Source organism: Suncus etruscus, chromosome 4, assembly GCF_024139225.1.
Source record: "Suncus etruscus isolate mSunEtr1 chromosome 4, mSunEtr1.pri.cur, whole genome shotgun sequence".
Taxonomy (NCBI): domain Eukaryota; kingdom Metazoa; phylum Chordata; class Mammalia; order Eulipotyphla; family Soricidae; genus Suncus; species Suncus etruscus.
This window is the reverse complement of record NC_064851.1, coordinates 19,452,685-19,524,773: the sequence shown is the minus strand read 5'-3', so window position 1 is coordinate 19,524,773 and position 72,089 is coordinate 19,452,685. Positions and strand designations below refer to the sequence as shown.

At 46.5% G+C, this 72,089-nt stretch overlaps 2 non-coding genes and 1 pseudogene across 2 annotated transcripts; 1 reads left to right on the top strand and 2 right to left on the bottom strand.

Annotated features, from left to right (window-relative positions):
- Window positions 1-46,083: 46,083 nt before the first annotated feature.
- On the bottom strand, window positions 46,084-63,858 carry LOC126006995 (centrosomal protein of 55 kDa-like; annotated as a pseudogene).
- On the top strand, window positions 52,921-53,027 carry LOC126007381 (U6 spliceosomal RNA). The gene has a single exon (XR_007494957.1). It is a non-coding gene; the product is annotated as a U6 spliceosomal RNA (small nuclear RNA).
- LOC126007414 (U6 spliceosomal RNA) lies at window positions 58,411-58,517 on the bottom strand. The gene has a single exon (XR_007494989.1). It is a non-coding gene; the product is annotated as a U6 spliceosomal RNA (small nuclear RNA).
- Window positions 63,859-72,089: the final 8,231 nt, after the last annotated feature.

Genomic DNA, 72,089 nt, shown 5'->3' with positions numbered 1-72,089 from the left:
CTTGCTTCTATCTAAAAATCATCTTGTGTATTTGTTTTATTGCTTGTTTATTGTGCAATCCTCACTCTCCCAATCGAAAGCACGCCTCTTACTCGCCGCTGCAATTCCAATGTCTATTACACTGCAGGGTGTAAGAGCATGGGAGTGAGGGGATGATAAAAGCATTTTCTGAGCTCTGACTATGCACTAGGCCCTATGCTAGGAACCCCTAGAAGATCAGAAAGACAGCGTCCCCACTTCCCATCAGTCACAGTTGTAAGTGAGAGTTGGGGCCCTTGTTTTAAGTGTTGTAACAAAAGCCTGAACTCAGCACGCAAAGAGCCTCGGGAGACAGACCAGCACAGGCTTTCCAAAGCAAGTGGCATTTGAGCTGGGTTTTGAAGGAGGAATAAACATTTTTTCAGGCAGATGTGGGATAAAGGACATTATAGGAACAAGGAATATCAGGAAAAAGGCCCTGATGGAGAGCATTGGAAGAAATGACAAATTGCTTGGTGTGTTTAAGCACAGAAGAGAATAATGTGTCCAGGTTTCTTTGGGGGAGATTTCTTGGGTAGTAGCATGGAGAACAGATTGGGTAGGTATAGGTGGAAGATTGACAAGACTGGTAGAAGAAGGAGGAGGTGACCAAGATGGGAGAGGATGTAGAAAATACTGAGGGGTGGGGAGATGAAATAACCCAGGAAAGACATGCAGAGCTCTGTTTTGGGCAACTCCTTGGTACCCATGTAACCCCACCCCCTATTCCTCCTGTGTTACCTTACTTACAAGAAAGACCCTTCCATTTCTGAGATGGGTCTTTAGTAAGTTACAAAAGGTTTGGCCTCAAGGGCAAAGGGGATTTTGCATGGATGGAGGATGGAGAAGGAAGCAGGAGGAGATGGCTGAGGGACAAGGTACAATGCAGGGCTGAATAGGAATCCAGTGTAAAAGGTTATGAGACAAGCCACACATGTTGGCTAGGGCATGAATAAAGATGTTATCTCCTGAAGAAACCTGTCTGTGAGTGGATTTTCTCCTCACTGCCATCCTGAACTGGTAGACCCACCAGCTGGTGGGGGTTGGAGACACATGATGCTGGGACGGCAGAAAAAGGCCCCTCCATTCATCCCATCGCCATCCAGCTCCATCCAAAGGGCCTATTAATTATTTTATACTACAACCCCCACTGAACTAAAGAAGTCAATGGGTGAAGAAATTCTACTCTGGGTTGAACTTAAAATGCCTAGAGACTCCATCATTGCTGCTGCTACTACTAGTACTACTACTACTTCTACTACACACACACACACACACACACACACACACACACACACACACACACACTCACCTCAGTTCATGACATCCTTCTGAGAACTGTCTAACTATAGGAAAAACAAAGCCTGGTTAGGGGAAACCTAGAATGGGTTTCCAGGGACCCCAGTTCTTGCATAGGTATGGACAACACCCTCCTTGATTCTTCCTCTAGGCAGTGGTCCTCAAACTATGGCCCGTGGGCCACATATTGTATTTGTATCTGTTTTGTTTCTTCACTGCAAAATAAGATATATGCAGTGTGCATAAGAATTCGTTCATAAGTTTTTTTTTACTAGAGTCAGACCCTCCAATGGTCTGAGGGACAGTGAACTGGCTCCCTGTTTACAAAGTTTGAGGACCCCTGCTCTAGAGCAAGATGGATCCTGAAAAAAAAAATTGATCAGCTAGCCCAACCTCTCATCTTTTAGATAAGGACACTGGAAGTACTTCTCTACATGTGCTCCAGCAGGTAAAGTGGTATCTGCTGAGTTAATATACAATCCTACAACTTCAGTGAATTCAGGACATACCACTTCTTTGCTAGTTATTTAGCTTGTCTGTGTGACAATGTCTCTGGAGGTCTGTGCTATGTCCTTATCTCTCAGAATCTGAGCTACCTGATAGACAGTTCTTCCAGAAAAGTGGGGGGAAAAGAAAAAACACTAGGGGCTGGAGAGATAGCATGGAGGTAGGGCATTTGCCTTGCATGCAGAAAGCTGGTGGTTTGAATCCCAGCATCCCATATGGTCCCCGAGCCTGCCAGGAGCAATTTCTGAGCATAGAGCCAGGAGTATAACATCTGAGCACTGCTGGGTGTGACGCCCCCCCCCAAAAGAAACAATCTAGATAGTCTCATGACACCCAGAGCCCTCCTAAACATGTTAGCTGAAAACAGTCCATGGTCTTATCAACCTCTATAGGTCCATAGATGCACATCTAGATGTGCCCAAAAGGAAGAAGAAAATTTGGGGAGCACAGGGATTAGCTGATGGCTTTTCATTGCTCATAGGACTTCCTGGTGCTGGGTAGAGCATTCTCCAAGGCCCTTAACCTCATCCTCAAACTATCAAGAAAGTGCTGTACCAATCTTCTGGCAGCTAAGGGCATCCTAGCTCAGACAGGCTAAAGTCTTGGCCAAGTTCACACACACATAAAGGGTACAGCTAGGATTTGAACCCTCAGCATTTCCCTTTGGGGGACCAGTGTAAAGACTGGCCTAAGTCTTGGCAGTGAGCCAAGCTCGCTGCCAATCTTTCTGGGACTTGAAGTATTTTTCCTGACCCGGCAACCAGCTCTAGTCTCAGATCTCAGGGGGGTTGTTGGTGAGAGGGAATCTGATCTTAAAACCTGTCAAGTTGTGTGTGTGGTGGGAAGAGAAGTGTCACACACTTCCCAGGTGTTTTTATTGGAAAAGAAAGGTGCAAAGCCCAGAGTCCTGCTGTCTTCGAAAGTGGGACAAGGCAAGCCAGCTGGAAAAATGACAGCTTCCAACCAGCCGGCAGCATCAATTGCATCACAGCCAATCCCTGGGCTGGAGTAACTGGAGGCAATTAGCATGGAGTCAGCCACCCTGCCAAAGCGCCCATTCTTTTATCTTATCTGGAGGAATGAATACCACCTCATGGCTGCCCCATCCTCTCAGGGCTGGCTTCTACCCTCTTAAAAAGTGCCACGTGTGGCACTCCATGAGCAATGCTCTGTGCTAAGCTTTATGTGTGAGACTCCGTGTAGGCTCTCTGGTGCCACACCCAGCAGCGTTCATGGCTTATTCCTGGCTCAGCACTCTGGAATCACTCCTGAAGAACTTAGGGAGCTATATGGAGTGCTGGGGGGGGGGGGGTCCTAACCATGTTAGTCCCACAAAAGACCTTAATCTTTGTACTATCTCTCTAATCCATGTCAGGCCCTTAGCCTGAAGTGGGTGCATGCCTGATAGCAAGTTTGGGGAGTCCAGGAATGAGAATGAGTCCTTGGTGTGAGCAAAGCATCAATCCCTTGAATATCTGTGAACCTGCCTGGATCTTGTACATAGCCAGCTTTGTTCTATTTCCTATCAGAGAAAGAGTTTCCTAAGATTTCAGGGTTTTTGAGAAAACAGGCATTATAGGAGCATAGTCACTATGGTCCCTGAGCACCACAGCAAGAGAAGGAATGCTGGGAGAAGGAATGCCACTGTTGTGCACAGAGCCAGGAATAGTCCCTTAGCACCACCAGGTATGGCCCATCCTGACTTCAGACTTCTGCAGATAAAACACTTGATCTCCTTTATACAGCTCTGGCTATAGAGCCAAACTTGATTCTGAAATAACAATCTAAGATAGCCTGCATACAGAGGCAAAGCAAGAAAATATCTAGGCCTAGAGCTTGGCTCTAGTGGATAGCAAAGAGGGGAACAAAATTTGGCTCCTGTACCAAACACTTCACTTTAAATCCAAAGCAGCCGCAGACTTTGCAGGGACATTGCAATGTCTCCCCTGGAAGGAGAGTGTGTTGTGCATTGGAGGCAAACGGTGCCACTTTGTCTGCTGGTACGGTGCTTTTTCTTGTCAGGTTTCATTTGGAGAACAACTGTGATGCTTGAGGAAAATACCAGAAAACCAAAGCACCACCGCTTTCAGGGAGGGGGCATGATGGCCTTTGAGGGATGAGAAGGTCAGGGCGACAGTGATAGAGCTTCAGGAAATCAACTACCCAAAAAGAGAGCCCCAATTTTATTTATAGAGAGCCTGCGTTTCCCTCACGGATATTTTTTCTCAACGTAACTATATTTTCAACAATTTCTTGACATGGTAAAAGAATTTTACATTACTGGGGCCAGAGCGATAGTGCAGCGGTAAGGCTGACCCAGAACAGATCTGTGTTCAATTTCCGGTGTCCCATATGGTCCTCCAAGCCAGGAGTGATTTCTGAGTGCATCTCCAAGAGTAACCCCTGAGAGTCACCGGGTGTGGCCCCAAAAGAAAACAAAACAAAAGAATTTTACATTGCTATCCAAGGGTGATAGGTGAGGAGGAGGTGCAGTGGAATAATCCAACAAAAAAAGAGAAATTGAGAAACACATGGTGGGAGGTGAAAAGGTCTTAGCTGGAAAGGACTGAGAGTAGACAGGACACTGCCCAATGAAAATTTGATGGGTTTGTTGCAGAAAACTAGTCATGGGAAGACAGCATCTGGATTCCTTCTTTACAGCTTATCAGGAGTGAAAATGATGCAGCAGGTGGAACTATGATTGCCCCTCCCCATGGATCTTTCCCAGCTTCCTCTGCCTGGCTGTGCTCTCTCACCCCACCTATCTCTGCTGGACACTTTGGCCTTAACACTTCAAGGATACTAGCATCCAACCTACTTTTGACCCTCCTTAACCCCTCTCTTCTGCATCCCATATCCTTAATCTCTCCACCTGCTTGCTGGGCCCCTCCAAGAACCTAGCTAAATAGTGCTCCCTTTCTCCCCTCAGCTTCTCTTCCCTGGATCTTCACAGAGCATTCACAAATGCTCTGTCCCTGTGGTGTGTGCATTTTTATGTATGTGCATGCCTCTGTTTATGTAGAACGTGTATATATACATATATGTGTGTACTTGTATGTATGTATGAAAGGGTATGTGTACGCATGTATGTGTTGTGTTTATGTGTGTTGTGTGTATACTGTATAATTGTGGATATGCATAGCTGTGTGTGCGTATGTATATATGTGAATAAATATATGCATTTGTGGATGGGTTCACATATATGCATATTTTGCATTTATATGTGTCTATATGTGTTTATGAAAATACATGTGTTGCCAGAGACAGAGCTCAATGCCTCACACAATCATACATGCTACAAATGCCATAAATGTTTTATTTGGGGGTCAAGGTGATAGTATAGCAGGTAGGAGGACATTTTTCTTGCATGCAGCAAACCCAGGTTCTATCCGTGTCACCCCATAAGGTCCCCCCCTGCACCTCCCTGAGCACAGAGCCAGGAGTAACCCATGAGCACTGACCACTACTGAATGTGGCCCCCAAACCCCAAATAACTAAATACAATTTTAAAAGAAGAAATGTCTTATTCTTACTCATTCAGCCGCATGCCTTCCTCCACCTCTTCTTTGTCTATACTCTCATCAGAGCTTCAGTTTCTTTTCCCTTCTCCTCCAACAAACCCTCAACGAAGTCTCCGTGGTCATCATCCAACTCTGGCCTGGAACTCTGCAACACAGCTGGCTGCTCTGTCCTCCCTGAGACATTCTAACCTGGGCTCTAGCTTCGAACTCATCAAGTTTCCCATCACCCCTGCACTGCCTCTCCTTTAGAGAGTCTCATCCACACCTCTGTCTCCAAATTCCCTTGCTAGCTGAGGACTTCAAATTTCCCTCTCTATCTTCTCCCTCTCCTCCCTGCCACACACTTAATTTGCCCCCCTCATCTCCTGGATCCTTAGAGTCCTGGCACTAGTTGTGCATGGGACTATCAGCCGCATGCCAGGGGATCCTCTGTCTTCTAGTCCAAGAACATTTTCTGCCACCCAGTGCTGGGTCCACAGCTGAAAGTCAAAGCTGGTGCCCCTCACTCTGCATGCCCACCCCACCCTTCAGCTGACAGTGCCATCTCTGCCTCCAAAGTGTTCTGAGGAGTCCATGTGGAGGTAGTGGTGCTCAAAGCACCTTCCATGAATGCTCTAGGCCATAAGTTTGATCCAAGGTCCTACCCATATGCACTGACCACAGTCCTGGCAGCTCTACTGTCTGGTCCCAGATGCCATGATAGTATATGATTTCTAGCATGTAGCCAGGTATGTACAGGCACCCCAGCTAAAGATGCATGGACACTGCAGTGAGGAGTGGGACTCCCAGGGAGCATTATGTGTTACAGCCCACCCCCTATTGAGTACTTACTTGCACAGCACTACAACTAAGCAGTGTGTGTCCACTGCCAGCATGGCACACGAGTGTGCAGGCAGCACAACTCAGCAAGCATGTGTGCACCCCCAATCATTGCAGAAACAAAGGTGAAGGGGCAAAGCCATGTTAATACCATCCATTTAAACACTGATGCCTCCCCCTTCGCCCAACTGGCCATTCTCACTCCCTCAGACACAGGAAATTTGCCCTCTGCTGCTTCCCTGTTTCAATTCCTTCCTCCCTGCGATCAAGTCTCCATAAAACAGGCAGAGGGGACCAAGAAGGCAAAACACAGCCAAGTTCTTTGTCACCTCTATGGGTCCCTGAGCCCATAGCAGGGCTCCTGTAACTCTATTCTAGGTTGGTGCCTCTGTGCCTGGACTTTCTGCAATGTCAGTCTCCCATTCACTGTTCATGTACCCCCCTGATTCCAGGCTTCCTCCAACCTCTGGCCTTTGCATATGCCACTTCCCATTGCTCATACCCCATTTCATATTCATAGGCTTATAGCCACCTTTCCTAGACAGGGAGAAGAGACTGCATACAAGACTAAACTCAATGGCCCCATCTGTAATTTTGCCACTGCCTTCCTCTCACTTCAGCAGATCCATGACCCTCAACCCATATGGGAATCCATGAAGAAAAGGGCTCCATTTGCCTTATTAGCATGGTAGCCAGCACGGGCACCAAATAAATCACTACTGATAAATGAATTAGACCAAGCCTTAGTAGTCTCTATGGGATACCTCAAGACCACTAAAACAGCAATCTGAAGCACTTGGGCAAGAACTATCTGGAGAAACAGAGGTTCAGAGAGGAGCCATAGTTTGCCCTGGGAGAGGAGACTTAGCTAAGGTATAGAGGGCAAAGCCTCAGGCCTCAGCTCCAAACTGTAGACCCTACACATTCATCTAGGCTGCCCTGGGAAGCTGCTGATGTCTGCCATCCCCAGCCTGACTTTGATAACTGGTTCCAATTAGAGTGACATCCTAAGCGGTGATAGATCCACAATTGGTTATAGATTGAATTAAGCAAACCATGTCCCAACCCGTCTATTGTGTAATTGGCTGCATAAGATACATCTTCCTTCTCCCACTCTTCAGTTACAATTTCAACTGCCAGGTCAGCAGTTTTGCCGGAAGTCACAGACCGGCTATAGCTAGGAATGGATTCTCCCCAGCACTGATGCCCCACACCCCTGACCTCTCCAGCATTTCCTAGGGTAACATTGGGCAGAGGCAGAAACAAGGTGCCCAAGATAATTTGCACCTGGCCATCCAACCAGAAGCTACTGGGCTAGATGATAGTCTGATCCTCACACCCTCACACCCAGTACCTTGATGCCTCTCTGACTTTTCCCTCCATCCATCTTTGGGAGCACAAATATCTCTGCCCATCAAGAAAGAATTATCATTATTGGGCTATCAGAATGCTCACTTCTGTGGCATCCCCAATCCTAGACAGTCTTCACCCCAGAAGAGCTCCCAAAGCTGGAGATGGGTTTCCCAGCTCTTTGCATAGCCTGGCTGAAGGACTCCTTTTCAGGAAGCACTTCTGTGATGGCGATGCTGTCTTCAGAGCAGCTGCCCTTCTACCTTATTAATAATAATTATAATGGACTATTTATGGGAAAATAGTGTAATGTGTAAGGTTTGCTTTACATTGACAGGGAAGGAGTTCGTTAAGCGACATTATTTGCATGTGGTCAACCCTGGTTTGAACCCCCTATCACTTGGTCCCACAAGTATTGCCAGGTGAAACTTTAGAGGACAGAACATGGCTAGTTTGGCCCTGGAAGCCCTAAAGTACCAGCTGGGTGACTCAGGTAATCCCAAATTTGGTAGGACTCAAGTATCAACACATCTTAGGGCTCTTGCATTGGTCTAGTTGTCCACGAATCCCCCATGAAGTCCACCTCAATACAATTAAAAGTTAACAGGGAAGTGGGGGTCAAGGATTTGGCTTGGGCAAAAGAGTTCTTGCCTTGTATATCCCAGACTTGACCTGACCCCTTACATAGCAAATGTAAATGTAAATAAAATGATTTGTGTGTATGTTTTGGAGCCACACCTGGCAGATTTTAGGGCCTAGTCCTGGATCTGTGCTCAGAAATTACTCTTGGCTGTGCTTGATGGATGATATGGAGTGCCAGGAATCAAATCCAGGTTGGTTGTGTGTAAGGAAAATACTTTATCTTGTCCTAAAACAATTTTCATGCATTAATTAGTAAGGAACAGTATGTAAGTGCATGGATGAGGCTTCCAGAAACAAACATAGTGGTGTTAAGTGACCTGCAGACTGCTCCTGGTGATGGTCATGGCTTCACATGTGACTTAATCCTGAGCTAGTGCTCCGGTCTCTCCCTCTGTCAATTTACTAATTACTAAGGTACAGATTGCAGAAGACAAAGGAAGGTTATATATGGAGAGGGGCTGGGCACTGAGTACCTGAAGAAACTTATACAGCCTGAGATTTTTCATGGAGATGGGAATTCTCTATAATCAACAATGTTTCAATTAAATATCCTTTCCATCACTTTTACAAAAACTTGGAACTGAAAGGAAGTATACTGATATACATGATATCCCTTCAGTAACAATATTGCAAACCACGGTGCCTAAAAGGATAAAAGCTTGAGAGAAAGAGAGAGAGAAGTTTCTGCTATAGAGGTATAGGCAGGGGTTGGAGGAATGGGAGAGTAACTGGAGAAATTGGTGGTGAGCACTGATGAAGGGATGGGTGTTGAAATGTATGACTGAAGCTCAACTATCAGTCACTTTTTTTAAGTCTATCTCACAGTGATTTAATAATAAAATTTTAAAAAATAAATAAATGTCCTTTCATTTTAATACCCAGTTTGGTCATGGGAAGATCATGGGAGAAATGGGAAGATCACACAGCCCTGTGCCAGGCACTTAGCATGCTGGTGAGTCCTGGAGTCCTAGATCTTTATTCTCAAAAGAAAAGATGCAGATGTCAGAGCCGTTACATCATCAGGAGAGAAAAATCTCATAGAACAAGAAGCTCGGCAAATTGGAGTAAAAATTCTTAGAGCAAACACAGTGCTGATTTCTCCTGTTCCCCTGTACCTACCTGGGTTTAGGGCCATTCTGCCTTGCTCACCCAGGTTACACCTCCCTGACCCTTCTAGTCTGGCCTGGCCTTTCCTCTGCATAGCCATTGGCCCCAAACCTGACAGACACTGTCCCTGGCCACAGGATTCTCCAGCCCAGGTGACAGAACCAACATCATAAACATGACTCTCCTGAGTGTCTTCTCCAGGCTCCCTCTCTACCCAATATTCCAGCTTAATTTATGTCTTACTCCCCATCCCCATACACTCCCCATCCCACCTAGACCAGCCTACACAATGTTCAGGCAGATGAAAACCCTGTGTCTCATTTTGGGAGAGTTTGCATATCTGGCTACTCTCTGACTGCTCTATATCCTGCAATCTGGAAAACTGCTACTCAACATTTAAGACTCAGGTCAGGTATCATCTCCTCCAGGAAGCCTCCCTGATGCTCCAGGCTGCATTGTGCATTCCCTACAGGGCTCTGTGCTGAGCTCCAGAGCTACACACAATCTGCTGTTCTTTCTCTCTCACCAATGAGGGAATCTCTCCCCCACAGGCCCATCTGTGTGCCCCTGATCCCATAGTGGGTACCTACATGCAACCACAGGGATGACATTTCCTCCTCTGTGAACTAGTATAAATAATTGCACTTATCACCTAAGACTGTTCGTTCATCAAACAACAATTTCTTGAAGCCCTTCTGTACATTGAAGCTTGACTCTATCTAAATCAGGCTGTAGCACTTAGAATGAAGCCAGCAACACTTAGGGAGTTGATGTGCCTGCAGAGAAAGACAGGCACAAGTCAAGTTTGGAAGGCAATGCAGAGAACATCCTATGACAGTGATGAAGATAAAACTGGGGCAGTCACAAGAACAGGACTTACCAATCAAACACCCAATCAGAAAAGATTTTCCTGTAAAGGAAATACTGAGTCAAGCCCTCACAGTGGGGCAATAAGAAGTGTGGAGTCCTGGAGAAGTGCAGCCCAGAGCAAGTACCCAAGGCCCTGGGGAAGGAGCTAGTCTTGTGAGCACAGTGTAGACAGAGATAAGTGGGAGCCAGAGGGGAGGAAGAAAGTAGGGCTATGGCAATGCAGCCTTTATTTTGAGTGGGATGGGAGCCATTTAGATGAGCCGGGCTGCAGAGTCTGACTGTTAGGTTACACATTATTTTACCTAAAACAAAGACAATCCCTGATTCCTTTGTGTGTTTGTTTACAACTTGGATTTACCCCCAAACAGAGATTGTCATACTTGTAAACCTGGGTGGGACTGGCTCAGGTTAGCCTGCGCTATTTATCCTTATGCTGTCCTTACTATCCCACTCAGGGGTGGTCTCTGTACTCAATAAAAATGGTAGTTCTGGCAGGCAGCTGGCTCTTCATACGAGGTAGAAGACTGCCAGGCTACATATGTTTTACCTTCAGCCAAGTTTGGATTATTTCATGCTTGACCCTGTTTCAGACTCATTCACCTGGGGTTGGAGCTAGGACACTTAGGTAATTTTACATCGGACCACCAGACTGATCAAGAGCTGACACTTTGCCCTGTGCCAGCTGATGCAGAAATCAGTTGACAAGTGTTGGCTATGTCTGTTTGGGCCATACAAAGCTTCACCATCACCTGGTTACTGAGCCTGAATTATTCACCCTGGTTACTGAGTCTGAGTGTTACCTGGTTTTAACGGCAGCTGCCAGAAATGTTCTGCATGCTAGAGATTCTCTTAAAAGGGCCCTCGGCTCTCCAACAGGGCTTCTTTGAAGGACAACTATGTTACATGCAAAAGTTCTGCTGAGCAGCTTTATTTATTTTATTTTATTATTTTTTTTTTTTTGTAGTTTTTGGGTCACACCCGGCAGTGCTCAGGGGTTACTCCTGGCTCCATGCTCAGAAATTGCTCCTGGCAGGCACGGGGGACCATATGGGATGACGGGATTTGAACCGATGACCTTCTGCATGAAAGGCAAATGCCTTACCTCCATGCTATCTCTCCGGCCCCTGAGCCACTTTAGAATGACAGTAAAGTCCCCCCCACTCTATGCATAGACACTGCTGGATGACTGAGGAGCTCCACTCAGGAGTTATTTGCAAGCTGGTTAAGGAAAGTGAGTGCAAATGGTATTGCACCAACATGAGACAAGGATGCTGGCTGGATTCCCAAAACTCATGTGTGTCTGTGTCCCCCTGGGTGGGATGATGGCCCCAAGTAGGGAGCCAGAGGCACATGCATCTACTGGGGGGGGGGGGGCGATAATGGGCAAACATGGCTCTGCCTTGCCTCAGAAGAGCCTGCAAGGTGGAAGTCGTGTGGTCAAGAGCAGCCCTGTGCTTACTTGTGCTGTGAAAACTTGTTATATATGAAAAGTCTGCCTGTTATTGTTAGATATGAAAGGTCTGCCTGTTGTTCCACCTACGACTTTCCAGGTGGGGGCGCTATTGAGAAATGAATAAAGAGTGGGCACAGGGAGCGCTGGGAGTCGGTTGGGGCAGTTGACTGGCCTGCTGGAAGTACGGTCGAGATGGTGGTAGGCAGGAAGGGGACTGGACATCCAAGCTTGTGACCCATTTTTGATGCTGCTCTGTGTGTGGATTATGTGCGGTGAAAAAAATATCAACAAGATCTTTTTCCCCTCCGAGGGGGATAGGAGAATGGGAATCAATTTCCCAATCTGGGAGATGAATGAGGAACTATACAGCAAAGGCTTTGCCCGGTTGACAGATGGATCTTCTGTGTCCAAAAATTGCTCTCACCCACGACAGAGGAAAAGGACTCCCAAATGGAGAACCGAGGAAAGGAGGGAGAGAAGAAAGGGCTGTGTCTAGTGCAAGTTGTATCTGGAGGTATCTGAAGGGAGAAGCACAACCCTGGAACTGGCAAGCTACCAATCAGACAGGAGGCATGGCCCTTGTATTGAGGAGTCCTCAATCTGATGGAGAAGGTTCAACCCCTGTACTTGGGAGCTCCCAGTCTGATTGGGGGAGGCATGGTCTCTGGACTGGGGAGATCTCCAGCCAACGGCAGAGGCACACAACTACCAGCTCTTTGCCCTCTGCTCTCCTTCCCAGGTGTGTCTCAGGAGACTTCCAGAGTAGAGAAGAATGTCCCAAAATAAACCAGCAAAATGAAATATCTTCTTTCAGAAATCGAGGCCAAGAAACAAAGCGAAAGTACAAGGTAGCGGCTGGTTGCTGACTTCTCCAGAAATTCCTCCTAAGGGAGTGATCGGGGTTTGTTTTTAAATTCCAAGGAGAACCACAGGAGCAGAAATAAAATGAGCCTCAGCTAAACCCAGAATGAGGCTGGCCCGACTCACCGCCAAGCTGTGTCTTGCTAAGGTTTGGACTTAAAACACATTCCTTCTAAAGGCCAGAAACTAGGTAACAGAAGAGGGGAGAGTCCCAAAGTTTGGGGCTCCCACAGGCATTTCTCACATGCCTCCTTTGTTTGCACTTGCTCACAGACCCGGCTTGTCATAGTGTTCGTCTACACAGGTACATTCTGGACATGGGTGGTAGAGATATAGTGTCCCTGCCTTCTGGAGTCAGGACTCTATAAGACACAGGGTAACAACAAGGGTTCTCAGTGGTAAGAGGAACAGAGGGGTATGAAGTGGCTCTAGATGGGGGAGCAGGAAACACCCCAACTGCCACTTCCTGAGTCTTGGAAGCAGCAGCCGTAGACAATTGAGGAACAGGCAGGGAGGGACAAAGTCCAGGGACTGCTTGCTGCCCGCTTGACATTTTCTTTCACAGAGGGAATGTGTGGGTGACACTGGCTAGCAGGTGAAGGACGGTCCACCAGAGAAGCTAAAATTTTAGGGCTGTGAACAATTTTCTTTTTTTGCATTCTATGCAGCACACTCCATGGCTATTCTGGATTCTGTGCTTAGGAGTGCTTGAGAACCAGGGATTGAATCTGGGCTACCTATATGCAGAACATGAACTCTAGCCCTTTGAGCCTTCTCCAGGGTCACCATGTAAAAATCTTTTTTGTGTTGCTGTTTTTGGGACTTGGGGGGGTGGGGCTTAATCACATCCAGTGGTGCTTAAGACTTATTCTTGGCTCTGCACTCATGGATCACCCCAGGCAGGGCTCCGAGACCATTAGGGATGCCAGGGATAAAATCTGGATTAGTCTGGTGCAAGGCAAGTGTCCTGCCTTCTCTACTATTGCCCAACCCATGTTAGAATCTTAATTCATTTCATCCACACAATAGTCCACCAGAGAGGGTATTCTCTCATATTACAGATGAGAAAATGGAAGCTCAGAGCTAATACATAGTTGACCAATGAACCATTAACTCTGTGACTAAAATTTCAGACCCAGGGAACAGGAAGATAGTAAGAGGTTAATGCATTTGTCTTGTACAAAGATGATCCCAGTTCAGTCCCCCATACCCCACATGGTCCTCCAAGCACCTCCAGGAGTGATTCCTGAGTGTAAAGTCAGGAGTAAACCCTGAGCACTGCCAGGTGTTGCCCCCCAAAAAAGATTTCAAACCCAGACCATCTGGTTTCCAATTACTCATGCAACTAATGACCGATGCCTCCCTTGGCTGAGCCAATAGATAAAAAATGACAGACTCTCTGGAGCTTCCATTTCACTTGATGATTGGTGCAGGGAGGGTGGTGCTAAGTGGTATAACTGATGAGTTGGTTCTCAAACACATTACCTTTATACCAAGGAAACATAGGTCTATGATAAAATTCAAGAGAAATGCAGATAAATTTTTAAGAAAAAAAATAAAAGACTTTGAAAAATAGTCCTGCCCTCTTTTGTGAGGCAGCTACTGGGGGAAATGTGTTTGGGCCACACCTGGCAGTACTTAGGGCTTATCCCTGGCTCTGTGCCTGATGATGACTGGAGAATCATATGAGGTGCTGGAAATCTAACCTGCATTTGCTGTGTGCAAGTCACGTGCCTTACCCACGCTACTAACTCTTCAGTCCCACTGCCTTCTTCTATGGGCCTAAGAGCAAGGAGATAGATATTTTTACAAATGAGCAAACTAGGATCCAGAGACCACTAACAACAACATTCCAGCTTTATCCCCAGATAGCAGATGAATCCCCTTATTCATTCATCTGAGATGTTGCAGGAAGATACTGGATCCTAGGCCTGATTCATAGACTTCATGTGGACCTCAAGAACAGCCTGAGTACAGATCTAGTAAGACAACAGTCAACTCAGACAGGCCAACCTTGAGTGGTGTTTGCTCAGTGAGATGGGACTCAAATCCAACCAGGCCACGATCATAAGATAAACACTGAAGCCCTACAGGATCAAAAGATAGTAGGTACACTGTTCAGCCAACATGGCCAGCCCAGCACTCCAGCCTTCACAGAGCAGGAGATGGTGCAACATAACCCTGAAAAGCACTGAACAAGACAGACGTAGACTGCAGTAAACAGGTGGCACAGACTCGAGCATGGTTGAATGTGTGATCTCAACTAGGGAGCTAGACATTGAGGGAGGGTTTCATATCCGTCAGAAGTTTATGAGACGGGGAAGAGATGGCATCTATGTACAGCACTAATTAGGTATCATATAGATCAGGATTGCTTCCAGATAGATGGCTAAATTCAGTGGTAGCCTAAACCCAGTTGCTGCCAGCAGCAGGGATCCAGTTATATACATTTCTTTCTAACCCTGTGCTCAGAAGCATTTGGCTGGTCACTCTAAATTTAAATGGTAGGAGAATTTACACCATGAGATAGCATGCTACAAATCAGAGGTCCAGTTTACCAGAATTCTGCTGATCAAGTAAAGGGTATATTTGGATAGCTGGGAATGTATCAGCTTATTATATATTATATATATGTATATGTTGTATCTCTATATCTTTATATATTGTTAATATATAAAGCATTATGAAGATTATGTCTATGAAGTAGATGGATAATGTTTACTTAAAAGCAAAACAGAGGCCAAAGTGATAGTACCATGGATGAAGTATTTGCTGTAAAATATAAATATCCACAAGTGGTGAGTCTGCCCCAGGCACTGTGTTTCTAACAAACACCTTAGGTGAATGGGTCTGATGAAGCAGGGTAATAGTGGAGAACTATTACACCAAGCAGTTAGGGTTGAAGTCAGTCTGCCTTTTTTCCTATTTGTCTCTCTCTGCCATGTGCTCTCTCTGTGCTCCACCAAAGCCAGAACTGCTCTCTCTTTATTCTCTAGAACCAAATTCACCAGGGTAGGGGAAGGTCCTGTCATCCAGGTGGGATTTTTACATATCAAAGAACGAAGTTGCAGGGAAGAGGAAGTCACGGGAACACCTTTGTTTAGGACTTCAGCTAAGTTCACCTTACATTTGCCATTAAACTTGGTTCAATTTTCTGCATTCCATATGGTCCTCCTAGACTTCCAGGAGTGATTCCTGAGTGCAGAGCCAGGAGTATCTCTTGAGCATCTCCTTGTGTGGTCCAAACACCAAAAAAAAATGGGGGAGGGGGTAATAGACAATTATATATATTTTAACAATTATATATAGAATTATACTATGAACTCTTCTTTTGAGGGACTTTTGGGGGCTTTAGAGGAGTTGGGTTCCACACAGCAGGGCTAGGCTTACTCCTGACTTAGTGCTCTGGGAGCTATAAGGAATGCTGAGGATCAAACCAGAATCAGCCACATGCCAGACAAGGACCCTGCCTACTTAAACTATTTTTAAAACAATGAACAATCTACTCCCAAAAGGTATGTCTTATGTAGTTAAATCAGATCAGTAAGTTATAGAGGTGTCTCTGTGTGTTTGTTAGAAAGTGCCCTACAATGAGAATAAAACAGAAGAAAGAGACAAGGCTCCAGTTGCAGCTCTATAAGTTGTGTGGCCTGGAAAAATAACTTTCTCTCTATGAGTCTCTGCTTTCTTGCTAGAAATGAGGAATACTAAGAGAACCCAGGGCTTCTGTGGGTATTACAGGAAGAACCAACTCATAGTTGATCCCAAGGAAGGTCTTCACCAGCCTTCTCCCCTAACACACCCCAACTCCAGTTGGTGCTGGAATTCCCATGGCCCAGCTGGGTCTCCGGAGGGCTTTGCCCTCAGAAACAGACTCTGGCATAGGGGCAGCAACGGCAACTTCTCTGGTGCCTGTCCTTTCTCCAGCTCAGAGTGATGTGGCGCCAGCTGACAGATGGCCCCGGTGCTGTGCCGAGTCTGACGACGTGATGACCTCCCCTGCCATTCATCAGCTGCGTGGTGACCACATTCTCCCCTGAGAAAATCCATCATGGGGTCCTACTCACAAGCATCCTCCCACCCCATTTTTCCAGCAAAGCCCCTGGCAACAAGATCAGACCGTGCTGGATGCAGGACAGAGCTCTGGCATCACGGGATTGCTGTTTCTTCCCTGTGTTTAGCCTCTGGTGTAAAACAAAATGAAAAAATAAAAAGCCCCAGCTGCCTGGGGGCAGATCTAGCCCTGAGGGAGAGATGGCCACTGCCCCTGGTCCACTCTTTGACTTAGTCACTATGTGGACTTGAACAGTAACTAGACCTTTTAATCTTAGTTTCCTTGTGAGTAAGATGAGAATGACTATGTCTTCCTCATGGGCATCTCATGAGGAACTTTGTGGGTAGGGCCTCCCCCCAAAAGCTTGAAGCAGCCCTGAGACCACCACAGCAATATTGAGCCAACCAGCTGGCAGTTCAGCCTATGGATGCAGTAATGCTCAGGTGCTGTAGAGCCAGAGACTGCCAGAGTCTATCTGGAGCTGCTGGGTCCTTCAAGGCTACACACTGAGATGATTAGGGGAGCATAGGGTGCTGGAGATTATGCAAAGCATGCACTCCTAACCACTATGCTGCCTTCTACCACAGTCAGAAAAAAATTTTAAAATAATGTGAAAATGATATAACCCCTGTCATTTTAGAGAGTGAGTTGTATGCGATGAACTCTAGAGAATCTTTTCTTTTCCACCAATAAACTTTAAACAGTAGTACTATTACCCTGTTACCTGACCCATTTAGCAGTGGTCCTCAAACTATGGCCCGCGGGCCACATATTGTATTTGTATCTGTTTTGTTTCTTCATTGCAAAACAAGATATATGCAGTGTGCATAAGAATTCGTTCATAAGTTTTGTTTTTACTATAGTCAGACCCTCCAATGGTCTGAGGGACAGCGAACTGGCCCCCTGTTTGAAAAGTTTGAGGACCCCTGTTAGAGGAAGAAACGGAAGGTAAGGATTTTACCCAATACACACTGCTGGCAAGTGGCAAGCCCAGAGTTTGTAACTGGACAATCTGCCCTCATAGGATGTGAACTCATTACCCAAAGCCACATCTCCAATGTTTGTGATAATCCTGGCAGGTTGAAGAGCCCCAAGCCATGCCAGTTACGGGCGTGATGGCTGTCTGTGTGCAATGCTAACAGGCCATCTAAACTAGGACATTCCCTGCAGGACTGTGCCTTGGGGCTTTCAGATCAAAATTGTGCAGAAGCAGGAGTTCACTTGTCTCCTCTGAGGCAGATCAAAGCCTGGATCAGAGACAGAGGCTGCCTTACTGCCCCCTGACCCTTGTGTCCTGAGCCAAGGAAAGCTGAGTTTTCTTCATTGTGTTGGGCACGTTTTCGGCTGTGTCAAGATCTAAGGAAGGAAGTGGAGGGGATGGGGGAATTGAAATGTGAGCTTGGGCTCCATGACCTCCTTCTAGCCTACTAGGCACCCACTAGAGAGGTGGCCATTTGTAGATAATGGAGATCAGAGAGATGCAGAATCGAATCTGGACTCTCTTCATGGGTCAGCTGTGACCCCAGGCAGGCACATAGCCCTCTCAAAGCCTCTGCCTCATCCCTAAAGGATGCCCACCTTGCCAGGCTGTGCTGCATGAAAGTGCCTGGCATGTAGCAGATGCTCAATAAGCAGTAGCTGTCATCATTTATTATTTTAGTTCGGCAAGCCACTACCTCCGAGCCAATTACAGGCAGCCTGCTTCAAGCCCAGCAGCTGTTGGCCAAAATATGGCTTGCTAATTTCAATATACTTAGGAGCTTGACTACAACTGCCTGCTTTGGGGAGAGCTAGTTGAGTTTCATTGCTAGTGATTTGCAAAGGGTCTAGAGGTTCAGGCCCAACTCAATGAGCTGGTTCTCCCAGGGATCAAGGGGTGGTGAAGGCTGTGTGAGGCGAGCCAGTTATTTCCTACTACTCTCAACAGAAGGCAGGTAGATCCTGGGAGAGAAGTTCTTCCTTTTCAAAGCAAAGGTTTTGAAAAAGTGAGGTCTTTAGACAACTAGAGTGATGCTCAGACTGCATTTGCAGAAAAGCCAGGCTGGTGCTGAAGCTAACAGCTCAAGAACCTGCTCCAAACTTGTCCATAAAAGAGCCTTTATCCCAGCTGTGCTGACCGCTTGCTGTAGAACCTTCTAGTCTGGCTGGTCAGGTGCAGAACACTTCCCAGTTCTGTAGCCAGTATTGGAATCATCCCCTGATTGTAGTACAGCCTCTTGGGCTATGAATAAAAGAGCCTGAAAAGAGAAACCCTTCTAAGAGAACCTCATCATGTCCAGGTGAGCCCCAATCTTTGGCTGTCAGCTAAAAGCAAGGGTAGAACAATAGCCCTTGGAAAAAGGACAAAGAGGAAAAAAAGAAGAAGGCTGGTGTATTTGGGGTTCTCAGGGAGGCCTGGGAGTGTTCTGTGTAACTGAGGGGGGGGGGAGGAAGGAAGGAGGGAGAGGTAGGAAACTAGAACACAGAGTTGTTTTCTTTCACCTCTGTGGTAATGACCTAAAAATGCTATATGCCCTTTTTGAGCATTTTCCTGCCTTTTCTGTTTCATCCAGAAAAGTGAGCGCTGATAGACCCTGATCTCTTTTATCACTGCAGAATCTGTAGTCCCAGCTCAAACCCTGGCCCACAGGAGGGACCCCCTACCTAATTGCTGCCTGGCTTCGTCTTCCCCTTCCTTGCCTTCTCCTTGTAATTTCCCCAAAGGCTGACATTTGATTAGAGAAGTGATCTATGTGGGTACAGCCTATTCCTGATGCAGGAAACAGTGTGCATTTGATTTTAAAGAGCATTGATCCAGCCCATTCTGATCCTAATGAGGCAGAGATGGGGCGAGGAGCCCGATTTCTCCCTGCCTCGAGCTTCTGTGCCAGCCAACATGGGACTGATGGCTGCTGCAGCCAGAAGGAACCTCGGGCCCAAAGCCAGGTCCACAAAGTCAGCTGATGCCTCCAGGACTGGGCAGGCAAGGAAGTATAGGAGGGTCAAGGGAGGTCTGTAGGGAAAGGCCAGACCTCTTCACTCAGAGGGTCATTCTGCTCAACTCCTGCCAATTGACCACAAATTCAAGTTCCTGCTTGAAGAAATGCACATCTTAGGGCCAGCACAACAGTATCTCAGATACGGCATCTGCCTTGCACAAGTTCAATCCCGGGCATCCCATATGGGTCTCCTGAGTACTTGCAGGAATGATCCCTAAGTAAGCCCTGAGCACGACCAGGTGTGACCTAAATACACAAAAATAAATAAATAAAAATGAAAGGAAAATGCACATCTAATGCAGTTAGTTCATTTTTAAGATGAAAAATTTAGATTTTTTATGTAAGCACACCTAATTTTTAAGCACTGGCTGCCAATTCAGCAACTAATAAGAAAAAAATATACTTGATGAGGCAAACAGAATGTACTGCAAGCCCTAAGTCTAATGACTCTTAAGTCTGAACAGGAAAAAGAATCTATTCAGGGGAGGCAGAATTGATCCTACCCCAGGAGACCCAGCAGTCTGATGGTATAGGCACCTTTCTGTCCCCAGCAATCCACACTTCAGATGACAGAATCAAAATGAAGCCAACAGTCCAGATATTTCCAAAGCACCATATAGAAGGCAGAGAAACTTCAAGAAAACCAAGATCATGGCTCCAAAAGACAGTGCCACATGGGTTTAGGATGTAGACCAGCTAGGGTGAATATAAAATGAGTTAGAGAAGGGATCAAGGATATGGCCTGAAAACTCTTGAAAAGATGGCAGGTGAGTGCAGGAGAGAGCTTAAAAGGTTACTCTACTGAGATCAATCCTCTGCTCTCATATTCCCCTAAACCAATGTGACCCTTCCTATGTCCCCAAACACTGCATGGTGTGGCCTCAGCATGCCTGCACTCAAGCACTGACCCTTCCTGCCTGGTGGCCCAAATGATTCTTGGAGAGGCCTCCTAAGCATTGCTGAAATCCCCCCCCCCAAATAAGCAGGCAGAAATAGAGTTGACAAAGGAGGGAGTCCCTGGCGGGGTATGACCCATGAGGAAACTCTGAGGCATGGCAGAGTTAAGAAGCTGGGCCAGTAGGGAGGGCCTGGAGGTTGAGAGCAGGAGTTAAGCTAAGGAAAGGCCTTAAAGCCACCCTAAGGGTCATCACGGGTCTGGGTTATGTGACAGGGTCTCTGGCTAGTGGTGGCGCCTCAGTCTCTTTCCTGGCTGAGAGCTGGAGCCTGGCACAGGGACCGTCCCTGTCAGGGCTGCCCTTTGAATTAACCTTTAGACTTGTTTGCATTAATAGTTCCATCCATCTTCCACCCAACAGGCTCCACAGGTCTGGCAGGACAAGTGTGTGAGATCTTGCAAGTGGCTGGAGCTTATAGAGAGCTTCAGGCAAGTTTTGAACACCAGATATGCCAGAATGGTGGCCACATGGGAAGCTGGATGTTTGGGGGGCTGCAATGAGACATCAATAGCGGGTGGGGCTCTGTATCTGAGGACTCACTGGAATCACACATCCTGTGAGGCCAGGACATTGCTACCCATTTTACAGATGCCACAAGGCTTGGCTAAAGCCAGCTTGAAGCAGCAGCTCTGGGAGTCTGAACTTTCACAAAAGGAAGCCAACCTGGTGGCATAATCTTGCTAGAGGTCTTTCCTCTGTGGCATGCCACCTTGCCCTCACATTCCCCTCACCTTTTCTTTACTCTTGCCCTTTGCACTTGCTCAGCACTCCTTCCAGAACTTTCCTTCACTCTCTCCCACATAGCTAGACACAGCCATGATCTGCAGCAGGCGGGGATATAGAGAAGAAGTGCTCTAACCCAAGAAGACACTGGTGGCTAGGGCTGGAGGGACACCAACGACCATACATAGGGACATTTCCCTGCATGTTAGTAAAGTTACATTTTTTTGTTTGTTTTCAGGTCACACCCATTGATGCTCAGGGTTACTTCTGGCTCCAAGCAAAAAATTACTCCTGGTTTCCATGTCCATCCATGTATAGGAAAAGTTCATTATTTCATTGAATATCCAGAGACAATAGAGATGAAGGCCAGAAGGACCAGCTTATGATATGAATGAAGCTTACCACAAAGAGTGGTGAGTGCACTTAGAGAAATAACTACACCAACAACTATCATGACAATGGTAGTGACTTATAGTGCCTGACTCGAAGGCAAGCAAATGGTGGGGATGGGGGGCATTGGTGGTGGGAAGGTGGCATTGGTGAAGGAGGGTGTTCTTTTTTATAACTGAAAACCAACTACAAACATGTTGGTAACCATGGTGATTAAATATATTATTTTTTTAAAAAAAGAATTACTCCTGGTGGTGCTTAGGGGATCATATGAGGTGCTAAGGATTGAACCTGGGTCATCAAGACAAATACCCTATCTGCAAAGTTCTTTGTCACATCGTTGACTTTGCTTTGTTTAAGTTGATGTACAAATGCATAGAAGTATATAACATAGGGTCAGAGAGAGAAAAAACAGTAGGGAAAGCCCAAGCATCTTATATAATCCCCTGAGCCAGCATATGATCCCCTGAGCACCACCAGAATGATTCCTGGGCAAAAAGATAAGACTAAGGCCTGAGTGAACATCATGGTGTATGACCTGCCCCCTTTCTCATCCTCTCACAAAGAAAGAGTGCAAAGCTGCTGTCACGGTGTCATTTTCACCCATATCAAGACACTGATATCCCTAGAAGATTCTTTTTCCAGGAAAACCACTTTCTCCAAGAGGGGCTGTTGTTCCATTTGTCCTCCTTGACTGGCTTTGTCACTCCTTGAGTTTCTTCTGAAGGGGATCCTAGATCATTTTCATGGGTAATAGCCCCAAGATACTCCATGCCTCATTCTCCTTTCCTGCTATAGTGGGGGCCCTGAATCCTGTTTCTTGAATCTGTGTGGACCTTATTGGCAGCCTCAAATTTATGGAATTTGGCAAAACTGATACCAAGTGACTTCTGAGCAGATGGCAAGGCAAAGCTGTCTGCCATGCATGTTCACTGTGCTTGCCCCAAACTGGCCACCATCCTTGGAGGAAATTCAAGCAGCCTGTGAAGACACAGAAGGAACAAATCTAGTCACCCCAGTTCAGCTCACAACCAGAAGCCAGCACCTACCTGCAGCCATGCACATGATCACCCTGAACATGGGTACCTATTGCTCCTGCCCCAAATGTCACTGTTTTAATGAGATGCAAGTTATGAATAATTGATTACAGGTTCACCCTTCTCAAATAATTTCATCAGCAAGAACTCAACTTCCAATTAAGATCACTTTCTGAGGTTTTGGGGGTGCCACTGTCCCATCTCTAATGAAATATATGTGGTCTCAACCAGGCCTGACCCTCATGGCTCTCACCAGCCTTTCCAATCTATCTCAGATTGGCTTCCGCATCTGGATCACTCTGGGCTCCATGCAATGATGAGGTATTCCAGGGCCCCAGCCCTGAGTCTTTGGTTCCAGCATTGCTTCATTCCCACAGTCCCTGCATGTCCTCCATGAGCCACACACAGCGCTAGGACAGCGACCAGGGAGTCAGTGCCTGAATTGGTCAAGGATGAGTCTCCTGCAGCCTCTTGGAGCTGGGCTGGTGACTCTCAGAACTGCAATTTAAGGAGATGCTTATCGGAAGCCTGAAAACCCAAACAACTGATGTTACCATGAAGTCAAGGTGACATTTTGGACACACAATGAGAGTGCACAAGTGAACAGAAAAGGGCAGAAGAGTGGCTGGTTCTAGTCAACCTTCCCTTGACCAGCCACACTCTTGCAGAAAAGGGTCTGCTGTTCCCCATCTCGTGTCGCATTCCCAAAGAACAGCATGGTCTGAACCTAGCCCCCAGAGTACGAGGAAAAAATAATATTTAACGGCTCTTATTAAAGGTACTCAGAAGGCCCTTCGAATGTCAAACAGCTGTGAGCAAACCCTAATTTGATGATCTACGTGTTAATGAATCCCAGACATGCAGATTAAATTCTCTTTAAATCGCACGTGGTTTTAAAATGTATTTCTCTCTGGCATGTCTAGTTCAGAACAAGGTTAGCAAAACACCTGTGAGACAGGTCTGCTGCTTTGGGGCCCACATAGAATCGGAAGGCAGCCCCACCTTGGTGCCATGCCACTGGCAAGCTGAAAAAAAGAAAAAGACGCAAGGAGAGATATACAGTAGCTAACACTATTGTGTAGTGGCATGAGCCAGGACATGTTGTTGTAAGGTAACTTGCTGAGCACTGTGCTTCGCCTTAGTAAATATTTACTGAGCACCCACAGTGTGTGAGATCCTGCCCTGGGCATGAGGGACACCATGGTAAAAATGGAAGAGGCCAACCCAGCTTTCATAATACCTACAGGTGAAGAGAAAAATAATGAATAGGAAGTCAGATTATTGACCAGGTCATTTCAGCATGTAGAAAGTTTGATTTAGGAAAACCAGCGGGGATGGTGTTGTGGAAGTAGCTGCCTTGTGAGTGTAAGGTCACAAGTTCTATCCCTGGTGTTGCCCACCTGCACTAAGTGTGATACCAAAGAGCAGTGCTACCAAGATCTCAGGTACCACAACAAGCTGTGTGATCTCCAGCGTGTTGTGGCCAATCTTGTGCAAGCACTGTTGAAGTGTGGAACCCCTGACGAGCACCACCACACAAATAAAATGTGTGTGAAAGCCAAAGTCATGTGTGCAATCCTAAAATGTGTGTTTGTGAGCAGTTGAGCCAGATTATGTGTGGACACAACTAAAGGACCGTGATTGCTGTGAATATGAGAGTCAAGTTGGTGAACACCAAAGCCAGGTTGTCACAGCCACCTCCATAAAGAGGGAAGGGAAGGCAGATCTTGTTGTTTTCAATAAGAGTTAAGACCAGAGAAACCCTGGGCATGGTAGAATTGGTACAAAAGGGAGTATGGGAAAAGGGGTGATCTGGGGGGGGAAGTGGAACAGCACCTGAAAAAGCTCTGGCATCATGATAGAACAAGCCCACTGGGAACCAAAGCAATAGAGAACCATGGGGTTGGCACATAGCAGCCACACCCTCTCAGGGATGCCCTGGACGGTCGCAATTATCTGAACAATGATCCCCATTTGCATCCTAACCACATGGTGTTAGCCCCTGGAGACTGAGGTGAGTCCAGAGAAGACATCAGAATCAGCCTCCATGCTCAATGAAGACATTGGAGGGGTCTGGCAGGACCCCTGGGGTTCTCTGATCTTGATGGTTCCAGGTTCAGGTTTAAGGAGTGAGTCCTTCAATTGTATGCAGAAGAGCTAAGCAAGCATGAGCACCTTTCTGTAGATATATTATACTTCCATAAGATGTTTACTTGAAACTAAAACTTATGAGTGCAAAAAAAAATAGTAGTGCAAGAAGAGAGAAACCAAAAATTACATTAAGCAGTTGTCTGGGAGGATGGGAACAAGAGAATCTATAAAGATATTTTTTAAAACCAAGCTTTTACAGATATATATGCATATATAAATACACTTATTTTACATTCTCAACCATTTTAAGATCCTCGTAAACTTATGTTCTATTGAGGATCCATCTACACAGATGAAAAACCAGCTCATTATTATCTTTACTTAGTAGAGTCCTTAAGTAAGTGAACAAATGATTGAAAGAATTAGTACATGAATGAGTGAATAAGTAAATGAATAGAAGAATAAATAGAAGAGTGAGTGAATGAGTAAGTGAAAAAAGAAGAGTGATTCATGGACAAATGAGGGATTGATGAATGAGTGAATGTGTGAGTGGATGAATAAATGAATTAATGGAGTCGACAAACAAATGAATGACAGCAAGGGGGATGAGGAAATAAATGAGTTACTGAATTAATGTGAGAATTAGTGAATGAGCAGTGACTGAGTGGACTTTTGAGAGGGTAAAAGAAGGAATGAGTGGTGAAAGAATGAGTTGAAAAGTAAATGAGTAAATGGATGAGTGAGTGAGTGAATAAATGAGTGAGAGTGAATGGTAAATGAGTAAGTTAGAGAACGAATGATAAATGTTATGTATGAATGAGTGGCTTGGTAGTTGGTAGTGAGAGTGTGTGAGTAAATTGGTGAGTGAGTAGTGGATAATGATAGTGAATGAATAAGGATGTATAATAGGTCCTGGTTCCTGGAGCATCTGGGAAAGTTCAGTCAAAAGGGAGCTGAGGGAAGTGTCCCAAGACCAGTGTTGTTTTCTTGTCTCCTGCAGGTACATGCCCCTTTGGTGCCCCTGTCACCTCACCTCTGGTCAAAGTGGGAACTTGGTCCCTTCTCTCACTTTCAACTCTTGGCCAGAGACAGGCGTCTGCAAGACTAGCCACCAGCCTCAGGCTGGTGACAACATGACAGATGAGGGTCTCTCAGAAGCCCTGCTGCTGGAATGACAAAAGGAAGGAGATGATAACTTTCCCGTCCCCCTCCCATCTATTTTTATTTCTCTCTGAACCTTGAAAGACAAGGGTTCAGCAAGTTGCTCCTGTTTGCTGATAGAGACTTGAACTGTTCTGGGTCACTTATCAAAGTCTGAGCCTGGAGTCACAGAAATGAGATGGAGTAAGAAACAGACCTGGGTGGGAGGGAAGCAGCCAGCCTGGTCCCGAAACCCTACATGGGAGAAGTTCTTGCAAAAGGTGTGAACCAGAGGGGTGAACTGCAGGGGCCAGAGAGGGAAAGAACCTCACATCCCATATGCCATTGGCCTGTTTCTGAGAATACTTGTAATTGGCCCCTCATTAACAAATCCCTCATCTCTAAAAAGGAGGGGCCATGACAGTGAGGGCCATGACAGGGAAGGTCTGGCTCATGCTGGCTTATAATGCTCATGCTCGTCTCATGCTCATCCTTGAGTATCCTCACAAAACCTCAGTACCCTGACTCCATGCCCCTCACAGCCACTAAGACACCACAATATTGTGGCTTATGCACCACACTGGGAATAGTTAGGCTGGAACATGAACCCAGAGATTAGAGACCGGAGATATAGTACAGGGATTAAGGCCTTGCCTGCAGACAATCCCAGTTCCATCCCCAGTACCACATGATCTCCTGAGCATCATAGGAGCAAATCTGGAGGTCCCCTGAGCATCACCAGAGTGACTAGGGGATCGTTGCAGAGCCCACTGTAGCATTACACCCTAAGCCCTTACATTCCTTTTCTAGCCTACTTATACCCTTCCATCATTAATGCCTCCTGAGTACTGCTTAGGAGACTAAAATAAAATGAACTAAACTGACAAACTAGATCCTATATTTTCCAACCATGTTAGCTTCACAGGAGACTTCTCCATCCCTATGTCCTTGTCTGTTCAATAGGTCTCCCCCAGAAGTCCCATATTTGTCATCAGGTATCAGCCCAGAAGGTATCTCAGTAGATGGGGTTCCAGGTGGATGTGTGAGCAGCAGTTATCAGGGGACAAGGGTTGGCCAGCCAAGTGCCTCCATGTAAAGTAAGAGATCCTCAGTCCCTGCTGGGCAGGCACAGTTCTGGCTTCAAGAGTGAGCACCCTGTTATCTGGAACTTGGCCTTCCCTGACGCTCCTGTTCATGAATCAGAGGCCCAAAGTCTGTTCAGGGAAGGATGGTACTGAACCCTCTTCCTAATGAAGCATCACTGGGAGCCAGTCCTGGATGTGCCAATAAGCTTCAAAGACTTTGCTGCCAGGCATCCAGGTGGGAAGAGAGAGGGTATGGGTTCCAGAAGTCTGCATTATGCATTATGCATCAAACAACAGTGGCTCCTCTACCCACAATTGCATCCTACTCAGAGGTCTCAGGCTCCAAACTGAGCCTGAACCACTGGGATCCACTAACTCTTGCGCCTAGTGGATTTTGCTGGTTTCCCTCCAGAGACCATGGGTGGAGCCAGGTCTTGTGTTGGGAGTCAACTGCTGTCCACATCCCCACATCCTTCACTCTAAACTTCTGGGCTCCCTCTTGTGAGTCCCCCAGGTTGCTCAAACTGATCACACCTCCTAGCCCAGAGCTAGAATGGAGACAGAACTCATGGCTTTGGCAGCTGGGACTAAGACTATTTATCCCATCCTGATGCCCCCTGCTGAGCCGCCAAACATGTAGGGCTGTGGGCTCAACTACCCACATTATGAGGGCAAAACCAGAGGCAGCAGTGCTGAGAGCTAGATTTATATACTACACTCCATTTTCTTCCTCCCTGGCACAGCCCATCACCTTACTATCTTCTCTATAGATTGGGAAACTTGTTAATCATCAGCCTCCCCACAACACGCATGTCCGTGAGGATAGGGCACACGGCACCGTGGTGTCCAGGTATAGATCTACACCTGCCTTGCAACAGAAACTCAATAAAGAATTTGCTGAGTGAGGGAGCATCTCTGCACTGGATTTTGCACTTCTTTTCCCTTTGGACAGGGAATGGAAGCTCAGGAGACACAGGTTGGAGCCCAGAACATCCATCTCTCAGGGACTTGCTTAGAAAAGGGATGGGCAAGAGAAACTGGTGTAAGCAAATGAGATTCAAATAGATGCAAATATCACTGGGGCTTCCTGACACTTTGTCCAGGCCTCAGGGCACCTGCTCTTGGAGATGGCTGCTGTTGGGGGTTCAGGTAGGAGCTCTTCCCCCCAGGAAGCAGGGTCAGTCATGTGATGTCACTGCGATGATACTGCAACTTTCTCCTCCTGGCTTCCTATACTTCATCCCTATACAGTCCAGACATCACTTTATACCAGAGAGATTTGCAAGCCTATCTGACAGATGAAGAAGCAAACACTCCACAAGGTTCAAGCATGCCTACGTTATCTGAAACCCAAAACTAGTCATTAATAGGAAGCATATCAATATAAGGAAAATGGGGTAGATAGGTCTGCGGGTGAGGGGGAGAAACTGGGACAGGACAGAGGAACACAGACATTCTGATGGAGGGTGTGGTCTTGGAATGCCATTACCAATATTGTAAACCATGGTGCCAGAAATAAAGATAAATAAATAAATAAAGGTACCTAAGGTTGCAGAGTTATAGATAGAAATGATAGAGCCAGGGTGGCTGCCAGAAACACCGCCCATCATTTTTTCTTTTTCTTTTCTTGTTTTTGTTGTTGTTGTTTTTGGGTCACACCCAGCAGTTCTCAGGGATTACTCCTGGCTCTGTGCTCAGAAATCTCACCTGGCAGGCTAAGGAGATCGTATGGGATGCAGGGAATTGAACTGAGGTCTGTCTAGGGTTGGCCACGTGCGAGGCAAATACCCTACCACAAGGCAAATACCTTACCACAAAGCAAATATCACTCCAGCCCCACCACCCATCTTATTGCCAACAATGCACTATGCTCCAGCACCCCACTTTACTTCCCATCCTCTTTCTGTCATTCATCTCAGTGCCTTATACAAGACTCAGCATTAGCCTGTGGATGACTTCCTTCAGAGAGGCCTCTTTAAGGAACACTATGACAGAAAGTCTGCACACACAAGTCCACCTTCCTCTTCTACCTCACTAGCCTGCACCCTGCCTCCTTATTCCTCCAGCCCCCTGTCATCTCTCTCCCAGAAAACCTCACCACCTCAGACACATTCTACACTGTGTTTCCTTCCTGAAGTTTAATTGCCTCAAGTGGTTTGCTTGTCAAAGTCATTCTTTCTGCCCCCTTCTAGCTCTACCCCATTCTTATTTTCATCCTTTAGTCCACAATCATCCGTCCTCTTATTTGTCCCAATTCTTCAGATACAACCCCAGAGCATGGGCCTTGTGTCTTTGTTCTGCTGCCTCCTCCCCTCACAGAGCAAGCACTCAATAAATATTTGTTGAAGAAATAAACGAATCAATTGAACAATCTGTTAATCACACAGAAGGGTTAGAGTTCTCTGAAAAGGCTCTGGGTTCAGAGAGCCAGAGTCTGTACCCCAGAGAGTTGACTGTCAGAGCCCTGACATCTCTCTATGAGTCAATAAGGTCACTCAGCCCACAACTTCCCTGGCCACTGAGATCAGAATCCAGAGAGGAGAGAGTTACAGGGCAGAGGACAAATCTGTGAACCCAGTCAGTTCGTGCTCTTGATCCCCATCTGCCCACTGTCCTGGAACCCCCAGTCTGAGGGGCCCAATCATCCATTCACCATCCGCTCACCTCTATAATGATTAACCTTTTAGTTCAAGGGTCAGACCCCGCCTCTGCTTCTACTGAGTGAAAGTGTCTCTCAGGGAACTTGGTCTAGTTCACAAGGGTCAGTTCCCTACAGTGGGGTCTGTTCTCCTAGAGACCGGACTAGAAGGTTGCTGAGAGGAGAAGCAGACACCTCAAAGGATAGACCCCCCCCATGTCTGACATCTTCAAGTTTTAGCTCAGGTCAAAAAGGAATTCATCCATCATCTCCCTTACAAACTGGGATCCTGAGTCCCATGCATTCTGGGGAGGCTCGCCCAAGGTCACTTAGAAACAGACACGGGACTAGACTGGCACTCAAAACCGTCCTGGGAGGGAGCAGCAGGAAACTTTGGGTGAGTGTCATGGAGTAAAGGAAGTCTGATAAGGCCCATGGTCCCCAACTCCAGACACCCCTGGCCCTTCCCTGGCATCCCTCATCTTTCTGCCCTGGCGACCCCTTCAAGGTACCAGCTTCTGGAGCCTGCTGAGCCCAGATCTTTGACTCTACTGCCCTCTGGTGGTCATTGTTTTGGTCTTATGTTCCAGGTCTCTGACTTGGCTGGTGTTGGGACAGGGTCATGTGAGCAGCTGAAATAACGGTGAATAAAGAATCTGGGATAGGGACTGGATGCAGTGAGAGGGCCATGGGAAATGGGTAAGGTCTTAGCTTCCTCCTTTCTTCACCATCATGCACACATAAAAGATCCTGGAAGGCAATAGAGACCAATTCACGTGACCTCATCAATCCAGTGTAAATTACATATGGTAGCAAATGCTTGGTGCCCAGCTACCCAGAGATGGATTCTATTTCCCCTTCCCCAGAAGCTGGCCATCACTGGCCTTGCCTTGGCCAGAAGAATGAAGCTGTGGTCACCATTTGTTGGTCCCCAAGCTAGACCATAAGATACTTGCAGTTCTGGTCTTTGTCCTTAGAACACTCCTTGAAACCCAGCTGCCAAGTCACCTGAAAAGTGGTTGCGTAAAGGCGTTGCAAAAAAATTCAGCATGTAGGCTGCCCTTTGAATAAGCCCTCCCACCCCAGCCTGGATCTACACAACAGAACCACCTCTACTGAACTCAGCCAGCTCACTGTCACAGCATGTAACAGATGGATATGGTTGTGTGGGTCACTAAATTCTGCTCGACATTTATGCAGTGATAGATAAGCAAAACAAAGCTTACTCATTCACACCTGTGTGATCTCAGGCTTATCACTTAGCTTCACTGAGCCCCCATCTTTGCACAGAGTAATGATTCCCAAACTATGAAAGGGGGAATAAATGAAATGGTAAGGGGGAGCATTGAGTCTCCAGAACCACTGATAACTAATGAGCATTGAGCACCGCCCCAGAGCCAGGCAGCATACTCAGCACCTCCTTGCACATCTCATCATTTTCACCCTACCCAACAGCCATCTGTAAAACTGAAGTTTACAGATGGGGAAGCAGGTTTCCCAGATAAACAACCTTAATTAACAATGAGAAGGATAAGGTAGAGAGAGAGGATGAGTAACTTGCCCAAAGTCTTTAGCTGGCAAGTAAAAAAAAGAGCCAAGTTTCAAATGCACATAGTAAGCAAAACTGAAAGACAGCAATCTTCAGCATCTGCATCCGAGTCACCAACACTGTCCGTATTATCATCATCTTATCCATTTCCATCAACACTTTTATCATCACCGCATCAGTATCATCATCACCAACATTATCTTCAGCAGCCATTACACAAGGATCAGCAGCATCTCCATCATCTTCTCCAGCATTACCAGCATCAGCTCCACCATCATCATCAACAACATCATCACTAGTATCTTACTTTAACCAGTAGCTTAAGAATCATTATAGTGTCCAGCACAACTAACCACCATCATTACCAGCGTCAACATCTCCATCATTATCTCCACTATCACCATCAATATCACTATCGTTACCAACTCACCTCCATCAGCATTGTAGGAATTACTACCACCAAACCCAACCATCATAATTAGCATTGCCATCACCATCATTATCATCTTCATCATCACCATGATCTCCATCACCAATGTTCTTGTTATCTCTATCATTGGTGCCATTTTTACCATCTCCATCAACACTATCATTGTCATCTCCATCATTGCCATTATGATGACTATCATTTCTAGCATCATCACATCACAGAATTGCCCTCACCACCACCAGCCATCACTATCATAATTTTCACCACCACCATCATCACCATTCTTGCCATCTCTCTCATCATCACCAGTGTGCTTTGTGCCCACAAAGGCCTATCTGAACCGCTTTCAGAAGAGGAAAACCATAGATAGCTTCTGAAATGGGATCGTCTTCAAATGAGTTCCACAGGACTGTCCTTCTCTCTCCAGCAGCATTTCAGCAGGACCAATTTAGACACATTAACCAGTACTGTACTTTGCTTCTAGGTCAAGTTTCTATGCTCCCTCCTTAGAAGGTCCTGAACAAAGATGAAGCCACATCGTTGGATTGTTGGTTGTTGTTCACACCTATTTCCTGACCTTACTTAGACGCCAAGAGTACTGAATTGGCTCCCATTCCCACGCGGTCATGTGAGAATATGCTTGATTTAGACAGACAGAAGCCCCCAAATACCTCCTAACTTCCTAGGCTCATGACTGAGCAAGTCACTCAGTTTTCTGTGCCCCCAAATCAAAGACATCTTCAAGTTTGACCTTTCGAAGGCACCTCCCAGCCCTTTTCTGCATCCGTTGAGAGCCTGAGCCCAGTGTTGAAAGCGCCAGCATTGAAAGCCTGAGCCCAGTATGGACAGAGGCAGAGCTCATGATTCTAATTCCCTTCCCATGGGAAAGCTGTCTAGATTGTCTGCATCTTGTAGTGCCAGAAGGCAACAGAAAGGGGCCTGCAATGGCTTTGCCTTTGTCTATAGTGGATGTCTTTGCCTAAGGACCTCCTCCACTACTCAGCAAGTAGGTAGGTATTTGCCTTGTGGGGCAGCCCTCTCTACAGAGCAGAAACTCTTAAAACTCTGTGCTCAAGGGTCCATGGCCTGGCCCCTAGCCAAAAAGAAATATGCTCTTTCCTATGAGGAAAGACAGCTGTCTGCCCACCCCCTCACACTGTCTAGTTTACTTACCCACCCTAGTCAGGTCCTGGCCACCAGATTCAGTCTACTTCCTCCCTTTGTATGAAAGCCTTTTGCTGGGTCTGTAGGAAAAAGGCTGCAGGAAGGGAGGAGGAGAAATAGATTTCCCTCTGGGGATACTTAGAGATGCCAAAGACTCCCTGTGATCCTCTCCCAGAGTCAGTCTCTCAGGTCCCCCTGCCACCTCCACCTGAGAGCACTGAAGGAGCTTGGCTGAGGCTAAGATCTTGGTCTCAGCCCTGCTGCAGAAGCCGTCTGTATCATAGCATCCATGCATGGACAGAGAACTAGCATCAGATGGTGTTTGCACATGTGCTCATGTGTGCATGGGCATGCATGTGCTCACACCCAGTGCATGGTACCTACATGTTATACTGCCCTGGAATAACTCTGCCTCTTCCGTCTGGCCCAGGGCTCCACTCCACGGCCATCTCTTGTCATCCAATCATTCCTCCATTCACCAGACCCTCCGTGCCTGCTTTGACATTGCCTACTGTTTTCTCTACTTGTGCCATTCTACATTCCATTCATTTTATTCCCCCCAAGAATTTGAGGAGCTGCATAATCTTCTTTCTGATTGACAGGTGAGGAAATTGAAACAGAAGACCGGGAAGCTTACTCCAGGCTACACAGAGAATGTCTCAGCAGCACACCCAGGTTTCCAACTCATCTTTCCAACCAGAACCTACCAGGAGGCTTCCCTTTTTCCTTCCAGCTGGAGGTGTCCATGCACTCTCCGGGGATTCTGCAGGGTTTAAGTGGCCAGCTGAAGAAACAGTGACCAGGGCAGGGTGGTTCTCACTCCTGCCTCAGGGGCTTCTACTCCACTCATCCCAAGAACTCTCCCTTGAGCTGGGAGCCTGGAGAACCTTCAGGAGTCGTGCACCCCTCCAGATCTCATCCCCAGATCAGCTGCTTCAACCACTCCTGCGACAGATGGGGTGCTGGTGCCACCTAGTGTCCTTCCCTCTGGAGGCTGTGTGAGTCGCTGCTGCTCTGCTGCTACCTGGGGGAACCTTTGGAGTTTAAACATCTGCTTAACACTGGCCAATTACTTCCTCCCAGCTGTTGTGGCTCTATCAGATCCTTCTTTCACTTAACTTTAACTATCAAATCCCAAGATTGATGCGCTCCATTGCCCCTTTACCCCACCAATACTTTTTAAAAAATAAACCATAAGAGAGTTAGAATGATAGCAGAGGGTAGGGCACTTGCCTTGCATGCAACTGACCCAAGTTTGATATCTGGCACCCCATATGGTCTCCAAGGCTTCCAGGAATGATGCCTGAGTGCATAACTGGGTGTAAGCCCTAAGTACTACTTTGTATGACCCCAAAACAAAATTAATAATAATCATTAACATGGCCTACACATTTTCTAAACTTGCATACAAGGCCAGAGAGATGGTTTTGAGGGCTGAGTGCATTCTCACAAGGAGGAGGCCTGGGTTTGACATCCAGAACCACATGGTCCCTTGAGCACTACCTAGAGTTAGCCCCTAAACCAAGTCAAGTGTAGGCCTAAAATAAAACAAACATTCATGTACTTCCCAAAACTGCCCCCCCTTCCACAAACTTGGGGTCCTCTTGCACTGTCAAGAACTGAGCCCTCTTAGCCCTGGGATGGGTGAATGGATGAGTAGGTGAAGGCTACCCCTCCTGTATACCCAGGGAGGCTGATGATATGCTCTGTTCTCACACAAACTCCCAACCCAGCCAGGCATCACTGAAAGGACTGCAAACAAATATAACATTAGGACTCCACAATTTTTATACATTCCAAAGTTTGCTATGAGAAATCAAAGAACAAGGATGGCCCTAAAAGAAGATTCAATTCAAGCATGGGAGTCAGAGAGCTCTTAAAATGGTACCTGAGCGGGGCCGGAGAGATAGCATGGAGGTAAGGCGTTTGCCTCTCATGCAAAAGGTCATCGGTTCGAATCCTGGCGTCCCATATGGTCCCCCGTGCTCGCCAGGAGCGACTTCTGAGCATGGAGCCAGGAGTAACTCCTGAGCACTGCCGGGTGAGACCTAAAAACCAAAAAAAAAAAAAAAAAATGGTACCTGAGTTATCTGACAACTAAAGGAACAATGAGTTAACCAGGTGAACAGGAAGGTTCTGGTAGAAGGACCATTAAAGATTGACAATTAAAGATTTGCCTTTCGGTTGAGTCTGCTTTTCAGAGCATGGCTTCTCCCCATATCAGGATGGAGATTCTGCCTCCCTCCGATGTCTTCCTGGTGCCCAGCTCCAGGCCAGTGCAAGACTAATAACCCTGGCACAGCCAAAGACTTTGATTTGTCCCCTCTGCAGCTTTATCATCCAGTAGTCTTGCTCTCTGGATTCCCTTCACCAAGAAAGGAACTTGAGTCCCACGGAAGCCAAGTGACTTTCCCAAAGTCCCACATTTTGGCAGAGGATGGATCCATACCTTGGTCCATTGATGAGTGCAACCTCAAAGTTACCTCTTCATCATACCCAGACTTAACCCTGCAGATATGAATCCAGACCCCAAGAGGCCATGCTGGGGAGGGGGGTCCACAGTGGCTCAGCAAATTCACACAGATCCCTGGCTTCTCTAAACCTTATCTGTTCTGGGAAAAGTGGGTACAACAATAATAACTGGCACAGTGTTCTTCACAACAGCTCTTTAAAGGAAATATTCATTTGTCCCTCATTTCAGATGAAACAAACAAAGTTGGGATGGTTGTCTAAAGGTTTGTCTAAAGTCTGGTGACAGAGCAACATGGAACCATATCTGAGACACTGAGACTGTGATGGCGTCCACATAATTTTTACTAAGGAATCCCTTTAATATTCCTAAAATTTAGACCCTCCCTACCCCCTAAGCCAATGCTACCATTTCAGTTCATTCCCTGGTCTCTGTGTGAAAGGCGGAGACCACTTTCTCCATTTCTGAGAAAAGCAGGGTCCCTCGGGGCACCACCCAGCAAAGCACCACCCAGCTTCCCAGGCAGCCTTCATCACAAAGATGAACCAACCCCCTGGAAGCCTGTAGGAAATCATTTGCTCTTTCTCAGAGTGCTCCTTCCTCTGCACCTCATTCCTCCCTGAGTCCCCTTTCTGACCCTAGAGAACACTACAGAGCCTTCTCCAGGGCTCCATCAAAGCTGCCTCCACACACCCCCATGCAGCACAGTGTAGCACCCTGGGACCCAGGAAGCAGCTGGTCCCTTTCTGGCCTCTTATAAGAAGGATTGGAGCCTCTCCTGGTAGAGATCTAATGGTGCAGAATGGTGTGCCAGCACCACAAGCACCAGGTCTGTGACCCCTGTGACCTCTGCTGACATGGCCCTTTCCTGAAGAGAACCCTGAGTCTGATGGAGGAAACCAAGTATCTGCCTTGGGTAGCCTCAAAGGAGTTGGGACACCAGGATGAAAACAGTGAAAACAAATCTACAAATAAAGAGACATGAATGTTTAGGACATGAAGCCAGGGCTATGTCACTGCAGCTGGGAGCACTGGTTAGAACTTTTGAACAGATGACTGAGTGAAGGTTGGTAGGTGAGCGGTCAAAATGGATCTCAGAGGGTCCAGGAAGAATCACATTTTCTCATGGATTGCTATGTGCTGATCTTAAGTCTCTATGAGTAGGGCCAGAGTGGTAGCACACGAGTAAGGTGTTTGCCTTGCATGCGGCTGACCCAGGACTGACATGGGTTTGATCCCCAGCATCCCATATGGTCCCCCAAGCCAGGAGCAATTTCTCGGCTCAGAGCGAGGAGTAACCCCTGAGCACTGCTGGGTGTGGCCCAAAAACAAATGAAAAAAAAAAAAAAACAGAAAGACTTCATGAGTAAACACTTCCTCCAGTTCTCACAGTGAACCAAAGCAACCACAGTACCATCTACATGTTGAGAATTAAACATGAAGTCAGAGAGCTAACACAGTGGGTAGGCTGCTTTCTTTGTGCATCACCAATCCAAACTTGATTCTCAGCACCCCATAGTGTCCTCCAAGCTGCCTAGGAGTAAACCCCGAGCACAGAGCCAGGAATAAGCCCTGAGCACTGTCGAATGTGCCCTCCTCCCAAAAAGGAAAATTGGAAGCATGAAGAGGTGAGATGATTTGCTCCAGGTCTCACAGCTGGCAATTGGTGATGGTGAAATGGTTCTAAGGAATGACCCAACATTGTTTCTGTACTGCTGATGTAACCAAGGACCAGGGAGGGATAGCCATTTGTGCCTCAGAGTGACAGACACCAGGAAGAGGACTGAGGTCAAGAAGGACATCAGAATTATGGAGGTCAGCCTGTGTGTGCCTCTATCAGAAGCTAAAATAGCATTTAAAAATATCCTCGTGTAAAAATAGTCTGATATTTTTAAATAGCTAGTGTTTTTTTAAATAGTTCAGTATTAAAAATAGTCAAGTGTCAAAAAATAACCTAGTATTTAAAAATAGAATAAAATGCTATTAACATTTTAGAACAGACAAATGTTTCAACAGACGTACCACCAAAGAGGATGCCCAAATGACAAATACACTCATGGAAAGATGTTCCTCCTCCTTAAACTTTAGGGAAATGCCAATAGAAAAAAACACAAGGCACAACAGAATAGCTGTCAGTGTAGCTGCAATTAAAAAAGACTGACAATCAGCAGCACATTAAAAGGATGATTCCTCACAATAACTGGGATTTATTCCTGGGATGCAAGGATGGCTTGACATAGCAAATTAGTCAACATAGTCTACAATGCTAATAATGAAAAGTGGAACCATAAAATCATCTTTATAGTCTCAGAAAAATCATTTGACACAAAATGCAACTTGCATTAGTAATAATCTTTAAAATCTTTTAGATCAGACAGAAAGGGAATCTACCTCAGCTTAATGAGAGTGGTAAATCCACACCTCACATCAGACTTCATGATAGATTTAAAAAGCTTTTCACCAAACATCAAGGACAAGAAAGAGAAAACCCCTCTCACAATTACTATTCAGCATAGACCCGAGCATTTTAGTTAGAGCTATCTGGCAAGAAAAAAAAATATCTTTGGGGCTAGAGAGATAGTACAGTGGGGAGAACCTGTGTCTTGCACATGACCTACCCAGATTCAACCCGCAGCTTTCCATATGATCCCTTGAGCATCCCCTGGAATGACTTCTCAGAGCAGATAAAGAAATAACCCCTGAGAGAGAGAGAGAGAGAGAAAGAAAGAAAGAAAGAAAGAAAGAAAGAAAGAAAGAAAGAAAGAAAGAAAGAAAGAAAGAAAGAAAGAAAGAAAGAAAGAAAGAAAGAAAGAAAGAAAGAAAGAAAGAAAGAAAGAAAGAAAGAAAGAAAGAAAGAAAGAAAGAAAGAAAGAAAGAAAGAAAGAAAGAAAGAAAGAAAGAAAGAAAGAAGAAAGAAAGAAAGAAAGAAAGAAAGAAAGAAAGAAAGAAAGAAAGAAAGAAAGAAAGAAAGAAAGAAAGAAAGAAAGAAAGAAAGAAAGAGAGAGAGAGAGAGAAGAGAGAAAGAAAGAGAGAGAGAAAGAAAGAGAGAAAGAAAGAAAGAAAGAAAGAAAGAAAGAAAGAAAGAAAGAAAGAAAGAAAGAGAGAGAGAGAGAAAGAAAGAGAGAGAGAAAGAAAGAGAGAGAGAGAAAGAGAGAGAGAGAAAGAAAGAAAGAAAGAAAGAAAGAAAGAAAGAAAGAAAGAAAGAAAGAAAGAAAGAAAGAAAGAAAGAAAGAAAGAAAGAAAGAAAGAAAGAAAGAAAGAAAGAAAGAAAGAAAGAAAGAAAGGAAGAAAGGAAGGAAGGAAGGAAGGAGGGAAGGAGGGAAGGAGGGAAGGGAGGAAGGAAAAAAGGAAAGAGAAAAGAAAGAAAGGAAGAAGAAAAAGAAAGGAAGGAAGAAGGAAAGTAAAGAAAGATAAGTAAAAAAGAAAAAAGAAACGAAAGAAAGGAAAGGAAAGGAAGAAGAAAAAAATAAAGAAAAAGAAAGGAAGTAAAGTAAAGAAGAAAAAGAAAGAAGAAAGGAAGTAAGAAAGGAAAGAAAAGAGAAAGAAAAGAAAGAAGGAAGGAAGGAAGAAAACGAGAAAAAAGAAAACAAGAAAAAAGAGGGGGGGCTGGAGAGATAGCATGGAGGTAAGATGTTTGCCTTTCATGCAGGAGGTCATCGGTTCAAATCCCAGCGTCCCATATGGTCCCCCGTGCCTGCCAGGAGCAATTTCTGAGCCTGGAGCCAGGAATAACCCCTGAGCACTGCCGGGTGTGACCCAAAAACCAAAAAAAAAAAAAAAGAAAAAAGAAAAAAGAGGGCCAGGGAAGGGAAGGGGGAGGGCGAGGGAGGGAGGAAGGAAGGAAGGAAGAAGGAAGGAAGGGAGGGAAGGAGGGAGGGTAGGAGAGAGGGAGGGAGGGAGGGAGAGAGGGAGGGAGCGTGGGAGGGAAAGAGGGAGGAGGGAGAGAGGAAGGAGGGAAGGAAGGAAGGAAGGGAGGGAAGGAGGAAGAGAGGAAGGGAGGGAAGGAAGGAAGGAAGGAAGGAAGGAAGGAAGGAAGGAAGGAAGGAAGGAAGGAAGGAAGGAAGGAAGGAAGGAAGGGAGGGAGGGAGGGAGGGAGGGAGGGAGGGAGGGAGGGAGGGATTATAATTTGATCAACCAGTGACTCTCAGGGACAAGAGACCTGTATGGTTCCTGCCATTTGCAATAAGCGATGCTGTATGAATAACCTGACATGGGTTTGTGACTACATGTTTGGGCAAGCATTTCTGTAGGATGATCTCCCAGGAGTGGGTGACTGGCTTAAGCCAAATAAAGCCTAGTATTATGGTGGATATGCCAAAGCTCCCTCATGAGACACTCAGACACTGTCATGGGAGCGTTGACTCCTAGATTTACCAGCAAATGGAGCCACCTTCCTTTGGTATCATTGCTAGTTCAATGAGGGAAATGACACCTGATCATAGTTTTCATGGACATGGACCTTCTTGAAATGAGCTCAATTTCTTTTTATGTGTGTAAGCAGTAAACAGTCTTTTCTGTAAACAGCCTGTTGGGAGCTAGGAGGTGACTCAAAGTGCGGAAGCACATGTCTGGCATGCACAGAGCTCCAGATGTGCTCCCTGGAACCCTATGGCCTCCCAAAGACCAGTAGCTATTGACCTGGTGCCCCCAGTATCATTGAGAGGTCCCCCAAAACTGTCTGAATAGTAATGACCTTTACACATAGTAATGCTAAGTTATCTGACTTATCCATTTCTCTTTGTTCCTCAAGAACAAACTGGTTGGGGCTGGGAAAAAAAAAAAAGAACAAAATGGTCTTGGGGCTGGAGAGATAGCATGGAGATAAGGCGTTTGCCTTGTATGCAGAAAGACAGAGTTTCAAATCCCGGGAACCCATATGGTCTCCCAAGCCTGCCAGGAGTGATTTCTGAGCATAGAGCCAGGAGTAACCCCTGAGCGCTGCCGGGTGTGACCCAAAAAACAAAACAAAACAAAACAAAAAGAACTGGTTTTAGTTTGCCACTAGTGTTTATTGCAAGCTTTACTCGCCCGCTTGTCCTTTGTCTTTAACCTTGGCTCAGATATGATGAGACTTTTTCAGAATAAAAACATCAGTAGGCATGCCTCAATTTGTAACGACTTTTAGATTCCAACTCATAATTAGAAAGTATTCACGTTAAAGTCCTTTTTTTTGGGGGGGGGGCCACACCCGGCGATGCTCAGGGGTTACTCCTGGCTGTCTGCTCAGAAATAGCTCCTGGCAGGCACCGAGGACCATATGGGACACCGGGATTCGAACCAACCACCTTTGGTCCTGGATCCGCTGCTTGCAAGGCAAACGCCGCTGTGCTATCTCTCCGGGCCCTCACATTAAAGTCTTAAATGATTGATTTCCCATGTTGCTTTTCAAAAGAATTTTGGCTTCTTTTTCACCTTAAAACTTTTGATTCTACGTCCAGAGAGATAGTACAACAGGCAGGATATTTGATGTATATGCTGCTGACACAGATTTGATCCCTGGAAACCCATTGACCCCCTGAACCTACCAGGAGTGATTCCTGAATGCAGGATTAGGAGTAAGTCCTGAGCACTGCTGAGTGTGTCTCACTTAAAAAATGAATAAAACCTATGATTACTGATATGACTAATATATACCTACTGACAGACACCCCTTCAGTAACAATATTGCAAACCACAGTGTGAAAAGGGGAAAAATGGAGAGAGGAAAAATATTTGCTAAAGAAGCAGGCACTGGGAAGGCTGGAGGAAAATTGAGGACATTGGTTGCAAACAATGGGCACTGGTGAAGAGATAAGTGTTGGAACATTATATAACTGAAATTTACTCATGAACAACTTGGTAACTGTATCTCATGATGAGTCAATTAAAAATTGATTTAAAATAATAAAATGAAAATGTAAAACTTATGATTCTTTTGTCACATATCTTAGGTACGAAGTCGGTATTAGACTTTTTGCCCTGTATGTGATTATCCCACTGGCCCAAAACCATTTATAAACTGATTCAGCTTTTCTTTACTAGTTTAGTTTGGTAATTTTATCAACTACTAATCACACCTCAGGATTGGCCTCTTTTTTTTTCTTCCGGTTTTTGAGCCACAACTGGTGACGCTCAGGGGTCACTCCTGGCTATGCGCTCAGAAATCGCTCCTGGCTTGGGGGACCATATGGAATGCTGGGGAATCGAACTGCAGTCTGTCCTAGGCTACCCAGGGCAAGGGGGATGCATTATCACTTACGCCACCATTCCGGCTTGCCTCTTTCTTGGCTTGCTAATTTATTTTGTTCACTCTATCACACATGAGTCCAATAAACATGTTTGGTTAAGGAGATTGAGGAAGCTTAAGATCTGGTTGGGGGGCTGGAGAGAGAGCATGGAGGTGGGGTTCTTGCCTTGCATGCAAAAAGACTGAGGTTCGAATCCTGGCATCCCATATGGTCCACTGCGCCTGCCAGGCGTGATTTCTGAGCATAGAGCCAGGAGTAACCCCTGAGCACTGCCCAGTGTGACCGAAAAGCCAAAAAAGTAAAAGATCTGGTTGGGTACTGGGCCTTTTTATTAGTGCTCTTTCTCTCTCTCTGTCTCTCCTTCCCCCCCACCCCAATCTCCTCCTCTTCTCTCCCACCCATTTTCAAAGTAAATTGCTCAAATGAACTTTGGGATCAACATATCTGGTTCAACAAAAACTGTTAGTGTTTTCCTTAGAATTAAAATACAATTTCCAAATTAGCTTCGAGAGAATTATAATGTCATGGTGTTGGATCTCCTTCCTGAAACACGAGATATCTCTCTGTAGGATCCGGAGTTAGCCACCCAGTGATAGAACAAAGAGACTACTCAGCAGTGAAAGTCACAAAATGGAAGTTTACTAAGCCAGCATGCTGGGGTCAAGCCTCTCCTGTCACAGCAGGTTTGGGCTCAACTTTGAGTCTAGGGGAGTGAGGGTAGATATGCCATCACCAAGTATGTCCAGGCGTCATAGCTGGATGTACAGCTCCAGGAAGCAGATAAAAGGTATACATAATTCGAATAGCACAAGATACATAATTCAGATGTTACAAGGCTGATCTGTTAAGGCTCATCCTCCTGAGAGCACTGATGTGGGCAGCCACATCCAGGAGGTGGATGTAGATAACTGTTTACAAGAGTAACAGAGGTTATGGAAGTTACTCTGTCACCCTGGGGAAGGGAGATAGTTTTATTTTCTCAAGCTAGCTCAGTTTTTAAGAGGGATGTGGGAGATGCAAAGTGGATGCACTGTGCTCCATGGACTAGCCAGTACCTTTTTTCATTCCACCCATGGGAATGATGGACCCAGGGGCCAATCCAATCCACTAACAGTGGTAGGCATAGCCATCAAGACCATGTATGGCCCCTTCCACAACTCCAAAGTCTGGGCTCAGTGTCTCTTCACCCAAACCCAATCCCCCAGGCTAATGCTATGTTCCTGGTCTTGTGTCTCCCGCTTTGTCTCCAACTCTTATCTGAAGATCACATTCCCACAAGCTAACAAGCTAAACATATATACACGTATATATGAATACATGTATACAAGGGAGTATACAGAAGCAATTTTAACAAAAGCAGAAACTTTCATGGGGAAAGTGGAAACCTCACGGTTCAACATCACCACACACGAAAATCGTTGTCTTTTATCCACTTTGTTAATTAAATCATTCATGAACATAGACTACCTATAAGGAAGAGTGACTGGAACTCAAGGTCGCTTCCCAACATGAACAATTTTTAAGTCATCGTCAGTCCCAAGAGAAGGGGAAAGAGACTAAAACCCTGGAGTCTCCACAAAGCCTCTTCCACTCCACACACCCCCTCCTATTGCCCAGAGACCCTACAATTCAGGGTTGTGTTCCCTGGATTCCTGTCCATGCCCTGAGCCCCTAGTGACCAGCCTCCCAGATCTGATAGCTCTTCTCTCCCCACAACTGAATAGAGAAGATCAATTTAGTGAACCACTATTTGATAACACTGAAACAATAACCTTGAAATGTTTCCATATCCTGAGTAAGTGAAGCCCCTATGGGTGGGGTCTCTAAACCCTTTTTGTCTCTTCCTGGACTGGGGAAGGGGTGTGGGTTGGTACCATGAAGGGCTTCCACCCTTCTACACAGATGCCCATTAAGCTGTGCCTGAAATGACAGGCCCTGCTCCTCTCCTCTATTATTTGATCCCTTTTTCTCCATCTGGGACTGCTCCTGACCTTGAGGACTCCTGCACAGAAAGGGGCTAACATCTTTCCTGAGCAATCATAGGATATGCTGAGCTATGGGAGCAGGTAGTGGGATGAGAAGGGACAAAGTCTTGGCCTGGGAAAGCATCTGACCTGTGCTTGGCTCCTGGGCTATGCCAGACTAACACTGGCTCTCATTCTCCTCCCATTCTCTTTGCTAATGGACCCATTTTGATTTATTTCATGACAGTGGAATTAGTTCAGGTGCTTAATAGGAACATGATATCCTCCCAGTATACTACAACCTGTGTTACCCCTCCCAGAGCAATTATTCTGAACCCTCCGACCTGCCAGGCCAAAGAAGCTGCAGATGCCAGGCAGGCCGAGAAAGTCCTCACCATCCATCCACCATCATCCACCACCATCAAGGACTCATTAATTTATTTAATTCTATGAACCTGTATTCTGATTTTGATTCCTTTGTTATTCCACCCTCTCTAGAATCACTACATTACAGTAGGGTCCTACCACTTGCTAAAGATGGGCATTCTTTCAAAAGACCCAGAAAGAATAGTTTCGACCCTGATGATGTTCATGAGTGTGCTACAAGTGGGTGAGTCGGAATTGGGGTTCTACTGCTTTCCCTCTGAGAGGACCTTGTTCATCTTTTGCTGTTGTATAGTTTTCATTTGACATGGTCAAGTTAGACAGGAATGGAGGGAAGAGATCAAATAGGAATAATAAATTGTGTTCAGGATGAAAATATGCCAAGTATAAGGAAGAGATTTTAGCTATCAGGGAAGATGGGGAACTCCTACGGAATAAGGCAGGGAACACCACTCTGAGGGTAGAAATGCCTGGCAGGGCAGCAAAGAACACAGTGTGAGAGATAGACTCAAATGTGTGGCCCCAATTCAGTGAGGATTGGGGATCAGAGTTAGTGCCAGGAAACTATTTGAAATATCTTTCTATTGTCTAGGCTGAAGGAAGCAATGGTGGTATGTGCTCCATGACTTCCAATTGGTCTCTTTATGTTTGGTTTTGATGGTGTTCAGGGTTTACTCCTGACTGCATTTGGGCATGTCCTAGTGGGGCTCGGGGTACTTATATGATAGTGAGGATGGAACCCATATTGACCACATGCAAGATAAACTATTTACTGTACTTTTTCTTTTTCTTTTCTTTTTTTTTCTTTTTTTTTTTTTTTTTTTTTGGTTTTTGGGCCACACCCGGCGATGCTCAGGGGTTACTCCTGGCTGTCTACTCAGAAATAGCTCCTGGCAGGCACGGGGGACCATATGGGACACCGGGATTCAAACCAACCACCTTTGGTCCTGGATTGGCTGCTTGCAAGGCAAACGCCGCTGTGCTATCTCTCTGGGCCCTATTTACTGCACTTTCATGCAGCATTCCCCTATTCCCCACTCCATCTTATGCCACAAAGCAGCAGTGGCCCTTGAAGCTGCCTGATCTTTGTGCATCTTTTCTCTCTAGTGCCACAGGGTGATGAGGTGAAGAAAGAGGTGGTGCGGTCAACCATTAAAGTGCTGCAGCAGGATCTCAAACCAGTGACTAAACACACTGTGCTGGCCCTAGGTGCTGAGGGCTTTCTGAAATGGAGAGACAGGAAGATGGAGGGGTTGAGAAGGGTGAATTTTCCTGTGACAGAAATTTCTGAGTCACATTTGGGTTCTCCCAAATTTTATCAGTGTTGAGAAAAGAATGGCTGCTTCTGTGAGGTAGCGGCCTTTGAAATAGTTCCCCTCTGTATCTGTGTTTCCACTGCATTTCTTCTGTTTATTTCCCCTTCCCCTGTGGGAGGGATTTGGATTTGGGGGGCTGAGTAAAGAGGAAGCAGAAAAGCAGATGGTGAGAGCTTTTCATCTAGGCTTGTGCTTCCACATGGTGGAGCTACTGGCTTGTGGATGAACAGCTTCTGGTGTGAGCTTTCTTGCCTGCTATAATCTTTATATCTGTGTGAACTTTTTATTGCAGAGTATTACAACCAGACCAATACCCCCTTGTCCTCCCAGGATATGAGGTATGGGATTCCCCTTCCCTCCTTGAGAAGAGTGGAACAATCAATCTGTATCTCTTCATCTGGCACCTGGATAACCTGCATCTGCACCCTCATCATCTGTGAGTGAAATGTTTCTTTGGCAAAATCCACTAGGTTCTTTTCAGATGGCTAAAATGGTTTATTTCAAGGTTTGTACCACCTTTTTGTAAACAAGATTGGTTCTGTTTGGTTTAGAGCTTTGGCTTTAAGTTGTCTGTGGTCTGAATTGCCAGTGAAATTAGAGAACTACATTACTACTTTTTCCATCTTGTATATGTTTATAATCATTTTTGGAGTTTCAATATTAAGCATCACCTGGTGTGGCCCAAAAAGAAAAAAAAAGATATAGTATTGAATCTTTTGACAAAGAAAACAAACTAATTTGTTGCTACTTGGAACAGTATTCAACATGGACAAGTAGATCTCAATGTTCAGTGGGCTGGATATTAGGTATTGCACTTTCACCAGGTTTTCATTTAATGCTGCAGAAGTACTTGTTTGTTTGTTGGGCCACATCTGGTGATGCTCAGGGGTTACTCCTCTCAGGGGTTACTCCTGGCTTTGCACTCAGAAATCGCTCCCGGCTTAGAGACCATACCGGATGCCAGGGGATGGAACCTTGGTCTGTCTTAGGTGAGCTGCATGCAAGGCAGATGCATTACAAGCAGTAGCTTGTACCACCTGCTATAGGTAAGACTTTTTGGAGAGGCAACTTTTATTGTTTTCAGTCTCTTCTTGGAAAGCAACTAATGGTTCGTTAATGAAGGCAAACGCATAAAGCTGCTTTAAGGATTCCAGCTGTGTTATTTAATTTCTTGATTTCCGGAGCTCCTTAAGAATTACATGTAATTGATGCTGCATATTTTAATGGTCAACCTTTTCATGTTCAAAGTCTAAAGTACATGAGTACATGCCTGCATCTGTTGTTCCAACAAGGCCATCCTCGTTTGTTCCTCATGTTGCTTTAACAGAGACGTGTAAAGAAATTTGTCCTGAGATAATCACTCTTCAGATTTCTTTTTCTCTATTTCAAGTTTTTCCCTGACAAGATCATTCTCTTCCTTGAGTTGTTTTACTTTCTCTGCTTTATGCCTTTCATCTTCCATGTGTTGTATATCTACCTTTCTTTGTGAACACAACAGCAGATTTAAAACTTGAACATCTTTTTGGGTTTCTTCATATCTTTCTCGAAATTCACTAAGTTCAAAATTTAACCGAGTCACAGTTTGCCATTCAACCTCAAGATCTTTTTTATTTTTTGTATCTACCAAGAGATGGCTGTAATATTTTTTCTTTTCTTCTTGAAGATAACCTTCTGATTCTGTCTTGCTGGTTGTGGAAGTGAATGAGCATCTGCTTCAAATGTCTGTTCCAACTCAAAGATTTTGCTAAACGCCCTTTTACATAGGCTCACGCTGCTGATCATATACTAGTCACTGCTGGTTCTTCTCCAGAGCATCTTGCAACTGTACTTCCATTTCATGAATATTATTCATTGATGAGTTGAAGCAGTCTGTAGGCACAGTCTGTAGTAAATGAAGCGTGCTGGCTTTGCTTTCAAGTTCAGCAAGTTTTGCAGTTGTAGCAGACAATTGTTTTTTCAATACATCTGTCTCTTCAGACAAGGACTTTAGCAGTTGTTCCCTCCTTTCACCTTCCTTTTTCTTTTCCAGCTGCTCCAGCAATGCAGTAGTGCTATACTGGTCTTGAGTCACTATATTTCTTTGTATTTCTCTCCAGAAGTCTGTGTCTCTCTTTCTCCCTAAGTTTTTCTTTTCCACTTGTGATTTCATCCATGGATGTTTTTCAAGGCTTCAATTTATCCTTTAAATGTTTCTAGTACTGCTTCAGATCTGGAGTTACGAGGCTTGGATCCCCATTTACCTTTAAATTTTGGGAACTGTTGTGTATGTAAATATTTTAGGGGATTATTATATTACTGACCCTACCCTGATCGGTGATTTGCCCTACCCTAGGGTGTGACCTGGCATTCTGCCCCCACCCTGCTTCCACTATTGGGTGGTATCTGATCCCACCATTGGGTGGTACCTGATTCTGGGGGATAAAAACAAGGGTGTGTGGAAGGCGAGAGGCTTTTGTCTGGAACTGATGCTGAGGCTTTGGACTTCAGTCTTGTCCACCGAATAAAGCTAATATTTCCACAAGCCTGACTGTCTGCAAGCTGTTTACCCATCGCTTCACCTCAGAATCGCCGGCTGAACAGGGTGGCGGACGCGTGCTCCAAGCTGGAGGGGAAAGACCTCATCCTCCATCCCTCCATCAGTCAACCTCTTCAGGGGCTGAATTGCAACAGGGAACTTCTGGATGACATCTCTGAAACTCTAAAACTCCTCGGCAGTCCAGCCCAGCCCCGAGGCTGCAGGTCCCTGACACTTTCCAGCACTTCCCACAGGTGCCTCCAGCACACTGAGGTGAAGCTAGAGGCTAAGCAGGAAGCTCGACTTGCCCAGATCACACCCACAGCACACTATCACCATTACTAAGTCACAGGTCAACCTTAATTCTATTAATGATAGTGAAATAATTACTGGGCATTCTGGAACTGAGTCAGAGGATGAATTACCACCACCCCTACCCTCCATGCTACAGAGTTCTCGCCTGAGTAATATTGTGAACCGGGACTCAGTTCCCTTACTTGGGGAAAATGACTCATTCTATGAACCCTTTGAGATGGATAGTGTAACCCACTTTAAAAAGGCATGTTCAGAGTATGGCCCAATATCAGCATATTGTGTTGAGCTCCTTCAGTTTTGGTGTCACAAAGTGACTCAGACTCTCCCCGTGATTTTCAGACAGTTGATAATGTATGTTTTACAACACCTCAGTGTGTTCAATGGGAAATGTTATATGCAGAAGGGGTTAAAGCCAAACTTTATAGTTCAGATAATACTAAATAAAAGTATCTGGGTGACAGAAACAGTGGGGTAGCTGTAGGGTGTTTGCCTGGCACGCAGCTTACCCAGGATGGACTGTAGTTAGATTAGATCCCACAGTGGCTCATATGGTCACCTAAGCCAGGGGAGATTTCTAAGCACAAAGCCAGGAGTAACCGAGTATCACTGGGTGTGGCCCAAAACCAAAACAAGACAATAAAAGGTATTTCTAGGTTCGTGATAACAGCAATAAGACAAAGAGGCCACTTGGCAATGGAAGTCACAAAGCGAGATTTATTAAGCCAGCGTGCTGGAGTCCAACCTCTCCTGACCAGCAAGCAGGATTGTTAAGTAAGGCGATGAGCTTGGAATCCATAAGAGTTTTTATAGATACTGACACCATGAACTTTGTTCAGTTAGCCTCAGGAAGCAGATAGCAAAGAATATACATTTCACATGACACAAGTAACATAATTCAAATAGATCAAGGCCAATCTAAACAAAGCATATCCAACAGGCCCAGATGTGGTAGAGCGAACATAAGTGTCTATGGGGGCACCATAGGTATCTATCAGTACCCAGTGCTTCTTCTGGCAAGGTTGGTAGGCTGTTATTTCCCCACAATAGCCTGAACTCCGGCAATGTATATGAGCAGTAAGGCATAGTTAAAGCATAGCATAGGGCTTTAGCCAGGCTTAACGGTCTATGTCTGTGAATGTGAGGTTGGAATGAGCCCACCTATCCTCGTACAGTATCTGGAGTGATTTTATCTTATGAGGTGTTAATGGGGGAAAATTAATTATCTACCGTGCAAAAAAGAGGCTGTATTATCATGTGCTGTATTGAATATTGTAAAGGACATTGCATTAAGAGCTTGGGAACAAATTGATACCATTGAAGAGTATACAGGAAATTTTATCCCAAGGTAATTCTGAACCATATGCAGAATCTATAGGAAGGTTACAGGATGCTCTTAAAATACAAATGAAAGACCTGGCTATTAGAAAATCCTATGTAAACACTTTGGCACTGGCTATTAGAAAATTTCTTTTTTTTTTCTTTTTTTGCTTCTGGGGCCACACCCGGTAATGCTCAGGGGTTACTCCTGGCTATGGACTCAGAAATTGCTCCTGGATTAGGGGACCATATGAGATGCCTGGGGATCGAACCACAGTCCATCCTAGGTTAGCACACACAAGGCAGACGCCTTACCTCTTATGCCACCACTGCGGCTCCTAGAAATTTCTTGTAAAGACTTTGACTTAGGAGAATGCAAATAAAACCTTATGGGCACTATTGCAGCTCATTAGGGATACAGAGGACATTAATGGCTTTCTTAAGGAATGTCAGAATTTGTCGATTGCACCCCAGCCTCCCTCCCCCACTGTAAATAGATGTTCTTTAGGAGTTGGGTTGAGATCTGGTTGTCCCAAAGTTACAAAAAAAAGAAAGGAATATCCTATACCCCATATCTGGGGAGTACAGAAGAAGATGGTACGTTGATAATTCTCAGAGAATAATTAATTCACACAGAATATTGAGGAAATAGCAGGCAAGAAAATTTACAATGCAAGCTGTTCATTCACAAGCCAGTCGCTCCAACAAAGGGAACCACCAGCCAAGATGAGTGCCCCAGCTCAGCTCTCCTGCCTTCAATTTAGTCAATTCCAAAATTCAAGCTGAAAATACCAACTGATTGAGATACAATAACAAATAAGAAACTAAAGGGGTCCACTTTCAAAGGCCTCAATTTACTTATTAGGTCAGTCCACTCCTTGTGATTGCTCAGGAAAGATGTTAGCCCCTTTCTGAGCAAGAGTCTAAAGCCTTTAAAAAAAAAAAGTCTAAAGCCAAAAGCAGCTCCAGGTGAAGAGAAAAGTATCAAATCAGGGAGGAGAGGAGCAGGGCCTTTCATTTCTGGCATAGCTACAATGTGCATCTGTGTAGAAGAGTGGAAGCCCTTCATGCTACCAACCCACACCCCTTCCCATGTCAGGAAGGGACAAAGAGGGTCCAGAGTCCCCACCCACAGGGGCTTCACTTACTCAAGAAAAGGAAACATTTCAAGGTTATTTAATCATTTTCCACAGATAGTGAATCCATATATTGCACTCTTCTGTTCAGCTGTGGGAAGATCAGTGCCATCAGATCTGGGAGGCCTGTCACCAGGGGCCAAAGGCAAGGATAGGGGTCCAGAGCACATAACCCTGAAATGTAGGGTCCCTTGGCAATAGGAAAAAGAAAAATAGAATCTAGGAGCCCACAGAATCTAGGAGCCAAAAGGAAAGACATTGTAGACATGCGTTTAAAATGTAAAACTTAATAGCCATCTGTAAAAGAATCCATAGTCTTTTTCTAGTCAAAGATGTCATGGAGAAGGTCTGACAGCTCCCACAGGCAGCATGGCATGGTTGGATCTTTCGGCCCATTTTCTAGATGTTTAGGGGAAGAGACAGTGGCCTATCAAGCCTACAAAATACAGGCAATATGTCCCATTCCATGCGAGACCATCTCCAGCTCTATCCAGAATCCAGGCATTGGCCCTTTCTGGAAAACCTACAGAATGTATGAACCAAGTCATTATGCAGATAAACGTTGTATTGAGAGGAGGGCCCAGCTGACTGGAGGACACCATCATCTCCAATAGAGAAAGTGAAAGAAGCTTGGAACTCTAGCTTAGAGATGTTCCCAAGCTGATTTGGTATGCAGAGAAAGATCCCTCTGTGCCACGACCCAAAGAGATTTTCTCTAAGGAACATTCAGAAAATTATCCTTTAATTGAACCCATGGGTACTTTGCACCCTTGAATTTATCTGACCTCATGCAGAGGCAGATCACCACATATGAAAAAGTTGTCCCAGCCTGTTTGAACAGTTCCCGGCATGTTTGAAGAGTAAGGCCATGAACTCATCCACCAGGCCTTTGGTGTCAAGGCCCCAGACCCACTGAGCTGCAGGACTCTTAAGAATTTGTACACACACTGTGGGCATAAAAACAGAGTGAGTCCAGAGGACTTGGAATTCCCAATGCCTCCAGGCAAGCCCTCATTCCTCATTCATTCCATCTCCACACCATTGCTGGGCCCCTCGGCTGCCTCCCTCACCAGTGTCACTCGCACTTCCAAACTTTTCAAGACAGATATACCCAAATTCTATGGGATTTATCTTAGGTCCTTTGCTATGTTCCATTTCCCAGTACATACTGCCATGGCTGCCCTTACAGCTAGCCTGAGTAGCCAATAAATATGCCCACAGCCCCTGTCTCAATGAAACTTTTAATACTGTCATTTTTTTTTAACAAGGAATAGGATGGATTCACCAAGGCCAAAGGAAAATCTATTCCTATTGTTCCCAAGACTTTCATATTTGGAAACCTAGACATAAAATCCAAATACTTTTCCTCTACGTAGTGGGTGGTGCTGTTTGGGGGATTTCTCTTCTTCATAGATTCAAGATGTGGAATTACTCCATGTGGATTAGTAATGTCTTGTTTTGGGGTTACACTTGATTATCATTGAGGCCTTACATTTAGGGTTCATTCCTGCATGTTCCAAGTTGAGGAAAACAATTGCCTGCCATTCTGTTTAAAATAGCAAAGTGTTCAAGCAGATCTAGGAAAGAAAGAGAGGGAAGAGAAAATAAATAAAGGTATCCCCTCAAAGAAGAGAAGGAAAAGGTTCTCACACATACCCACAATTCCCTACCCTGGATTTGGGGAGGAGGTCCACATGGTGAGGGGCTGAATCACAGGTTCATATCCTGGACCCAAGCACAAAATCTGTAAGACCCAAAGCAGGTGCCATCAATCCTTCCTGAGAACAAAGGGAAGGATTGCGTTCGACACCACTGTCTAGACCTGTGCTTGTTTGTCAGGGAGCAGGGGGAAGGAGAGAGGCTTGGACATTCCCACCTACCCATTCAGTCACTCCCCAATTCCTCCCTGGCTGAGTGCTCAGCCAGGGCCCAGGAGGCCAGAAACAGGCGTCTTGGGGTGTCCCAGGCAGGCTGGGTGAGGGAGGCAAAGTGTAAATACTGGTTTTGTTTTCAAGGTGCAAGGGTAGCAGGTGAGCTCAGCCCCCAGAGGAGAGAACAGCATTGGGGTCTGGGGTCAAGAGTGCCCAGTATTACCATGAGCCATAGATCTTGCAGTGCTGTGGGGAGGCCTATAGGCCAGGGAAAAAAGCCTGAGTATTCAGACTGGCCTGGCCATCCACCCCCCTTTGCCCCTACTGTGCCAGCAATGGAATGTTAAACTCTTGAAGGACCCAGGAGGGGGACTTGAGGCCAACCAAGCCCCAGTTCCTCCCAACTTCCTGTAATTGGGGGAGCTGTCATTCCAAATAGGGTTCAACCCTGCCCTTCCAACTGTTTCCTAACCTAATACAATCTTTTGCCTAGTGTCTGTCCTCAAGGATCATAGGTTCTGCTGGGCCCTCCCTTGTCAGCCCCTCTGGTGGCCCTTCCATTGTCCAGTCCCCAAAGGCCTGGTGTCTCCCTGATTTCCTGCAGGCCTCTAGCTTTTCTCCACCCACCCCCATTTTTCTTGTGCTTCTCTTGCCCCTCTGTAAAACTTCCAGAAGGGAGGGAAAGGAGTGAGCTAGCAATTTCCCATTAAAAAAGTAAAACCAGTGCTCCCTTCGGCAGCACATATACTAAAATTGGAACGATACAGAGAAGATGAGCATGGCCCCTGTGCAAGGCTGACACGCAAATTTGTGAAGCATTCATACTGCCAGGGTCTTAGGATACTCAAGCTGGCAGCATCTCTCCCTCAGCCCCTGCCAGTCCCAGACAGGGCATAAAAAGAAAGGAGCCGAAGCCCCACTTGCCCTCGATGCCAAAAAGGAAAAAAACGCAAAGCTTAAAAGTACTTTTCCCTTCAGTTTTATTTTTAATTTTAATAAAAGTTTACAAATGTAAAAAACAAAAAAACAAACAAACAAACAAACAAAAACCAGAAGTTAAACCCGGAAGTGATGGAGCCAGCCCAAACACTGCCCTCAAGGGCAAACGCTGGCCTACTTCTCCCTATTGGTTTATTTCACCCTGGCTGCCCCACTGGCCCCCATGGTTAGCCTGGATATGAGCTCCTCAGACCTTGCCTTGGCACCACCATTACCCTCTCCTGATTCATGGAGAAGTGCAGAGCCTGGAGGGGGCTTCAGCAGACAGAGGCAGATTCCACAAAGGGTTTCCCCATCAGAGTTTGGCTTGTTCCTCCCCACCTACCCTCCACTTTCCCTCCTGATGTCCATTTGTATCATAGCCCAAAGGGTGGGCCCAGGGCCCTAGGAAAGAACTGATCCCACCACATCAAGTCTTTCCTTTTCATAGCAGGTTTCCTGGTCCCCCACAGAGACTCCAGGACCCCCGACATCTTTACTAGTCAGATCCTTCACTCCTTTCACCCAGCACAGCTTCTGTCCCTTTTCCCTTCCCCAGATTTCCCTTTTCCCTTTGACTGACTGGCCTCTGCCTACTCAGCACTTTCTAAGCCCAAGACCTGGCTAAGAATTTGGCCTCAAGGTATACCTGGACAGTCTTTCGTAATTAATTACCCCCACTATGCCTTTGCCTTGAAGGGGCGTGGGGAGAGGACAACTTGGACCAGACCCCACTGCAGGACCCCTTCTATGGACCAAAGGGCCTGGCCTGGTCCATGCAGGGGAGCACCCAGGCAGAATAGTTCAAATGAAACTTGATGTGACATAAATCCTTCATGAGTGAGGAGTGGGGTGGCTAGCAGTGCATTCCCCAATGCATGCCCTGTGGCATCTCACCCAGGTCAACTGTGACCCCCAACTAAGAGTCTCCCTCAGACTCCCAAGGTGCTCCATGGCTCCCTAGTTCATCTGTATATGCACTGTGGGTCTCTTCCATTGCCCCCCTCTGCTTCATCTGTCTGCAGAAGGGGAAGTATGGGGACCCCTTACTGTCCCAGCCCCCCAGCCAGGTTCAGGGGCAGGGGGCCAGGAGGGGAGATGGCACTTTGGGGTCCTGGAGACAAACAGGGTTGAGGTGGGGTGGGTGGCACCAGTTTTGAGTCCTATGCAGAGATAGGGAGGGGACTGTTCCCTAGATTCAAGATCTATTTATCAGATCACAAAAGAGTGGGTTGGGGGGGACAAGGGGCAGGGTGGGGGTAGGGAAATGGGACAGACTGGCACATTATATGACATATAATTGCTCAGAAAAAAATATATCATAGAAATATAACAGTCCTGGTTCTGTGACTCCCCCTAGCCAGCCTTGCCACACCAAAGGCCAATCCAGTGAGATGGTGGGTGAGGAGGCAGGGTAAGGAAGGACTGTTCTGGGTCTCCATGGGGCTCCCCTCTATTCCACTGCTCCCCAGGAAAAGTCTTTTCTTTGCAAGTGTTAAGTTACCCCCAAAGGGAGCCCTGGACAGTGTCTGTCCTTTGCCTTGTGGGAGCAGTTCCCCAGGCCTCCTCCTTCACAAATCCCACAAAAGGTCATTTGGGCTCCAAAACTATTCGGTGGGTGGGCCTATCTTTCTCAGACCCCCCCACCCCGTTATCCCCCTCTCCCTCAAGAGTCCCAATCCAGAGCTCAGCAACCATCCAATACAGCCCTCAAATCTCAAGCCGAATCCACTGAGGGACTGAGAACAGGCCTGGCCTTAGGCAGATTTTTTTTTTACCCCCAGGAAAAGCAGAACCACACCAGGGTGCAGGGCAGGGTGGGCACAGCCGCTAAGCTAAAGTCTGGGCTAAGCTCAAGTCTATTGCCCCCTAGTCCCCAGCTGCAGAGAGAACCAAGGCTTTGACACCCCAAGACTCTTGAGACTCCCGAGACTTCGCTCCTGACAGGCTCTGCTGGCTTCCAGTCCAGTAGCCCTCTGCCACTGCACCCAGGACCCGTTGCAGTCCCCCCAGGAGCCCAACTGGCCCTAAGGTCCAGCAGCGGGTTGCCCTAGAGACCCACAGGGAAGGAGCCCCGTGAACCCTTGTCACACCCCCACCGCGTGCAGTTCGTGCTTTGTTGAATGCTGGGTGGAGGGTAGCAAAGGAGGAAGAGTGGCTGTTTCCATGGAAACACTGAAGCCCTTGAGGTCTGGAGTGAGGCAGGGGTGGGGGCGAAGGAGCCAAGACATGGAGGGTGGAGGGGTTGGAAAGTGGGTGCCAGGGCCAAGCCCTAGAAAGAAACCTCCCCTGCTCTGCAGGCCAAGAATGCTGGAAAGCGGCCCCCTGGAGTCCTAGCAAAAGGGGTCCCCATCACACCCACCTTCTCGGGCATCACAGTTCACAGAGGCCCTTGGGGGGTTGAGTAGTGGTCCCAGAGGCCCCAAGATGCTTGGGGACAGAGTGGGTGAGAGGGCTGCATTTGAGATGCAATGGGGGGGGGGGTTTGGCCACGCCCGCCCCTCAGCACCTGCAGAGCTCCAGCCCCCTGGCACTGGGCAGTTTCTCCCCATCAGGGCAGGGATGGAGGCCAAACGTACCCTGGGCAACACGGCCCCATCGCCTGCACACACACATCACCACCACACTCGTCTTTGCTGCCCTTGCCCCCACCCTTGCCTAATGGTCCTCAGCGTTTCCATGGCAACAGCCACCCCTCCCCTAACTACCTTTGCTACCCTCCACCCTAACATCCAACAAAACCCAAACAGCACGCGGTGGGGGCGGGACTGGGTTCCGGGGCTCCTCTCCTGTGGGTCTCCATGGCAACCCGCAGCTGGACAGTTGGGGACAGTTGGGCTTGGACTCCAAGGGGGCTGCAACGGGTCCTGGGTGCAGTGGCCAGAGGGCCACCGGACTGGAAGCCAGGCAGAGCTTGTGCCAGCCTTTCTCAGGAGTGAAGTTTCACGGTCTCAGCGTCCTGGGGTGTCAGAGCCTTAGTTCTCTCTGCAGCTGGGGACTAGGGGGCAATGGACTTGAGCTTGGCCCTCCTGTCGCTGTGTCCACCCTGCCCTGCACCCTGGTGTGGTTCTGCTCTTCCTTGGGGAAAATAAAAACTGCCTAAGGGCAGGCCTGTAATTCTCAGTCCCTCAGTGGATTCGACTTAAAATTTGAGGGCTGTTTAGGGTGGTTGCTGAGCTCTGGATTAGGACTCTTGAGGAACAGGGCGATAAATAGGGGGGTCTGAGAAAGATAGACCCGCCCACCATCTAGTTTTTGAGCCCTACTGGCCTTCTTTTGTGGGGTTTGCTGGAGGAGGAGGCCTGGGGAACTATTCCCATAAAGCAAAGGACAGACACTGCCCAGGGCTCTTTTTGGGGGTAATTTAACACTCGCAAAAAAAAAAAAAAAAAAAAAAGACTTTTCTTGGGGAGCAGTGGAAAGAGGGGAAACCCCATGGAAACCCAGAATAGTCCTTCCCTACCCTGCCTCCTCACCCACCATCTCACTGGATGGGCCTTGGGTGTGGCAAGGCTGCCTAGGGGGAGGCACAGAACCAAAACATTATATTTGTATATGATATGTATTTTCTGAGCAAACATGTCATATAATGTGCCAGTCTGTCCCATTCCCCTACCCTCACCCTGCCCCTTGCCCCCCCCAACCCACTCTTTTGTGATCTGACAAATAGATCTTGAATCTAGGAAACAGCCCCCTCCCTATCTCTGCATAGGACTCAAAACTGGTGCCACCCACCCCACCTCAACCCTGTCTGTCTCCAGGGCCCCAAAGTGCCATCTCCCCTCCTGGCCCCCTGCCCCTGAACCTGGCTGGGGGGCTGGGACAGTAAGGGGTCCCCATACTTCCCCTTCTGCAGACAGATGAAGCAGAGGGGGCAATGGAAGAGACCCATAGTGCATTTACAGATGAACTAGGGAGCCATGGAGCACCTTGGGAGTCTGAGGGAGACTCTTAGTTGGGGGTCACAGTTGACCTGGGTGAGATGCCACAGGGCATGCATTGAGAAATGCACTGCTAGCCACCCCACTCCTCACTCATGAAGGATTTATGTCATATCAAGTTTCATTTGAACTATTCTGCCTGGGTGCTCCCCTGCATGGACCAGGCCAGGCCCTTTGGTCCATAGAAGGGGTCCTGCAGTGGGGTCTGGTCCAAGTTGTCCTCTCCCCACGCCCCTTCAAGGCAAAGGCATAGTGGGGGTAATTAATTAACAAAGACTGTCTAGGTATACCTTGAGGCCAAATTCTTAGCCAGGCCTTGGGCTTAGAAAGTCCTGAGTAGGCGGAGTCCAGTCAGTCAAAGGGAAAAGGGAAATCTGGGGAAGGGAAAAGGGACAGAAGCTGTGCTGGGTGAAAGGAGTGAAGGATCTGACTAGTAAAGATGTCGGGGGTCCTGGAGTCTCTGTGGGGGACCAGGAAACCTGCTATGAAAAGGAAAGACTTGATGTGGTGGGATCAGTTCTTTCCTAGGGCCCTGGGCCCACCCTTTGGGCTATGATACAAATGGACATCAGGAGGGAAAGTGGAGGGTAGGTGGGGAGGAACAAGTTGAACTCTGATGGGGAAACCCTTTATGGAATCTGCCTCTGTCAGCTGAAGCCCCCTCCAGGCTCTGCACTTCTCCATGAATCAGGAGAGGGTAATGGTGGTGCCAAGGCAAGGTCTGAGGAGCTCATATCCAGGCTAACCATGGGGGCCAGCGGAGCAGCCAGTGTGGAATCAACCAATAGGGAGAAATAGGCCAGTGTTTGCCCTTGAGGGCAGTGTTTGGGCTGGCTCCATCACTTCCTGGTTAAACTTCTGATTTTGTTTTTTTTTTTACATTTGTAAACTTTGGTTTTCCCTTCAGTTTTATTTTTTAATTTTAATAAAAGTTCAAAAAAAAAAAAAAAGTTCAAGATCTGGGCCCGGAGAGATAGCACAGCGGCGTTTGCCTTGCAAGCAGCCGATCCAGGACCAAAGGTGGTTGGTTCGAATCCCGGTGTCTCATATGGTCCCCCGTGCCTGTCAGGAGCTATTTCTGAGCAGGCAGCCAGGAGTCACCCCTGAGCAATGCCCGGTGTGGCCCAAAAACCAAAAAAAAAAAAAAAAAAAAAGTTCAAGATCTTCTATGATCAATGTTTGCCCTTCTTTGGCATGGGGGATGAGCGGGGCTTCAGCTCCTTTCTTTTTATGCCCTGTCTGGGACTGGCAGGGTCTGAAGAGAGCTGCTGCCAGCTTGAGTGTCCTAAGGCCCTGGCAGTATGGATGCTTCACAAATTTGCGTGTCAGCCTTGCACAGGGGCCATGCTCATCTTCTCTGTATAGTTCCAATTTTAGTATATGTGCTGCCGAAGGGAGCACTGGTTTTGCTTTTTTAATGGGAAATTGCTAGCTCACTCCTTTCCCTCCCTTTTGGAAAGTTTTACAGAGGGGCAAGAGAAGCACAAGAAAAATGGGGGTGAATGGAGAAAAGCTAGAGGCCTGCAGGAAATCAGGGAGACACCAGGCCTTTGGGGACCAGATAATGGAAGGGCCACCAGAGGGGCTGACAAGGGAGGGTCCAGCACAACCTATGATCCTTGGGGACAGACACTAGGCAAAAGATTGTACTACATTAGGAAACAGTTGGAAGGGGCAGGGTTGAACCCTATTAGGAATGACAGCTCCCCCAATTACAGGAAGTTGGGGGGAACTGGGGCTTGGTTGGCCTCAAGTCCCCCTCCTGGGTCCTTCAAGAGTTTAACATCCGGGGCCGGGCGGTGGCGCTAAAGGTAAGGTGCCTGCCTTGCCTGCGCTAGCCGCGGTTCAATCCCCCGGTGTCCCATATGGTCCCCCAAGCCAGGAGCAACTTCTGAGCACGTAGCCAGGAGTAACCCCTGAGCGTCACCGGGTGTGGCCCAAAAACCAAAAAAAAAAAAAAAAAAAAAGAGTTTAACATCCCATTGCTGGCACAGTAGGGGCAAAGGGGGGTGGATGGCCAGGCCAGTCTGAATACTCAGGCTTTTTTCCCTGGCCTATAGGCCTCCCCACACCTCAAGGTCTATGGCCCATGGTAATACTGGGCACTCTTGACCCCAGACCCCAATGCTGTTCTCTCCTCTGGGGGCTGAGCTCACCTGCTACCCTTGCACCTTGAAAACAAAACCAGTATTTACACTTTGCCTCCCTCACCCAGCCTGCCTGGGACACCCCAAGACGCCTGTTTCTGGCCTCCTGGGCCCTGGCTGAGCACTCAGCCAGGGAGGAATTGGGGAGTGACTGAGTGGGTAGGTGGGAATGTCCAAGCCTTTCTCCTTCCCCCTGCTCCCTGACAAACAAGCACAGGTCTAGACAGTGGTGTCGAACGCAATCCTTCCCTTTGTTCTCAGGAAGGATTGATGGCACCTGCTTTGGGTCTTGCAGATTTTGTTCTTGGGTCCAGGATATAAACCTGTGATTCAGCCCCTCACCATGTGGACCTCCTCCCCAACCCTGGGGTATGGGATTGTGGGTGTGTGAGAGAATCTTTTCCGTTTCTTCTTTGAGGGGATACCTTCATTTCTTTTCTTCTCTCTCTCTTCCTTTCCTAGCTCTCCTTGAATAGTTTGCTGTTTTAAACCGAATGGCATGAACTTGTTTTCCTCAACTCAGAGATTCCTGTATGGAAAAAATCAATGTCTATATTTGCAGTAAAGTTTGTATTTAAAACAATGGACCCCGGTCCATGTAGAGTGTTCACACACACACCCACATGGACACACACATCCTCCTCCAAGTTGGAGATTGTAACCTAATGTCAGCCCCTCCAGTACTGGAACATGTAATTTCTCAAGCAGAATTTAGAAACTCCTGGCCAATGACAGAGGTAATTCCCCTGGCCCCAGTTAAAGAAAATAGGGGAGTGTCCCATCTCTTGTTACCCCACATTTAACCATTTTTCTGTACTAATGATTTTTGTTTTGGCCAAGGTGGATGACATATCTTTCACAGTAATTTTTGGGTGGAGTCTGAAGCTTCAGCAGGCAACGCGTCACGGCAAAGTTCTGTGCTGCAGGCTTTTTGGCCAAAATAAGGTGAAGATATAGCCTCGGCTGCCCCCCACAGCTTTCTCTCTCCTTCCTCCCCATCCCCAGGGTTATTTCTGGACACCTGCTCAGGGTCCCAGCAAGTGGTTCCAGAGAGGTGCAATTTAAAAGAGACCCCAGGTTTCCTTGCTCCTGCAAGGGGCTGGGAGGGGACTGGTGAACTTTCAACTTCCAGCAATTAGGAAGCAAATGCCTCTCAGGGGGTCGGAAGCTTCAGCAGGCAACAAGGGGAGGACATGACTCCATGTTCTCTTCACTTGTCCAAATCACAGACCAAAGTGGTGTCTTGGAAATACCCGCCCCCTCTTGACTATTTCTAAAACATGAAAGGGACACGTGTATCTCTTTTGTATATCTCAGATGTATTCTCTTAACATCTATAACTCTTTTCGAACATCCTCATATAATGACAATTTTGCTCACTGGATTTGTTATTTGATTGTTTGATTTTCCCCCTTTGAGATCTGTTTTATAAGCAATACTATACTCTGTATAGATTTCATGTTTGAACCAAGTTACGGGGAATGTTGGACTTTATTCGTCGGCCCCCAGATGCACCAACAATATATTGTGGCATTGCTTCTCTTTTGCATAGGCACATTAAAATGGGAAAATAATACATATGCAAACAAGTTCTTATCTAATAGAGATGGGAACACATATTTGGTAATGTAATTAGGCCTTTTACCCTGAACATTGGCATAATGATTTGGCTTAAGCCTCAGGAGAATGGGCATCGCCCACACACACCTGAACAATGGATACCATCTATGGAAACAACCACAATTGTCTATAACATTACCAGGATCCAAGCCTCTACCAGGGAAGACCTACACTGCTTTGGCATTGACTTACTCCAAAGAGCGCTCCCAACACCCAGACGATTCAGCAACAGTCTGCATGCAGGGCAGATCGCTCCACATTGAATGGTATGCTGAAACTAGAGGATGCTCCACATCAGCCTGACATCGATGAAAGAAATGCACAGAATCCAGAGTCTTTAAAGCTAAAGTGTGAAAAAGTTTCACTGGAACCTTGAGAATGACTCTAGTTGGATGGACTGGTATGCCTGGAACCCAGAGTCGGTCTTATGCCAATAAACTTCTGGAGTGAGGCCTTTTTGTAATCAGGTCAAGGATTTTTTTTCCATTTTCTCATTTTTCTGGACCTATGCAAACAACATTGCCACTACCACACCTTTACTATATTTTTTTACTCTTATCCTTCAAGGAAAATAAAATACAACTAACTGAACTTAAAAACAAATAACTGGGCCTGGAGAGATAGCACAGCGGTGTTTGCCTTGCAAGCAGCAGATCCAGGACCAAAGGTGGTTGGTTCGAATCCCGGTGTCCCATATGGTCCCCCGTGCCTGCCAGGAGCTATTTCTGAGCAGACAGCCAGGAGTAACCCCTGAGCACTGCCGGGTGTGGCCCAAAAACCCAAAAAGAAAAACAAAAACAACAAATAACTGTAGTAGAATGCCTGTCTCAAATACAGGTAGGGGATGGGAAAGGGGGAGGAGGGAGGGGGTAATGTTACACTGGTGAACGGGGGGGTGTTCTGGTTATGACTGTAACCCAACTATGGTCATGTTACTTAAATAAAAATATATTAAAAAAATAGAAAATAGGGGAGTGTGTGTGGGGGGTTAATACCCTCCATATTAGGCAAGAGACATCTACAAATCTCTTCCTGGCAACCTGGCTAGCCCTCTACTGTGTGATCCTCCATGCCCTCACAAAGTAGTCATTTTTGGGGCCATCATAATTTCTTGACTCAATTCCCAGGGTCACAGAGGAACCCCACCTGACATCCTGACCACTAAAAATGCTCTGAAGTCTGGGTGGTAGGGACGGTAAAAGTCTGCTTGTTTTGCTAGTGGGTTCACTGCTCCTTTGACCACAGAGACAACTTGGGGGTGAGGTGAACTGCGGCTACATCTCAACCTGACTCCTTCAGGTCAGCTGCAGGATTAAGGTAGAAGGCCTTAATCCATGGCCTGGGCTCCTTCAATGCTCTATCTATCCAACTTTCTTCCACAGCTATGAAATCACCCTGGTTCTAGAAGGAATTGAGGTGTGGCTCATCTCAATGGAGAGAATTAGAGCATCCAGCTCTTGGTAGCCAACCTGGGGCTGGATGCCCCCCCCCCCCAACTAAGCCTTGGAGATGACTGGGCTGGGGGTGGGAAGCGCATCATGATTATATCTAGTGCTGGTATTTTTAGTGCTAACTGGATCCTTCAAACCTGGTCAGAGGGAGGGTCAAGGAAATATTCTTCGAGTATCTGGAGTAAGCCTTGGCCCCTGAGCACAGAGCCAGGAGCATGACCAGAGCACAGCCAGGTATAGCCCCCAGATGAAAGGAAAGAAAAAGAAACATGCAATGCATGACCAGCCTAGATCTTTATCTCAGACCTACCCCCACTCATTTGAGAAATAAAGATGGGGATCCCATCTCTTGATAAGACGGATGGTAACTTCTCTGATACCCAGTTCACTTGGTCTTTCAATCTTGACAAAGATTGGAAAAGAAGAGGAGGCCTAATAGACCCAGCATTTCCTCTGTCACCTGTGCCCAAAGAGACAGTATGAGCCTTGGTTCAGGGAGAAAGTTCAGGGATCATGCTATAAACCAGGAAGAATAAACTTCAGGGATCAATTTTAGGAATAAAGGCCAGACAAAAATCTACGAGGATGGCCTTCTTGGTTCCTTTAATCTGAGGGCCTAGCCCAAGGTTCAGAACATCAGAAGTAACTGGAAATTCAGCCAAATTGCTACTTGCCCATGAGCTGAATGAGTACCAGAGTGTTGGCTGATCCTATCCTTTCCAGGAAAAGGGGGAGAGATGCCTGCTCTCCTGGATGAGTGGGTGAATGTGCCTGTCCCAGCAGGTGCACACACACTGCTTCTTCCCCACCCTGCTTTGGTTCTAGCCTTACACTTGCCCTCCCTCCTCTAGCATCCCTGCTACTCCCACCTCTCTGTCTTTGGTCAGGCACCAAGAGTCACATAGGAGTTGAGTGTCAGAAGCCATGATGGCCATCTCATTCATTGAGCATACTCTTCCTCTCTTGTTCATTCTCTGCATTTAGATCCACATAATTGGGAAATATGTAACCACTGACTTGAACACTCTGAGGGAAAAGAAGAGTTGGGATTTCTATTCATCATTGTCTTCTCACAAAGGGAATGGGGCAAATGAAGCCTCCTCATCCCAAGCCCAAATGTTTTCTGGAATTCTGTTCTGCAAACATCACCCCACCAACACAATTCCAGATCTCATTCATCCTGACTGTATGTAGCAGGTTGGCCAAGAAATCAGTGAAAGTGCTGGAAGCAAGCAAGAGCCGCTGCATCCCATCTCCCTAGGTAACTTGCCTTAATGTAAGACTAGAAAGAGCCTCTGGAGAGGGCATCTTCTCTCTAGGGGCAGGCTTGAGGCCATAGTCTGCCCATTCTCCAGTCTTTTGGGGTTCAGTCAAGGGGACCCTGCCTCTTCCTGCCCTTCTTCCCTGATTGCAGTAGAGCTTTCCCCCCAGCCCTTCCCAAACCTCACATTGAAAGATGGTCAACGTGTCCTCTTCTATGCAGCTAATCGGCAGGAAGTGCAGGATTCGGTCCCGTATCTTCATGATGTATTCAATGGTGTCCAGGAGAGAGTTCAAGAGTCAGTCCAGCTCAGGGGCTGAGAGACTGGGAATCAGAGAGGGATTTGGAGGAAAGTTGGAGGTTGGGAAGAACTTGGGTTCAAATTCTTGCCCTGCATCCAAGACTCCAGGCAGTCAGGATCCAGGGATTGTTGATTTAAATATTAATTATATCGCCCTTGGTGGTGCATGGAGTCTGCCTGGTGCCTGATGCCCCTTTAGGCAAGCGCATCTGAGAGTTCAGGATAATGGGGAAGGGCGAGAAAATTATCCACAGCAGTCAGATTTCAGGAGACATTAGGCCCTAACTGCCATGTGCTTATCTCAGCATGGCATCTAAGCTAAACAGCCTCTTTCCTGCTCCTGCATCTATCCTGTCTCTCTCATCTCTCCATGCTGAGTCTTTTCTCTCTCAGCCTCTGTTGCTGAATCTTTCTCCTGCCCTTACCCAGACTGCCCCTTAAATTACCAACCAGAACCCTCCCAGTTATGGTGGGTCTCCCTTATTCAGGTGAGATAGCCAGGAAGTTGGGAGCAAGTGTAACAGGTGACAATGACTTTCTGCTTCCTTCACTGACAATTAGGACTTGTTCTATTGGGGGATGTCTGGAAATACTGGCTCTATGCAGGATGACTGCATAGCCCACAAATCTGGGTAATGACCGAGCCTCCTAACGTCCACCTGACTCCCCAGGGCTGTCAGGAAAAAGCAAAAGATGTCATCAGAGTCTGTGTAAAAAGACTTGCCTGTTGGTTCAGGAGTTGCTTTTGCAAATAAGCCTTGCTGCCCACCCCATGCCTCCTTATTCCCTCACTATCCCCACTGCTTCCTACAGCTCAGGAAAGGGCCAATATTCATCTGTCCAATGACTTAGTTGTTCCCTCACACCACCTGACTGCTGGACAGACAGATGGGTGTGAGAGAGAGAGACCCTCCATGATCATGGGGTTCCCAGACTAGAACCTTTGTGGTGGCATCCACCTGCTTTCAAAAGACTTGCACGTCCCCTCATCAAAATGCAGGCAGTTCCCCTCAGTACAGTCCTCTCAGATTTTGCCTCTATACCTGCCTGTCTCCTCTGCCCTCCCCCACCCTCATAGTTTAACACCTTTCTCCTCAACGTGTTCTATCCTTATACTGCTATTTTTATTTCCATATTCCAGAATCTTTCTCCCAATTTCCCACCAGCAGCAGAACTCCTGTTCAGCTCTCTCTCTCCCTTAACATACACACATGACTGAGCTCAGTGCAGGGCCAGTCTGAGTTTTCAAGAAGGATAAAGATGGTCCAGAGTGAACGCAGAATGTCCAGTGCCTCTGTGCCCCCCTGACCATGCCTCTCAACTGCAAGCAATGGCCTCTGGGAGGACGAGGCTCTGGATGCAACAGGTCCTTGAAGATAATGTCTAGCTCATCCAGGACCCGTTATATTTGCATGATGTATTTTTTTCTGCGTAAACATCTGCCATGTAATGTGCCAGTCTGTCCAATTTTCTCTGCCTTCACCTGACCCTTGGCCCCCCACCCCAATTTACTCTTTTGTGATCTGACAAACAGCTCTTGAAACCAGAGAATGGGCCCCCTCCCTATATCTTCAAAGTACCAAAACAGGTGCCAACCACCCATCTCACCCCTGCCTGGGAACAGGATCTGGGATGGTGAGGCCCCATATTTTCCAGCCTGGATTATTCCCAAAGAGCAGCAGTAAGGCCCTTGCAGAAAGTCCTGGCCACGACCCAGCAGCTCCGGGGTGGTCATCCAGGAACCGTTATATTTGCATGATGTATTTTTTGCTGTGTAAACATCTGCCATGTAATGTGCCAGTCTGTCCAATTTTCTCTGCCTTCACCTGACCCTTCGCCCCCCACCCCAATTTACTCTTTTGTGATCTGACAAACAGCTCTTGAAACCAGAGAATGGGCCCCCTTCCTATATCTTCAAAGTACCAAAACAGGTGCCAATCACCCACCTCACCCCTGCCTGTCTCCAGAGCCCCTAAGTGTGGCACCTTGCCTCCTGTTTCCCTCCCCCTCCTTGGGAGTCTGGGGGAAACCCTAAGTTGGGGGTCATGGTTGGATTGGGTAAGATGCTACAGGGTGCATTGAAAAATAGTCATGTTGGGGCCGGAGAGATAGCATGGAGGTAAGGCGTTTGCCTTTCATGCAGGAGGTCATCGGTTCAAATCCCGGCGTCCTATATGGGCCCGGTGCCTGCCAGGAGCAATTTCTGAGTCTGGAGCCAGGAATAACCCCTGAGCACTGCCGGGTGTGACCCAAAAACCACAAAAAAAAAAAAAAAAAAAAGAAAAACAGTCATGCTTACACCCCACTCCTCACTCATGTAGGATTTCTGTCATATCAAGTTTCATTTTAACTCTCAGCCTGGGTTCTCTTGTCCATGGACCAAGTCAGGCCCTTTGGTCTGTAGAAGGGGTCCTGCAGCGGGGCCTAACCCACCAACTCTCCTATGTTTGGTTCAAGTTGTCCTTTTTCCAACCCTCCTCAAAGGCCAAGGCCTATAGTGGGGGTAATAACCAAAGACCAGGTATACCTGAGGTCAAATTCTCAGCCAGGCCTTGGGCCTAGAGAGTGCTGAGTAGGTGGAGGCCAGTACGTCAAAAGGAAAAGGGAAACTCTAGGGAAGGGAAAGGGGTACTGAAGCTGTGCTGGGTGGAGATAGTGAATGATGTGATTAGTAAAGATGTGGAGGGTCCTGCTGTCTCTGTGGGGGACCAGGAGCCCTGCTGTGAGCAGTAAAGACTTGATATGGTGAGATCAATTCTTTCCTGGGCCCACCATCTGTTGCACTAATGGCCTTCCAGAAGACAAAAGTGGAAGGGAGGTGGGGAGGAGAAAGAAGAACTCTGATGGGGAAACCCTTTATGGGATCTGCCTCTGTCTGCTGAAGCCCCTTCCAGCCACTGCACTCCTTCATGAATCAGGAGCAGGCATGTACGTGCCAAGGTCTGGGGATCCCATATACAGTCTAACTATGGAAGCCAGTGGTACAGCCAGGGTGGAATCAATTGAGAGAAATAGACCAGGGTTTGCCCTTGAGTAAGTGTTTGGGCCTGGCTCCATCACTTCTGGGTTTAACTCCTTTTTTCTTTTTTTTAACCAGAAATAGCTAGCTCACTCCTTTCCCTCTCTTTGTAAGTTTTATAGATAGGCAAGAGATGCACAGGAAAAGTGGAGGTGGGAGGGAGGAAAACTATAGGCCTGCAGGAAATGGAGAGATACCATGCCTTTGAGACTGGATGATGGAAAGGCTACCCAGCCCAAGCTATGACCCTTGGGACAGACACTAGGCAAAAACTTGGACTAGGGAAGGAGACAGTGGGAAGAGATTGGGGGGGGTGGAACCAAGAGGAGTTGGGGGGACCTGGGGCTTGGTTGGCCTGATGTCCCCTTTGTGGGCCCTTCAGCAGTTCAGCATCCCATTCCTGGCACAATAGGATGAAGGGGGTGGCTGGGCCAGTCTGAATACTCAGCCTTTTCCCTGGCCTATAGCCCTCGCCCCATTACTGCAAGGTCTATGGCCCATGGTAATGCTGGGCACTCTTGACGCCCAGACCCTCAATGCTGTTCTCTCCTGGGGGCTGGGGTCACCTGCTACCCTTGCACCTTTAAAAAAGAACCAATATATACTTATACTTTGCCTCCCTCACCCAGCCTGCCTGGGACCTCAATCTCTCTGTCCATCAGTCAGATGGAATGTGGGAACAGTCAAGTCACTGGACAAATGGCAATGCTGGCCCTTTCCTGAACTGTGGGATTCAAGACCCTTGGAAAGCAGTGGGGGGACAGTGTAGGTATGAGGAGGCATGAGGTGGGCAGCAGGGCAGGCTCAGGGCTGTGATGGTGGTGAGGGGGCAGGGAGGGCTTCTTTGGGTCTCCATTGGGCTTCCCTCTTCCCAACTGCTCCCCAGAAAAAGTCTTCTTTGCAAGTGTTAAGTTTCTCCCAAAGGGAACCCTGGGCAGTGTCTGTCTTTTGCTTTGTGGGAGAGGTCATCTGGCCTTCTGCTTCCCCAAACCCCACAAAAGAATGTCACTTAACGTTGTTTCTATTGAGTTTATCAAAAACTTCTATTTTTTTTTTTTGGTCACACCCAGCAGCGCTCAGGAGTTACTCCTAGCTCTAAGCTCAGAAATCTCTCTTGGCAGGCTTGGGGGACTATATGGGATGCTGGGATTTGAACCACTGTCCTTCTGCTTGCAAGGAAAATGCCCTACCTCCATGCTATCTCTCCAGCCAAAGATTTCTATTTTTTAATAATTTTTATTTTGACCAAAGTGGATCACAGTAATATTTTAAGTACATATCAACATTGAATCAGAGGAATTCATTCCATCACCAAAGTTGGTGTCCTCCACCCCTGTTTCCCAACTTGCATCCCATATGCCCCACCCTTACCCCTCGGGCTGCTAGTATATGTGGTCCCCTCTGTGTCTAGCTAACTACTTAGTGATCATACAACTGTTTGGTCCTGGTACCCTCCATTATTTACCCCTCAATTTGAGAGGCGGAACTAGATGGTTCAAGTTATGTGGTTCTGTTTGAAGAAAAGAAAATCAATAAAATAGGGTCAAAATCAAATAAGCTGAAAATGGGCAGAGTCTTTTTAAGGGGTCTCAACATAAGTTTGAGAGAAGGGAAAAAGGAAGAGAAACACCACAATACAAAAAGAGGTATCAAACAAAAAATCCAATGAGCACTACAGCAATAAAGATAAGCACCACATAATAACCACAGTCCTGAAATAAAAACAAAACAGAGTGCAAAAAAAAAAAAAGGAAACAACAACAGTATCAAAACCAAAAAAACCTAAATAAATAAAAAAGATTGTCTTGTGCTTTTTTTTTCCTGCATAGGCACAGTAAATATTGGGGACATTAGAAAGGGAATTCCCTTGGCCTAAGTGATACAGGGTTTCTTCACCCTTGAAGTATATTGTCACGGGAATAACTACAGACTCCTTGCATGTTCATTTACTCTTCCCTAGGTGCTTCTGTGATGTATGGAAGACTTCTGCTCCATCATGGGTGATAAAATCAGACCTCTGTATCCAGAGATCTTGGTATCTGTACAGGTCAAGGAATGGAGCTTATGATGAAGTCTTTCTTTGTGGTTCTAGAAGTTCTGTTCCTTCATTGTTGTTTTAATTTGTCTTCTGTAATTGGTGGTCTTGGTCATTGTGCTGATCCTAGGATGGAGTCTGGGATAGTGTATTTCATTATGTCTCCAGAAGACCTGTTCAGTTGTAATTATCTCGGTCAGACCTCTGGAATTAGACATTTGTGATCTGTGTGGTTGTACAGATGGTAGGCCAAAACTGAGACTAGGGCTTTTTTATTGGTTCCAGGATACATTCTGCCCAGTCATGGTTGTCACAGTCAGTCATCCATAGTGATCTTGGCTTTTGCACAGATCAAAGGATGAGAAGTCTTCTGATTCTGTCTTATCATTAGATGGTGAGGTAAGACAACCTGCTCTTTGATCAAGTTGTTCCCATTTCCTCATTGTCAGGATATGTTTATCTGTTCTCTTTCTTTGAGTTTTTTTTTCCATTGTATGATCATTTGCTTTAAGGCTCTTTCCAATCTCTTATATTTTATGGAGTTGTAATGCACCTTATATTCCAGCTCACTGGTTCTATCTTCAGCTGCTGTTTCTCATTTGGAGAAGCTTTCCACTGAGGTTTTAATTTCATTTGCTACGTTTTTTTCAGACCTGTTATTTCAGTTTGGAGTTTTTTGATTTCTATCTTCATATCCTCTCGATTCTTATTTGTGGTCTGTTCAGCTTGATCTATGCTTTCTTTGAGTTCTATGTACATCCTTCATATTTCTTCTCCAAACTCTATCTGAGAAGCTAACTAGGTCGTTGGCAATCTTGGGGTCATCGAAGATGTCGATTTTATTCTCTATGCATGGTGTTGGCCTGCGTTGTTTTCCCATTGTTACACTTGTTGCGTGGTATTTTCTATATGTTATGGTGGGGTTCATTGGTTAGAAGATGTGTGAGGCTGCGAAGTGAAATGGAGAGGACAGACTTCTCTGGATCCTCCCTCCTTAGGCATTGCCAGTTCACCAGCTTATGTAGACTCTTCTGGATGGAGTTGGTCTCCAAAGCCACAGCTGATGGTCAAGTTGCACCCTCTTGCAATGGCGTTCCACAGCAATCGACTAGAGAAGGGAACAGTCAATATTATTTATTTCAAATATGCTTCTTGTGGGGTGTGAGGAACTGACTAGTTCCGCTTGTGTTCAGTTTCTCCAACAAACAGCAGGAACACCACATCAATGGATCTTTGCTCTGACCAGTTTGGGACCATCCATGAGTACCATTGGGCCTCTCAATATTTCATGGAAGTTCCCCATTTAAGAGAAGAGAACTGACTTATGCTAATGTCCTTTGGAGTTGACAACATGTTAGAGTAAATGCATGACAACAATAGTACAATGTAGCTAAGAATATGCTTTTTTCTATACATGAATTGGTATCATGATCTCTTGAGTTTTGAGCAGGATTAGTTTGATGTTTTCTAGAAGTCTCTAGAAGTCACTAAAACATTAAGAGGCAATATATATATATATATTTTTTGGTTTTTGGGCCACACCCAGTAACGCTCAGGGGTTACTCCTGGCTATGTGCTCAGAAGTTGCTCCTGGCTTGGGGGACCATATAGGACACCGGGGATCGAACCGAGGTCCGTCCAAGGCTAGCGCAGGCAAGGCAGGCACCTTACCTTTAGCGCCACCGCCTGGCCCCAAGAGGCAATATTGACTCAATTTCCTTTTTTTTTTTTTTTTTTTTTTTTTTTGGTATTGGCAAAACTATTATATCTGGGTTGAAACCTAGTAAAGATATAGATCTGAGTCCCTTGATAATCTCTGAAATCAGTTGCAAGTAGGAGATAACTGAGCAAGACTGTTTGTTATGTAAACACACCCGTTCCAAAGGTCCTGCTTGTTGCATCAACACCACTGTGGGGGTTTCTATTGTAGGGAAGATTAACAGAAATACCTTTTCTCCTGGGATGAATCTTAAGAGAAATTATTTTTGTAATCTGCTCAAGAAGATGTCCAATTCATTTGTTAAATTTGTTAAATTTCTCGGGCTATCTAAAGCAGGATCACCTTCCAAAGTTTTAAACAGATTAGACAACTCTGCATTCGGGATTCCTAGCACGAGGCGGAGCCAATTTACGTCACCTAAAAGTCTCTGAAAATCATTAAGCGTTCTGAGGTTTCCTTTTTTGATAGAAATTTTTTGTGGACGTATTGACGTTTGGTCCAAAATAAAACCCAAACAGCCTATCAACCTTCCCAGAAGAAAAGAAGAACCGGGTACTGAGAGATGCCTATGGCGTCTCTATAGACACTTATCCATGTCTGCTCTCCCACATCTGGGTCTGATGGACATGCCTTGTCTAGATTGGTCTTGACCTCTTTAAATTATGTTACTTGTGTGATGCCAAATATGTTTCCTTTGCTATCTATTTCTTGAGGCTAACCGAACAATGTTCATGGTGTCAGTAACTATAAAAACTCTACGGATCTCAAGCTCAGGGCCTAACCTACAATCCTGCTGGTCAGGAGTGGTTGGATCCCAGCATGCTGTCTTAATAAAACCCTGTTTTGTGACTTGCATTGCCAAGTCTCTTAGTCTTATCGCTGAGTTGTTAGCACAAAACTAGCAATACCTTGTTTTGTTTTGGGGCCACACCCAGTCTCACTCAGATTACTCTTGGCTTTGTGCTCAGAAATAGCCCCTGGCTTGGGGGACCATATGGGCCACTGGGGGATGGAACCAAGGTCCATCCTGGGTCAGCCACGTGCCAGGTAAACGCCCTACCGCTACGCTGTGGGTATCCTCTCCCCCAGCTTCTTATTTATCCCACCTGAATGATCAGAACTTCCCACACCTGGAATGGGTGGGTAGAAGAGTCTGCATGGGAGAGGGGGGGGGGATAAGAAGGGAGAGTTAGAGAAGTGTTTGAGAGGCAGCATCATCAGAGATTCAGCATCCGATTCAGTCTCACTAATTCAACATCAGATTCAGCATTAGCAATTGAGCATCATCAAAGAAGCAGCAGCAGTAGCATCACCAAAGGGAGTTAGTCAGCCTGGAGCCAGTTAGGAAGCCTGGAAAAAGCAGCTGAGAGGAAGTCAGAGGCCGAGAGAGCCAGAAGAAGTAGAGAAGTAGCTGCTACA